The sequence below is a fragment of the Macrosteles quadrilineatus genome, unplaced genomic scaffold (genome assembly GCF_028750875.1).
Source record: "Macrosteles quadrilineatus isolate MER2022 unplaced genomic scaffold, UCM_ALF_1.0 Scaffold_8__2_contigs__length_117827958, whole genome shotgun sequence".
In the NCBI taxonomy this organism is placed as follows: Eukaryota; Metazoa; Arthropoda; class Insecta; order Hemiptera; family Cicadellidae; genus Macrosteles; species Macrosteles quadrilineatus.
This window is the reverse complement of record NW_026542601.1, coordinates 4015197-4087285: the sequence shown is the minus strand read 5'-3', so window position 1 is coordinate 4087285 and position 72089 is coordinate 4015197. Positions and strand designations below refer to the sequence as shown.

The window sequence follows — 72089 nt, the reverse complement described above, 5'->3', positions numbered from 1 at the left end:
CATACCGAGTAAACACCATCGTCATGACATCGGAGGCGAGTTGAGCCATTCCCATTATGGTCGCTCCTATGAATCTAGGTGAGATTGAACCTTTCATTATCTCATGATATTCTTTTTGCACTTCTGGAGATCTCAAGGCTTCCTCTACAACCTTGGAGAAGTGGTAGGGATTTATTTGTTTAAAAAGATAGGTATTTTTCACACTTTCAAGAATCGAAAGTTGCTTTAATTTTTTATACGCTTCTGGTTTTGAAAGTCTCACCCCTAGCTTGGCGTGGTGGTGAAGATTATCGGCGATGCCTCGAATAAGGGCGGCTTTTAGAGTTGTGTAAGCTTCGCTCTGAAAATATACAGGTATTTGTATTAAACATATTGAGTAATGATTACTCTGTCAGTAATTAAATGTCCCTCAAGATGTGTTAATACATTTCAAGGAGAAAAGCAGTGGAATTTGAAATATTATGGATAACAAAGAGGGTTTGACATTGAAGATAACAATAATACAGGATACCATCAGCTATTTATTTCTAAATTGAGATCTATGTCTATAATCTTATATAGATTACACAAACTATAACATTGACATAAATTAAAATAACGAAATCCTCTATAAAGAACACCAAAGGTTGATTTATTTTTTTAAGTTCAAAGATTCAAAGTTTTTATTATTTATAGAATAATTAAATGTTGATGCAATTGCGCTGTGTTGTAGTACTTGTAACCATATCAAGTGGGTAGGCAGGTGGCTCAATGCTCGCCTAACAATCAAGAGTTAACTGGTTCAATCCTGAGAAAAGACAGTGTTTTGATAATTTGAAGCTGGACCAGCTGTTCCTGATCATTGGGCTGTAAATCGATGATCCTAAAAGTAAGGAAACAGCTGATCTTAGTAAAAAAGCTACTTATCTAACACCATACTACGTTCCTTCATTCATATTTAGGTTAAAATACGCACACAGGTGGCGTCCCAATCTCATCGGTTGATAATTGATAGTAAATAATATTTTAATTTTAAAATGTTCTAAATAAATACCAACCGTTTTACCATACTTACATGTGAAAAAATTGTGGAAATTGTGGATGCGGAAATATTTCATATTTGTAAAAGTATATAAAACGCTTAAATGATCTCATTCCTCATGTTACAGTGTCCAGGAGTTTTTCAGTTTGTAATAGAGGCTGATGAGGTCGACTTTACTCTTGTAAATAGATGGTAAGCTGATTTCCTAGTATATTTATATGTCGAGCCTATAAGATGAGCTGCACTTTTTTGTGACTTGGCTAGTGAAATTATTTTGTTAATCTTTTAGCTGAATAAACTAATTTGAATTTGAATAGGTAAATTGCATTACTAGATACCTATATAGCTAACGATTCCAATTTGTAAGTAACAAACTGTGTACACACATTACATGGTTACTAAAATATAAATTCCATATATCAATATATTTCAAGAAATGTGCTTCAACTTATCGTACTTACCTGTCCCAATTCCTGGATACTTTCCTGGACTGAAAACAACAACACAAAACCAACGACCGTCAATGGAAGCTTCATCATCACCTAAAAAATTAAATATAATGAATATCACGATATATATTGACTATAATCAATAATTGACTATACTTCATAGACTTAAATTGTTCATGCTCAATAGGCTGAGTTTCACAGGCCAATAACGCTGTAGGTATGTAGGCACTGTTGTCGAAGGGTTAATATTTTTAACATTAGTAAAATCGTTTTACGACAAACGTGTAATATATTATTTTTATCTGCCTAGGTCTGCAACAAACAAGATCAATAAATTACAATAATCCAAATCAAAACATTAACTCATGGGTGACATTTAAAAATTGCAACTGTAAATGTTAAAATATTTCTAAAATTTTATTCTAGAAACAAGTTTTCAAAGCTGGATTAAAAAACCAATAATATTACTAATATTTTGATAAGCTTTTGTCTAATTGGTAAATGTGGGCTATAGCCTAGATTCATTAATCAATAATTTAAAAAATCAATAAGTGGTCAATTACATAAACATTTAACTGCATAAAATAATGTGTTTACCAAACGAGGAGAAGAAACCAAATTAACAGATAAAGACTCTCTTGTTAACCAAGAAGAATGAGAACTGATTACCTTATTATATGTACAAGCGTGGTTTATTGCTTTGCAGATAACATCAACGCTTTAGAATTATTTATTATTTCGACACTAATCGAGCTGAGCGAAGCTCTTTGGGATCGACTTCAATGTAAACTTTCTAGCACATTAACTCAATAACGGATGAACAAATTTTAGTCAAACTTAACAAGGTTGTATTGTCAAATGTTTGGAAGGCTTAGACGAAACCAATTTCAAATTTTGATAATGCCTATATAACTTAAAAGTAACTAAAAGTCTTTAAATTTTAACATTGTCCTTATGGGTTGCCATGATGATAATTGAATATTTGCCATTGAATATGTTCAAATCATGCCTTGACCTAAACACAGTACAAAGAAAAAAATTCAGATGATGATACAGCATTTTACAGACTTGATTTACGAAGTTAAATAAGGTTATAACAAATACCATTTATCTTATGCTATTAGGAACTAAAACCACTGCATGATTCTGCAGTTTTAAACAACTAGGTATTCTCAAATCAGTAGTTTGTCTAAATAGGCTATTATGAGCATGCTTTGTTATTATTTACTTTGAAATATTTATTATGATAAGCCTATCATTGTGTTGGCAACACACTTGTATTGATTGTTATGTTGACAACGACTTTGGGTATATTATTGCGTTTTCGTTTTACAAGAAAATACCTAATTCGCAAGAGTGTCATATTAAAGAAAATGCAGAATGCGTTCTCAAAAAGTGCCTGATATTTTGTAGAAAATGAAGACAAGCAATACACGCATAAACAACTACCTTTTCAATGTTATAAGATAGTTGAAAGTAGATCACTTGCTTGAAAACAATACTTTTCATAATTATGCTAAATGTACAAAATTTAATAAAACAAACCTCATAAGGGGGGGTTACCACCATTTTTACATTCTCTCAAAGCAGGTAAATAAGTCTTCAAAAAGTTACCTCTACTAATCGTAGGGATCCATGCAAGGTTATTTCTGCTTATATTGCATAATCTGACCAAGATTGTGAAAATGTCGATTGGTTTAGGTTCAAGGACGGGTTCAACCAGAACTGTGGGTCCACCGGATGACATTAGCAAGCAAACACAATGAAAATACCAATACAAAGCATATGTATGTACATTAATGTCCACATCTTTACTTATGTAACTTGAAATAGGTGTTAAAAGTTCTGAGCGAAACTGATAAGTCAAATTCATTAAAAAATTATATTTTGTATTATCTATCAAATGCTTCTATTGCTGTATTAAAAACCATGAAATGTGATCGCTCCGTCCAACTGGCTGTCACTGCTATGAGAGCAAACTTGCTTACAAAATGTAACCAACCACAAACTGTAAGGTGCTGTCTGAAAGTAATCAAAACTTCGTTCATAAGTTTCAACTTTAAATTATTATTGACATGTAATTAATTCTAGAATGAAATGTTGTTGCTACTGCCATAATCAATTAAACTTGTAATTAAAATGCTAGATGTTAGATGCCCATTAATTTCGATGAGAAACGCAAGTCATAATCAGGCTTCATCTGACAAAGATAGGGTAGCCTATATATCATGAGCAAGGAAAATTGTATTTTTTCCAACAAAAGCTGTTAACATATATTTACGATTGTTAACAGTAAATATAGCCAATGTTAAATCAGTGCATTAACCTGTTTGTTTTATTTAAACAAATCGTCACTTAGTTTTTTAGCCCGAAAGGTGAAATTGAATGAATAGTATTAACTCTTCCCCTCCCATAGCGATCAAGGTGATCGAATATAGCACCAAATATGTGTTTGATAACAAAAGTATAAATTTTGTCAAGAAGAGCTCTCTGATTTTCTAACATAAAATGTGAGTGGCATACACGACAATTTTTTTTTACTAGCAACAGATGCCATTGTTGTTTAATACAACGGTCTTTAAAAAAATTTTGTTTAATATTTGCTTGCACAAATGCATATTGTAAACAAAAAAATGTAAAAAAATAAAATTCAAGATTATAACAATACAACTATCATTTATTAAATTATTAACTCATATTCCAGATGATCAGATTATGCAAACCAGCAAACCTATTACTACCTTAAAAAATCCAAAATTCATTATTAGTTTCAAATCTACATGGATGAACCTTTCCATTGCCTACGAAATAATCAAATCGGCCTACTAGCACTGTAGATTTTGTTGTACAAAATTTAACAGAAATATATCTAATTCAATATTTTCTCAACACTATAAATTTGGCAACTGTTTTTTGCAAATGACTTCTAAATGATCAGGAAATCAACCAAAGAGGAAAATCCCGTATTTAATGTATTTCTTCTTATACAGTATAAAATTTGTATTTTACTTTTTCACTATAACTCTTCAATAAAATCAAATTTTCATAATTTTTTGTGGAACTAGACGATGATGATCCATTTACTAACATAATTGATCCAGTAGAACTGTTGATTTAGTTTTATAAAGTTTAAATCAATCTTTGTCTCAGTATTTTCTCACCACTATAACTTCTACATTTATTTCCTATAAAACTACTACGGTACATGCAATTTCTTAAAAATACCCAATGAAGGCAGCCAAAAATGTCTTCATAATAACGGTGAAACCCCGTTTTCAATGTATTTCAAGGGGTAAGCACGTTTTGTCACCTTAAACCCCCCCCCAAAAAAACTTTCATAACTATTTGCAAATTTGCATGGAGTAAACTTCCCACTGACCCATAAGTTATAAAATCGGTTCAGCAGAACTGTAGATTTAGTAGTACAAAGGGGTTTTAAAACTATACAACTACAAGAGTAGAAAGATAGATAGGTGACACTATCGATTCATATGAATGGTTAGAATTGCTGTGCATAAAAAAAAATGCACCTTTGCTTGTTTTTACAACCACTATTACTTTTTATCCGTATGTATATGATTGTTTTGTTTTTTTATTGTTAACTAAGTTTTACATAATTCAGGTATAAATTTTTAAAATATTACTTTTGACGTCAAAATACTATATATAAATCTGCACTCAATTGTACCCTGTGAAAAGGTTTTAGATTTTGATTAGCTCTTGTTTTATTTTAGGGGTAAATTCAAAAAGTAAGCATCGTTAAGCTATTAATGCCTTGGTCACTATAACATACTACTTGCTATTGGTTTATAAAAATAAGAACATTGAACAAAATTACTTCCATAGTATAAAAACCTATTTATTACACAGATTCATAAAACATTTAGATTTAAAGATTAAAAACTAATTTTATAGAAGTAATTCATAGTTTTATCAACATTTACGAGAATATTGATGCAATTATGCATTTCGATTGCTGTTCCAAATATCTATGTCATGAGTACACCCGCAAAGGGTTAAAGTCATGGCATAAACTGCATTGCACTGGACCAGACAAACCGGGAATGTGATTAATTTTCAATCAACTTGGGTTGTCAGAGAGTTCGTGTTCCACGTATGTAGTTGATAGTTTATCCCATAAACTGTCATGGAAATGATATTTTGTACAATTATATGGCAGGACGTTATAGCACCACTAATTTAAAAAAAAACGGTATCATAAATCTAGCTCACTTTCTCCCAGCAGCTTTTTGAAACCTTTATCATTCATCAGTAGTTGGAATAACTATGATATTTTAAAGGAAATACCACGAAAGCTGTAACATGTTTTAAAAGTTTTTTTTTTAGAAATGGGAATTTCGCTATGTTGGTTGGAATTAAATGTACTATAATACCAAATTTTAACCATAATATGCTTAAACATGTTCTAACCCGTCAATGTATGAGGGTTTATGGGAAATCAATACTAAAAATTAAAACTACAAAGAATGATACTCAGACATCAACTTGAAACCCTTTTTTCACCTTTTGTTTCCTAAATCAATGCTAAATGTGCAATTAATTGTGTTTTTGTAGTCAATGGTATGTGTAATTGTTATTTTCTTAGTTTGTATAATCATTGGTAGGTGTTTAAATGCAAATACCATAAACATGGAAATGGTAAAGGGACCCTTAATATTATAGGTACTGTATTACTTTGAACCAACTGTTCGTTGATGTTTTATTTTACAATGTAAAATGTGTGTCACCTAACAATAGTGATATTCTTAATTCAAAACAGGTTGTATTCGCTCTTTAACTGAGCTGAATTTCGTAAAAATGTGGGTGTGTGTAAGAGAGGAAATGTTAGAAATATTTAGAAATATTTATAACTCATGCAACAAAGTAAAACGGGCTTAATACTCTAACAATGCTTTTCAAACGGGCGTGTAGAGAGCTTTAAGCGTTTTGTCATGATTCCGAGAAAAAGTTAAAAGAACATCAAAGAATGTATTATGTATCTAAATGTTGCCAAGCAAATAAATTCTGAAGATTGTAAGTAAATATATTAATACTGTAGCCTACTGTTTGAAATGTAATTATAAATTACCAATTACAAGTACCACCACCAGCTTATATGAACGGAAAGAGACAAGACTCAAAATATTTTCAAATAAAATACATTATTTGTCAATAATACAACGTATATATTTTTGTTTTCATATTAATTGTTTTGCCATTATTGTGAATTTTATGTTGACCCACCTGGGCAACGCCGGGGCGAAGCTAGTGATTATTTTTAGAGTTGCGTGGTTTTGGATGTAATTTTATTATTCATCTTACTCCTTCATTCTCTTTAGATCCTCAGCTAAACCTCATAAAATATAATTAGTTTAAAATAATATAAAATAATATCTTTACGATATACACGTTTCAAAAAGAACTTGAATAAAATCTAAAAATGTGTAATGACTCACAAACAATTATTAGTAGTCAACAAACAAAATTATGTAAAAACTGTTTTTTGTCGATCAAAGTTTATAAACTGTTTCTGTGTTAAAAAGACAAAAACTTGATAAGTGGATGAATCGTAAAATATACTTAACAGATAATATCTGTCACTTCACGGCTATTGGAGTTCGATATTAAAATTCGTTCCGGTAATCTCCTTGGAGAAATCGCTCTTTTATTTGCTTTTGTATAAATAAATTTGATCACTTTACTCGTTGATATTTAACAAATCCATAAGGTAGGTATACATACATTTCTTTTTTTTTGCAGATTGTTACTTAAAACCACTTAATAGATTCCCTTAATAATATGAGGTTGCTATTGTTGAAATAATATCAGTGTTTTTTTTTTGTTTTTTTTTCAAAACATAAATTAAACGTATTATATATCAAGATGGCCAAAATATCTTTGGTTTTGGTATTTTTTTTTATTCAGCATATTCTATTGAAATTCTTAAGTAGAGACAAAGAGAGATGTAGAGAATAATGAAATCTCAAAAATATATTGTATAATATCCAAATTTTATTTAGTTTTGTTATCGGATTAGTACCTAAAAGGAATGTACTAAACCATGGTATCTCCAGGCGGGTTTTTTTTCATTTCATTTAATCTTTTATTTAAAGGGAATTTTTATATAAAACAAAAAAAAACAAGAAAAGCATAATTTCATCTAAAAAGTCCTGAACTATTTTTAATAAAATGTAGTATGTTATAGTCCTTGTAAGTCTAATCAAAATGGTACAACTCTCATTGTCATAGGAATTACGGTTCAAAAGTAAATGTATCGTGAGTTCCCTATAAAACCCAATAAAATAACGTAAAAGCTGTTTTTCAACAACTGCTCAACGTTTTTTAATTTTTATTTAATTTAGTATTTTATGGTTTTTCAACTTTAAATAAAAGGATACAATCTCTATCATTATCAAAATTACGTTTCAGAAGTTATTGATTGCTACTTTGGTTTTCTCATTAAATATTATAGTTCCACCCTCAGCCTAGTAATAAGGGTTGATGGAGAAAACACTGAGATTGCAGATACTGTTAAATTTTTAGGGAGTATGTATAAATAAGATTTAATTTGATTGTATTTTTATATAGTGCAGTCCAAAATGAAGTTGCCACTTATAACGGTTGGGTTGGTTTTGATGGTCTTAGTTAAGGACAGCCAGCAATATTATAAGGGAGTATGTATAAATAATATTTAATTTGATTGTATTTTTATATAGTGCAGTCCAAAATGAAGTTGCCACTTATAACGGTTGGGATGGTTTTGATGGTCTTAGTTAAGGACAGCCAGCAATATTATAAGGGAGTATGTATAAATAAGATTTAATTTGATTGTATTTTTTTAGAGTGCAGTCCAAAATGAAGTTGCCACTTATAACGGTTGGGATGGTTTTGATGGTCTTAGTTAAGGACAGCCAGCAATATTATAAGGTAGGTGTAAGGTATTTGTTGATACCCCTGCTGCTTTCATAGTAAGATGCTACTGGTTTTTAACATTATCATTAGCATTTATGTGAATACGTTTTATTTATACTCCTTAACCAAATAGTAAATTACTTAACCAGTTGACTATAACTTGTGAAAGGAGAAACCTCTCTTAGTTAACAAGTTATTCGAGTTAATAATTTTTTATTTAAATTAAAGCTTTTGTAATTAATTACTAGAGAACCCAGGTAACCTCAGGTATTTAAATACAAATTTTGTATTTATCTAACTGCATTCAAATAACTTAGAAGGATATTTCAAACGTATTCAGGAAACAGGGTACTCAACTATGTTTCGTTGAATACATCACAAGATTCTCTTTATTCCAATTTTATTTGAAGAGAAGATGGAACCAATAAGAAAATCTTTTGAGATAACTTACTTATTATCATGCGTACCAAAACCATGGGGAGTTATTTTTAGCATAAAGTTTTATTAGCGATAAGAATAGGCACTTAATTCCAATGTTAAAGCAATAGCTAATTTTACAATAAACTTAATCTACAATGGTGAAATTGGGCCACTGAAAGATGCGTTGAAGCCACTGATGATAACCGATTACTGTTGAATACGCAAACTTTTACCAAGCTTAATTATTGCAGGACTTAATTGGTAGCCTAGTAAGAGTTAACTGTAATATATTCTATGTAAAATCAAATATAATGGTTAATAAGTCAAAGTATTTCTTATTTTATTAAATTCTATTGTAAAAGAATATTGATAACGGCTAGTCAATCCTGATTGGATGCTACTTAAATAACCAAACATAGTAACAGCCTTTAAAACCAAGTTCGTGATTATTTTTTTCAGAGCAGGGCATACACCTACTTGAATGAAGCTCTTATTAGGGGAGTTGCTGATTCCTTGCACCATCTGTCCCTTCAAGGATTGAAATATTCGGAAGATGAAGCAAAGAAAAAACTCTTCGAACTCACTCTTATAGAATCAATTAAGAATATTGACTTGTTCTTCCAACTACAAGCAGCTGATCGTGCATTTGACTACGACGTGGTAAAGGGTGTTATTGCTGAAACACTGGCCAGTCCCGAAGTTCAAATGGGTTATCAGGAAATATTACGGAACCCCCTAGCACCAAGGGTAATAGGTGCTAGTGTCATGGGAGTCACCCAGTTGATCTCAGATTTTGTGAAGATGATGTTGACCCGATACTAAACTGTACAATTGTTAAATAAATATTAACTAGAATAAATGTTTGGTTTTTTTACATGAAAATAAAAACAGTGTATTGAAAGTAGATGTGGAAAAGATATGGAGTACGTGGACTTGGTGAGGTAGAGCGCGGTACTTCGGTCCATGAGGTCCCGGGTTCAAATCATGCAAAATCACCAATGGATTTTATTTAAGGGATAATGCCACAGTCTCTAGGTCTAGCCTGAGGTAATGTGAAAAACAATCCCAGGCTCGTGCCTAGCGTCCTAGGAAAAAACCATCCTGATTAGAGTTCATAGAGACGACTCCAATCAGACTTGGAGAAAGAGAAGACTATTTTCGTGGTTTATGGTGCTTCGGCCCACTTTGTAATTTTATTGGTTGTAAATGAAAACTGTTTTCTGCAATAACTCAGTAATTTAAGTCCGTTTTATCAATTAACTCTGAATTTTCAATTTGTGTAGGTTTGCAGCAAAGGTATATTTTTTAGGTTTTTTAGAGGAATTTCTTCAGAAATGTGAAAGCTAGGGGATTTTTTCTAAGGCTAGGAATTTCTTAGCCTGAAAGAAACGTAAACATTAAGTCAGGCCAGGCATTGAGGGTAGCAATATCACATTGCCAATACACATTTTTTTTATTTGAACACCCCCCCCCCAGGGGTACCAAACCCTCATGTTCTACGGCTCACTCTCCTCAAAGGGAGTATAAAGAAGCATAATGAACAGAAAAACACACACCCTTCTAGTGCATTTAGAATACACAGTGGGCCCCACAAGGTTTAATACAGAAATAAAAAGTCTAGTATCTATAGTTTTCAACTCAAAACAGTTATTAGAAAAAATACTATCATGTTAAATTCAACAACAAATATATAGAGAAAATAAAAAACTAAATAATAAATAAGAATTTTTTTTATTTTAGTATCACAGGTAGTTTACAAATCTGTCTTAGTGAGTAAAACAAGGCAATTAAAATGTGTATGTCACACATATTTTTACTATGTCCAAACGCAATTTAATGAGTATAATTACCTAAAATAATTTGGAAAACATTACGTTATACATAATATATCTTTAAATCGACTTCAAACTACAAAGGGACATAATTATTCCCATATACTAACGTTTAGCCTAATTGATTGGTTCACTTATTTGATGACAAACAGTCTATATAACACATATCGAATTTCCATTAACATTCTGGACAGATATTAGGATTAGTTGCCAATTTACAGTACATCGGGGCTTAATTTACAATAACTCGGTCATTAGTTCACAATGATACAGCGTCCCTGAAGTATGATTATTGTCTTCATAATGGAGTAACGACTAACTAACAATTCATCCACATAAACTTAAGAGACATTAGTGTTCTTGAAAAGAGGTAAAGTTAATTATCATTATATTTTTTTAATATTTTATGTTATGAACATGGGTAGCTAAGTATATTAAAAGTAGGCAACAATAAGGTAAAATATGACTTCATGGTTTCTTTAACTCAATTCTTAACCACAAAATGAACAATTCTTCAGTAGAGTCAAAGACAAATCTTTGAAAAAGTTATCCTAGGCTCCTACCTTTTTTACCAAAAGAATATATTGAAATGGGTTAACCTTAAAATGTATAGCAAATTTTTTTATATTTCATGTGTTCAAATGACATTTACACATTTTTCATTTTTTGTGAGGAAAGGTTTTTAACCGTAACATTTCTTCGTTCTATGATTTTGTTAGGTTTTGTATGATTTTGTTAATTTTGTTTTGTCTTATCAACAAAAGCAGATGAAATCTAGAGTAGACTCTGCATGGGGACGGACCAGCTACCTGTAGGTCCCTTAGTTGCCATTGGCTGTGGGTTATTAGTTAACAGCGGTGTCTAAGGAACATGTCGGCCTTAGTCACTAACAAGACTACAATATCATCCTACACTTATCCTTCACTCATATTTGGATTAAAACACGCATATAGTGGCGTCCCCATTTTAAATTATTGATATTGATTGATATTATTGACCTTCCGATTTAAAGGTGTGCGCTATAGTTGGTCTGGTATAAATTATATAAAACGATAACCTACCAAAGCTAGAAGTCACCATACCTAACAAAATCCAAAAGTTTCAGAGTTTTCTTGATGTTTCGAAAGTACAATCTGACCAATGTTGCTCCTGTTACATAAATGAGTTTTCTTCACAAAAAGAATTCATTTTTATTAAGATATTAATTATGATAATTTAAAAGTCACACTCGATTTTGACAGAAGAATTTACATAAAAAATATTCAGCTTTGATATTCAGACAGAAGAAAAGCTGTCGTTTGTTAAGAACTAAACAATTTTATTGACGTCCACTGATGCAAAAATAAATTGAAATTGATATCGGGTAAGAAATCTATTATTAGAGTGAGAGGGCGAGGCCACTGGAATCTGTTCATCAAATATTAATCTTTTATCAAAAGGATATTGCTTTTTCCTCGAAGTTTCTTGTTGTATTCACAAGCCCTAATTTAAAAATAAAATATTAAAAAGAAAGTTTTAGTTGATAAGTACTAAAACTTTCTTTTTAACATTATATTTCTAAAATTATGAAAGGAATTAAACACGTCTTTCAATAGGCTTTACTAGATTTAGGCAGGTGACAATTTTATTTCCTGACCCTTAATTTAAGCCTTGGTTAATAAGGAAAAGCTACAATACCTTTATTTTAATTAAATTCTTACATGGTTAAAATAATAAGACGACATCACATTTAAGTAATTAAAATTCAACCATGCAATGCTTTTATAGATAAAAGTGTATAAATAACAATTGCTCATCTTATATGTTTAATTAGATTTCGTTCATTAAATTTACACAACAGCTAAATATATAAAAGGGGAACTTTCGGATTTGAGGCCTTAGAGGATTCTGGTAAGCAACATAAAATAACATATACATTAAAACTAAGCTCCTACTCAGATTTAAATTGGCCCGTTTTTATACAATGTTTATAAACATAGTAGTAAAGCATAGCTATATTTTTAGTAAGCTACTTATAAAAAGACAAGTTAACTAAAATATAAAACATAACAAACCTATCAATTTCAGGTTATTTCGATAAAAGGGTTATGAATGATTAAAGCAGTATGTGTATTTTTGTTTAATGAGTTGTTTATGATTTATTATAGAAACTGTTGATTTTCACCTAAATTTACCCCAAACTTAGTTAAGGACAGGAATTGAGAGGAACAGGCTTGCATTTGAACACAAAATATGGTGGGTTGAATATAATATATGGTGGTAATAAGGTACATTGGTTGAAAGTCTTTGAAATATTTCAGGTCACAATGAGGAATCAACTGCTTCTATCAGCATGTTTGCTCTTGCTTGCTATTCAGCACTCCACTCAGCAGAAGTCTAGAAAAATGGTATTATTAATTTTCGTATGAACACATTTTTATTAATTCCTTAGAGAATTAAACATTTTTCATACTGAAAAATTAATTCAGTAGATGTAGCAACAAATTAAGTAAATTAAATTCAGAATGAGAACAAAATCTCAAAAGGTTTTTATAACAGTTCCTAACAAGAAGTTACTTCTGATTCTTATCTGATTTAGATAAGAAGATTATGAAGAAGATAAGAAGATTATCTGATTCTTATTAATTCTTTTACTTCTGATCTTATCCCCAACTATATTTACCACATGTGTTTTTATTTATTACTTTTCACTTACACACCTGTGTTTGTTTGCAGAGCGTATCTAACAAGTTAATAAGGGATATTGAACGAGGAGTTGTAAAAGAACTGAAAAATCTGGAAAATTCAGGAGTGACATTATCTAAGGGAGAAGCTGAGAAGAAACTCTTTGATATCTTGATGATAGAATCTGTCAAGAATATGGACTCTTTCAGAAGAATCCATGCAACGGAGATTCCCAGAGTTATCAATAAAGCAATGAGGTCCAGAGAGGTGATGGATGGTATCTTGGCAATCGTTGAGGAGCCCATAGCTCCTAGAGTGATCGGTTCATTGATCATGGGAGGTTCCCAAGTAGCTACAGACTTGATGACAATGATTTTGACACGTTACTGAATAAAGAGTTGCATTTGAAAGTAAATCTTTGTTACATATTTTACCCAAACCGCAATGTTAATCTTCCCTATCCCAAGCGTGATGTAAACAACTTATTTACTTCACGAGTGAAGTTAAGTTCCAAGAACTCACTAGTGAAGTAATGAAACCCATTTAAATAACATTGAGTGCTCAACTTAACCTCTATGAAGCCAACGACGTTCAACGCCAGAAATCAGCTGTGCGCTTGAATGTTACTGTTATGCTTTAAAGTACTTTCCTAACCTAGCTTTCGTTTGTAAAGGAACGTTAATGTTAGAAGATGAGTGAAATGGATAATGAAAAATATTGTACGCAACCCCTTGTATATTATCGGGTCAGGTAAAATCTAGTACGTTACACGTTACGCAAGAGCGTGTTTTCATCACTTAGGTGAATTCTGCAACTCGCTTCCGTTCGTTGCACAACATTCACCTGCGTGATGTAAAAACGCTCTTACTACACTTGTAATGTAAATAGCTATTACAACATGTTGTAGCATTACAGAGTTGAAAATATTATTAAGAGTTTGTACAGTAATATGATTTCTGTCTCTATGAATGCTATAGTTTTTGAATAATTAGTGGTATTAATTCAGGTCTATTTGTTATGGTGCCAGAAATTGCTTGGAACTTATTTCCTTGAAGCATGTTAATAAATCGCAGAATTATTTTGTCTATAAGTATTATAACACACCCTAATCAATAGTTTGACTTTGTAGGAAAATAGTGTTAAAAATATCCATAAGGGTTGAGTCAAGATATTTGGTAACTAGAGTTATATAAAGTTTACACCCGTTGGTAATGGACCAATTATAAGTTTAACAAAGGGTATATAAATTCAATGAAGGAAATATCAATTCTATGTATGTTCAGAAACAGTGGGGTTAAAACGAACGATTTGTTTACTGGAATAAATGTAAATTAAGAAATTTGGTTATAAGTTAAATCTCATCCAAAGATTTTTAAAGTGTGAGAAGCTTTGAACAACTGTTTTAATATAAAACTACATTTTCGAAAACATAATATTATTTATAGTTTAAGAAATACACGACCATTCCCAAAATACGAAGGAGTTAATGGTTATATATGTTTCTAGAATTTGTTTAAACTTACAAGTTTTAATATACAGAGTGTCAGGTCATAATTGTTAAAAACATTTTTTGTGTGTAAGTGCAAAGTAAATGAAGTTTGATTATGCATATAAGAGGTTTCAAATCGAAAAATTGGCTTCCAAATGAATTATTTTAAGTTTTTAGAAAATAACTATGTTTTTTAACACCGAACCAGCACAATCTTTTTGGCATATCTAATTCATCTATCAAACAAAACCAAGATCAGAAACATCGGACCCTAAATAACTTAAATATAACGTTTTTGGTGTAAAAATGAGGCAAAGTTAGTCAGGGTGCACGTTATTTAGCCTCATCTTACAACTAAAAAAAGTTACATATTTCAGTTACTTGCCGTTCAATCTTTTTGATCTTGAATTTTTTTGATAGGGAATTGAAAAATCTAAAAAAGTGCCCTTGATATTTTTTTATAAAGTTATCCATTTTCTAGCTATTTAAGTTAGAACAATTTAAACGCATGCCATTTTGAAATTTCTAATGAGACTAACTTTATTTTCTTCTCATAATAGTAGGTCTTGTGTACATTAAAATGCTTACCAAATTTCATAATCATCGGTTGAAAAACTTCATAGATAAAAATAGTTATGTATAAAAAAAATTGTGGATATCTAGGTAAACATTCATTTTTGGACATACATTCACTTTAACTTTTTTCTTCCTTTCAGTATGAGGATTTATACCCCAAAGTCATGAAACGTTTTTCATAGACACCTTCTATAATTTATTACATGGACAGCTTAGAAGGGTAAATTAGAACCTGAATATTTGAAGCTTATATCGGAAGTTCTTTCAATTACTTTCAAGCAGAAAGTATATAAAAATATTGTATCCCGTTAAAACTAGTTGGTTTCCTCCAGGAATACATGATTACATCACTATGCACTTAACATTGCTTACTTAGATACGTCTTTCTACTTGTTGATAAGCTACTTACACCAAATTCTGTGAAATGTAATATTGTAAATTCTGAGATCTGCATATGAACATCTTTCCTGTGAGAAATGGTAAAAATATTCACCTCGTGTTTATATACATTGTAGATAAAAAGTATAAACATCATAAATTGTGTATTGTTTTATATATCAATAATCTACGGAATGGTTTAACCCTACTTTTATGTAAAATATTTTCACCAAACGCCAGAAAATATATTTTTATTTGGTGTTTGGTTAAAGTTGTTTGAAATTGTTTAAGTTTTTTGTTTTTTTAAGGAACAATTTATACCTTGGTTTTGTTTTAGACCTCAGAATATGATCTAATGTCGACTTATATTGTATCAGAAATTTGGATACCCCAGTGAAGAAAGACATTTGGGCCAAGAAACCACGCTTCTTAGTATCAAACCGACAATCTTCAAATTTAAAGGTAACCACTCAGATGCATGGTTGTCATACTCTTAAATCACCCATGAAAAATAATAGGAATCTTACATCTAACCATTGACTAAGGAAATAAAAGATTTTGTTTTTGTTTTCCTTGTCTGTGATCTAACTCTCATAAGACCAACTGAGTTGTACGAGTGGGCATTAATTGCGCCAACTTACCTGAGTCAGGTTGTCAGGTATTCCTTAATTGCGCCAACTACTCCAGGGAGCCACCTAATACGTTCATTAACTGCACCAAGGGTTCATTAACATATTGTACTGTATAATGAAGCAGGTTAGGATAGGTTTTGTTAGGTTAGGTTAGGTTAGGTTAATTTAGGTTAGAGGTTACGATGTGTTAGGATGACATGTGAACAAGGTCATTCCTTCTGCCGGCAACACACCCCTACCTAGGGCTTTGTGCAAGGAACATTTTTTGGGACCCTTTGAGGGCTTGGCACAATTAAGGAACTCTTTGGCGCAATTGATGCATGATTAGTAATACACTGGGCAACGTCATAATTTATTAGGAATTCATTGAATTGTCTGGCGTACAATCATTTACTCAATAACCCTAGATAAAGGCTCTGAATCATGACAACTAATGATTGATCATTATTAACTAAGCCCCTCGATGCACTGTAAATTGGAAACTAATCCTGATATGTGTCGAGAACGATAATGAACCTTCAATAACTACTTTACAGGATGTTTTCATCCTTCTTCTACTTTTAATATAAAATATAACAGAAAACAATAATGCAAACCCTATGCATAAACAGGTAATCTTTTATGTAAATACATTTCGTTAGTTCATATTTTTAGTTTAAAAAATAATGAAATGATTTTTTTGTATATTTTCGAAGTTATTTAATTTTTTTAAGTTAAGAAATGCTATGGATGATGTGTTTTCTGATTGGCAAATCATTATTATATGCATTAAAATCTTTAAAACTAATTTGATAAGAACAATGATTTGGTTAAGATACCAACAGCCAATAAACACTTGTGATTTATTGTTCATTATAGTTTTTTGCTTTTACTAATTAAACATTGCTACAGTCGGGTATATAATGTAAAGATTTTTGTTTCTTTATCACTTTCTTATCTTAGTCGGTAAGTAACACAACTAAAATTTAGTTTAGACTATTTTCACTTTAAGATTGATATACTAGTTATTTATTTATAAAGGTGTTTGCCACGTTATTATTATTTTGTCTGGAACCGTAGGCATTTAAAATCAGGCAATATCCTTCACTTTTAAAAATGTAAATATGTTGCAGCCAAATTCGTCATAGAAATGTTGGGCTCCAGGTGCCTAATAAAATTTAAATTTTAGGCCTATCACTGCAACATATTGTATTATTTAATTATAAAACCCGACTGTGATTGAACTAGCTTTCAGAGTAGGGGACTTGAACCCGGGTCCAAATCCAGTTGTGAAACAAAATACTTGACTTATGTAATTTAGTTATCCTGTGTTTTTGAGATTGCCTTAAGCCGATGGGTTTAACTGGAAATAAAATAAATTTATTTCTTATGGGTTAAAAAGTAACACTGTCTGATATTCCTTCAAAAAAGTCATTTAAAAATTAATTAATAATAACTTAACTTGTGTTTCAGGTAAAGCTTTTATTTGCTATTCAAGATGAAAACTTTACTATTCGCTGCCGGTTTGATAGTTCTCCTGTCTGTCCATAGTTCGCGAAGTGTAAGTATTATTCATTTATAAGTACTTAATTATTAAATTATTTAATTTAGCTACATATCTAGAACCATCAACTCAGGATATTTTGGTAAATGACTATTTAAACTAAGCAAATTTAAATTCAAAGGATAAAAAAACATTTATTGGTCAAAAAACCACCATTCATTCGACCCAATAATTATAAATAAATTAAAAACCAAAACGATTCCAACGTTACCGTATAGCCCAAGTAATATCTGTTTAAAATAAAAAAAAAAACATTATATGTATGGGAAACCTTTTTTACCACTTTTTAAGAACAATTGAAAATAAATTAATTTCGTACTGAAAAACTTATTATTTCTTTGAATACTAAATTTATTTTATAAATTATATAATTATTACTGTTTTTGAACATGGCTTAATCGGAATGCCAGGTGCAAGTAACAGAGTAATACATTTCATACTCTATCGAGAGAAAACAGGATACTGAAATAAAATTTACTGGTGGCTTGTAGGGAGGTAGTTCTCTAAAATCTCATCTAGATGTTTGTATGGTTGATAAAAGATAAAGAGGCTTCAGATGCAATTTTAAAATCTTCGAAAAAATATACAATTTTTGAGTCATAATCTCCTTTTGTATTGGTCAGGTAGGAAATATATTGTTTGTACCGTTGATTATGTTCATCTTCTAAATGATATATTAATGGTATGTGGTAATTTGTATTTACTATTATTACACATCCCTTTTCAAATTTTAGGAGGACAAAATTGAAAAGTTAAGGACAGCTCTCGAAAGAGGCATTCTCAACGAATTGCAACAGTTGGCCAACAATGGGGTTAAGCTTTCCAAAAAGGATGTTGAAGAAAAGTTCACTCAAATTGTTGCGATAGAGGCAGTTAAAAATACAAAATTGTTTAAAGAGGTGAAAGAAAGGGATGCAATGAAAATTATCAACGACTCTATTAGATCCAGAGAGGTTTTCGAGGCAGCCACAGCTCTTATGTCAGATGATGAAGAAATAGCTCCTAGATTTGTTGGGGCTGCTATAATTGGAGGTGGGCAACTAGCTTCTGACTGGGTGAAAATGATGCTGACAAGGTACTAAATAAACGATAAAGTTTTGAGAACCAGTGTGTATTTTTGTATTTTACCTTTCAGTAAATTATATGAGAGTATTAGAATAATTTATTCGCCTAACTGATTGAAGTTGTTATCATACGTTAGCCTATTGTGTTAGTCAATGAAATGACCCTAAGAGATGTAATTCTAAACCTGTTTATTATCAATGAATTATATTTTTCTTAAAAATATGGGTCATAATAATATGGAAGTCAAAGTGGTATTGTATTCAGTCTAGAGTCTCACCAATTAACATAAAACAAAATATAATTTTTAATAGTGTTTTTATATGTTTTTATATTTTATAAATATCTTATAAATAATTACTAAACTTCTATGAGAGCATGCTGATATAAAGGAAGTGGTGTAAACAGCAGAATAGTTGAAAGCAAAACAAAGATCGTATATAAGTTTTTTTACCAGTCAGCAAAAATACATTTTTGCAGATATTATGAAATGAAATCAGATGGTATATGACAAGCCAATTATAGGTAAAAATGTAATGCCCATGTAACATTGGATCTTTACAAACTTGTACGATGCATTCAATAATATGAAACCTAGCTTTAACTTTCCTATTTTCGACCTGAATATCAAACTTCAACCAGGGGCCCATTTCATAATAAAGTACAAACTAATATTATTAGTAAATCAGCTGATCGCCCAATGCAAATCTAATGGAAATTACAAGTTACAAGTTGTAACTTGTAACTTGTAGTTTATTATGAAATGGGCCCCTGGTCTGTAAATTGGAATATTAGAGATGAATCAGTTAGTGAGTAGCAGGAATTAGTGAGAAATTTGACTTTTATATGTTAAAATAATATTACAGCTGTGTTAATTTGTTTAATTTATTTTAATTTTCACATATGTCTCCCAAGAATTCTGTATCAATAGTGTATCAGTACGAGTTAGGAAAACCAGCTGTAAGATGGTAATTGTTTATTACACTAGGTCCGTTAATTATGAGTCGTGACATTCGCCGGTGGAAAGTAGTCACGACTCAGTAGTTATCGGTGAAAGTGGTGTTTATTATTTTTTCGTCTAAGATTAAGGGTTTTCTTTATTAGTCCATTCATATTAGGGTCTTAGGTGGAAAGAGTAGTACTAGTACCCAGTATTAACATATCAGAAGAAAAGGTCTTGTAATTTTTTTTTTCAAATGTTATAAAGGACATGGGAGAAAATACTTTGGTCCCTAATGTTATACAGACACATACTAGAACATGAGGTACTGGAACTAATAATTTTCTGTATCAAAATATAAACAAAATAATGCATGGTCTGAATGATGATACAGTTTAAAATTAAATACTGGTAATAGTGTGTGATCCCAGGCCCTAAAAAGTACTAAATATTTAAATTTTAATACCATCATATAAGATAACTGGCAGGAAAAATAACCTAGTACCCGACAAATTTGTAAATAGTTCACACAAATATTGCCTGTTGGATAACGTCTAGGTGAACTGTAACCGTATCGGACAGTACTATAAGAAAATTCTGTGATAATATTGGTAAGACATCTAGACATATAAGAGATCAATAAATGGAACGAGCTTGCAAGCATGATAGCCTACGATGTGTTGACAGTTGATGCTTTTATTTCCTTATCGACTATTGAGATGGTAACGCCCCCTTGGTTTGTATTTTAACCCAAGTTGAGGGATGGGCAGACTAAGATCAGCTGTTTCAATAGCCAAGGCCATTTATGGCCCAATGATCAGGAACAGCTGGGCCCATTTCAAACCTTCAAAAAGTAACTGAATTTCTTAGGATAGAAAAGTTGTATTAACATTATGAGTAATTCTGGTAATTATTCACTTTTAGTCTTCAATAAGATCAAATAATCTAATAAACTAGACCTAGATTAACTTAGTATGAGATTAGTTTTTTGGACCTCGCTCTCATAAGTAAAACCTCGATAACAAGACTCTCATGGGGATTATTAAAATATACTTAAAAAGGTTTGCAATAATAAATAATTAGGTCTAAAAGGAATTCTAGGGGATTAGAAAATGACACTTGTAACAAAGCGTGACTTGTGATCGAGGGTCTTGTTATCAAGGTTCCACTGTACATAGGAATTTCTAAATTTTGAACAGGTCCACTAGCAAGAAATGAATTTTTCTCGAAAAATCCAAACCAATTTACGTAATTAGGTGTTCAATAGTATCTCATAATTGTATTAAATAACTTATTTACAATATGAAAAAAACAATTACCTTCACTTTATAAGGATAAGATCAAATGTCCTATCTTAAAACTGGATAAATATAAAATCAATTGGTGTAAGCTCAAGGGATAGTCACCAACTTCTACAAGTTTTAAAGATACCAGTTTTGGTTACGTACACTTTCTGATCTTCTTCTTTTGTACTTTTTAAATGTACTGTACTGTATGTGCGGTCAATTTTGCTAGAATTACTAATATTTTCCAAACATTCTGTCAAATATTTTTAGTTTTTATCAACATCGTTTTACGTATGATTCCAGATATATTTTTTCTCCAGCTTTTATTTACAATAATTTCGATTGATCTTTTTTATTTTATGTTATTCATTGTGACCCTTGGTTAGAATATATAATTGATAAAATAGAAGAATTACCTTATCCAACCACAGTTGCTGGTAGTTTCGTTTCTTAGAACATCGTCAGGTCATTGTATACACTGATGATGTGGTTGCATACAATGACCTGATGATGTTCTAAGGAACAAAACTAGTTGTCATACCAGCAACTGTGGTTGGATAAGGTAATTTTTCTATTTTATCAATTATTTATTTGAACTAGGCAACCACTTATTTGCATTATAGAAATTAAAATAAACAGTAAAAACGTCGCTAATCACAAATGTATTCAATCTTGCTGTTTCGTCTTAGGATTTCCCTTAACAAAGTTTACGGTAATTCCTAGAATGGGAAGATCAGTGCAGAAAACGTTTTACCGGAAATTATGTTTATACGTGTACGATTTACGTTATGTGCTTACAAAACCACATTGCAAAAATATTTTGGATATTGAATTACTGATAACAGGAATGTACGTAGATATTGAGTATATTTCTTATTATTTTTAGTTTTAATGAAGAATTAAAATTAAAACTGTTAACCTTCAATGTTAAATCCAAATACGCTGATTTCATTTTCAAATGCTATATATAATATCTTTTCTTATTGGTACGCAATGATTAATGCATTAAAAATTCACAAAAATAATTTAATAATAACAACGAAAAGATACCAACAGCTAACAAATATTAATGATCTATTGTTCATTATTATTCATGTATTATACTTATTACATAATGCTGTGGTAGTTAATAGTCGGGTACCTATAAAATGAAAAGATAATGGGTTTTTATCACTTAAATAATTGGTAAGTAACACGACTAAAATTTAGGTTCAACTGTTTGCATGTTAAGTTTGTGTTACAGTACTAGTTATTGTTATTGGTGAAAGTGTTGTTTATTATTTTTTTATCTAAGATTTAAGGTTTTTATATATTATTCCATTAGGGAGTTAGTTCCAGTTAGAGGGGTATTTTTACCTAAAATAACTTGACCTCGTTGGCTAGATTAAAATCTAGGCGGGTTTTTTTACTCCTTTATGTGTAATACGTTAGATTGTATGTAAATGTAATCATGTTAATGTATACATGTTAATGTAAATTCATTATTGAGATGTTGGGCTCTAGGTACTTAATAATGGAGGCATATCTGTGCAACACATTGAGTTATTTATATATTAATAGGCAAGCATGTTTCTTTTTCTCAGCTCGTGTGCAACGTAGGGGAAATCTACACATACTGATAGAAAGATATTAGAATGAAGATGTGCAGAATCCCTTTATAAATTAAAATAGGCAACAAATAAGCACAAAATACTAATTCCAATATTCAAACAATTAACACGGGCCTTATGGGTTGCCATGCTGGTGACGAAATATGAACAAAATCAAAACAAATGGAAGAAATTCCAGTCGCATGTTTTATTTTCTTCATTGGGTGAAAATAGAGACGTCTGTAGATTACATATTTTTTGTTGAGTTTTCGACCACTGGATGACCTCTATTTCATTCTTAATTAATACGAAAACCCGACTGTGGCTGAACTAGCTTTCAGCGTAGGGTACTTAAACTCGGGTCCAAATCCTGTTATTAGCCAAAATAGTTGACATTTGTAATGGAGTGATCCGGTGGTTTATTTTTTAAATAAACTAAATTCATTTCTTTTAGGTAAGATAAACTAACACCGTCTGCAAGATATTAATTCAAAGAAAGTCAATATGAACATTTCACTATTTACTGCCGGGTTGATCCTCCTTCTCACTGTGCATAGTTCAACACAACAGCCACAAAGAGTAAGTATTTTAAATCATAACTACTTAACTAAATCTTGTAATTTAAATTCAAATAGCATTAAGTCAGGATATTTTAGTAAACGATCATTTAGACTATGCAAACCTACATTAAAATAGGAAATAACCTTTAATCGGACAAAAAACAGTATTTATAAAACCCAATATTTATATACAATTAAAAAACCAACACAATCCCAACGTAACCGACAACGCAAGTATGTATTTAAATCTGAAAAAAAAACAATTTATTTATGACAAACCTAAAATAATCGGAACTTTTATTCACTACTTGTATAAAACCAAATGAAAATATATTTCGTATTTAAAAACTTCTTTCCTTAGTAACGGAATTTGATTTTTAAATTATGTAAATAGTGTTTCACGTACAATTATTGATCCATGTCAGTTACTCTTTAAATATTTTAGCACAGCGTTTCTTAGTAGTTATTTATATGTCACTATAAATAACTAGGTTAGTCCATTTTCATGTGCAAATTATTGAATGTTTTTACACGTCCCTTTTCAAATTTAGGTGAGTCGAAATGAAAATTTGAAGAGAGCTATTGAAAGAGGAGTACTGAACGAACTGCACCATCTAAAAAACATGGGGGTAAAACTTTCCAAAGAGGATTTCGAGGCAACCTTCAAGCAAATTGTGGCAATAGAGGCTATCAAAAATGCGGAATTATTCAAAGAGGTCAAAGAAAATGATATCACGAAAATTATCAACGATTCTATTAAATCCCGAAAAGTTTTAAAGGCAACCCGAGCTCTTATAGCAGATGAAGGATTAGCTCCTAGAGTAGTTGGAGCTACTTTAATGGGAGGTGCACAGCTAGCAGCCGACTTTGTGAAAATGATGCTGACAAGGTACTAAATAAACAATACAGTTTTGAAAACTAATGTGTATTTGTACCTGACCTTCACTTTGTACGAGGCTAGATTTGAACAATTGTTGTAACTGGTGATAAAATATTTTCCTCACTATGACGTAAAGTGACTCCTTTCTAACCGAGCTCAGAAGGAAAGCCAGAGTCGAAGATACACTTTTTGTCCGTGTGATGAACTATATTGGTAGTCACATTGCAGTATTAACTAAAAAAAACCTCCCTGGGTACCAAAAAGATTGTTTGCTCTTCACTAACAAACTGTTTACAACAGCTGACTTTACCTCCCTGGGTACTAAAAAGACATTTTGCTCTTCAGGGAGTAAAGATTTGTGGTGGATGGTATAGAGTGATTAAGGGATTATTATGCACCCTCTCCATGCACTATTATGTTCTATTATGCACCATCTTTTTGTTTTTACAAAGTGATTTGCATGAATTAAAAAAATGGGCTCCTTGATATAAGTGTTGTTCTCTTATAGTTAATTTGGAAAGAATTCTTTTGTGAACAGATATTTTGTGATCTTAGATTTTCTATTGTGGATCTGTTATTTTGAAGAGCTCAATCTGAAGTTTTGCTTTCCCTTAACCGAGATTAATGTATGATAAGGGCTCTGGACCAGTGACCCTCATAGTTTGAATGGTGATCTTTTTAAAATATAATTTTGTAATCATCTGTGTTAATTTGTTTATATTTAATCTGATTTATTTTTCTTTCACATGTGTCTCTCTCTGGTTTGTGTATTTATTTTTGTAATCAGTAGGCCGACATGAGAAAACCTGCCTTAAAAATGTTAAATACTTGTTATTGATGACGTTTGTATGTGCCAAGTACACGAGTAAACACCATTGATGGATATACAGGGTGTTGAAAAACGGTGGATGCATAATTTACGAAATGATTCCCTGGGTCAAAATAAAGAGAAAATTTAGAATAAATGTTTTCCAAAATCAATTCGTAAATCAGATATTGTACGTTTTTGGATTAAAATGTTATCTTTTGATCGTTTAAGCCAATCTTTATGAAACTTTATATGTTTGTAAGGTAGAAGAGATGCAAGTAAAAAAACAAGTTACCTTGATCCAATTTAAAATGTCAAAATTGCATTCATCCTCATTTGTTAAATTTACATTACCAGAAACTAACACTGGTTTTATAAAAAAATAATGTCATGAATGCTTTTATTTAACATTTTGTAACGTGCCGTTTTTCCCGCTCGGAATATATGCGCTATTCCGTGGTTAAAGCGGGAAAGACGTCACCAACTCTCGCCAGCGGATCGCTCAAGTCGGCGTGCTGGGAAGTTTCCAGGGTTCGGATAAAAATAATTTATTTAATTAACTCAACAACCTAGCACAGGTACAGATTTGTATTTACGCAAAAATGTAGTGTGAATCAGGTGTGAACTCAGTACCGGTAACCAACAACGCTACTGTACCATCATCATCGTTCACACCTGGGAACAGCTAATTAAATTAAATTTAAAAATAATGAAAAACCATTCAACGAAATTTTGAAACAACTAAATGTTGCAGTTTCGTCAACCTCAACACTTAGAATATTATTACTAGCGAAATAGCGAATATACACTTAGCGTGCTCCACCCGACCTCGTGTTTGCACGACCTGCAGAGACGGGTTCAACTTTGCCCGCTTTGCCGCAGCAGTTCAACACCTCCTGAATATCCCGGCAAAATATCCTCTATAACCCCGTCACCCTCAATATATATTGTAAACACAATATTAAACGAAATTTGTATCCCTAAAACTCTTTATTGCCACCCACGGGAGCCCTAGCATACGCTAAAGCGGACATATACAGGTTCTAACACCCGACAAAGATCCTACCGTGAGTTTTACGTCTAAAAGAATAAAATGAGGGTTTATCGCTAAATCTAAATAATAAAAAATAATAGTACACACTATTAAGATAAAGCCGGCGAATTACCAGGATACTCCAGGGATCTTCACTGACACACTAAAGCACACGTTTAGCAAAATCACTCGTTTCAAAGCAAGACACGTCCTGACACTGGAAATCGCAGAATTAGAATGTCGTCGCATCCCTTGCCCACAAGGGATCTTCACTACTTCCCCCTCCCTAATCCTCTAGGGATGGGGAATCAGCTGATTCAATTACCAGCTGATCGGTGACGTCACGAGTTCAAACTTGGCGCTGTCACAACACAACGCCAAGACAGCCGACTAGTAGTACAGGTTATGTTGTTAATGTTGTTATTCACCTGCGCCGACTGTGAAATTATACGCGGAACTTAAATATCATTGCTGGTTTAAACAAAAAGTATAATTTCCACCCGTGACGTGTAGCTTAGTGTGCGACAAAGTGTATGCATGTTGTAGTGATATTGTATTTGTGATCGCGGTTCACCACCCTAGCCTAACCAACAACTTTGACCGTACTTCCCAAAGGTGTATATTAGGCATGGGGGTTACACGGAAACGGTTTATCACTCGTTTTGTACACAACGATGCAATACTGTGACTTGTGAATCTAAAAAATAGTGTCTTTAGTGATTTTGCCAAAAGTGAGGTTATCCCTACTTCAACCCTAGGATAGGCCTAGAACAGCCTATTTACCTTACCATGATAGGTTTACCACTATCACCAACCAGGTAAGGAATAGGCCTACTGATAATTAAATAATAAATATAAAAACTTAACCCCTCTATAATTTTGACCCATTACAATTTAAACTTTCAAATTCATTTTAACTATTAAACCACTCCAAGTTCAAAAATATCGAATAAAAGGTGACTGAAATACCACGATGTTTAGTTTTAAAATAAGGCAAAGCTAATCAGGTTTGCCCCATGTTACAACTAAAAGTGTGATATATCGTATTATGGTAACCAAATAATGATACCAAATAAGTGTACGAAATTGTGTTTTCATTTTACTATCCTAGATTGTATTATAACTAATTTTATAAAATAAAAAGAATAAAATAATTATCTTCACTTTATTAGGATAGGATCAAAAGTCCCATCTTAAAACTGGATAAATGTTAAAGTAGTTCGTGGAAAAGCTCAAGCCGTAATGACCAGCTTCTACAAGTTTTAACGATACCAGTTACGGTTACTTATACTTTCCTATCTTCTTCTTTTAAACATTTACAACATATTTTATAGTAAATTTTTATTTTGTTCAAATGCTATATATAATATATTTTCTTATTAGTACTCAATGATTAATGCATTAAAAATTCACAAAAATAATTTAATAACAACAATGAAAATGTTAATATTCCAACAGCTAACAAATATTAATGATCTATTGTTCATTATAATTCATATATTATACTTATTACATAATGCTGTGGTAGTTAATAGTCGGGTACCTATAAAATGAAAAGATTATGGGTTCTTTATCACTTAAATAATTGGTAAGTAACACGACTAAAATTTAGGTTCAACTATTTGCATTTAAAGTTTGTATAACTAGTAATTAGTGAAAGTGTTGTTTATTATTTTTTCGTCTAAGATTGAAGGTTTTCGTATATTAGTCCATTCATGTTAGGGTTTTAGGTGGAAAATTTCCCTAAGGGGCGAAACCTTGCACATGTGTAGTACTAGTACTGAGTAACAAGATATTAAACATCAACATTCGAGCATGCTGTGCTACGGCCGCCATCTTGGAAAATGGTGGCCGATTTGTACTTTTTTGCCCATATTTCACAAACCGTTGGAAATTCAGAAATCTATCTCAAACAAAAGTTAAAGAAGACACAAAAATGCATCTTTTAGTCCGTACCAAATTTGCCCTATCTCTAAAAGCTATTGATATCAGTTTTTATTAATTTTGTTTAATATCTGTTAGTTTAATTTTTCCACCCAGCAAATTATTACATTTTAGTAACCCTGCTGCGGGAAAAATCCCTTAACAGCAATGTTTAGAATTTAAACGTAACATGAAAAATATACATAGCTATTGTAATATACTCCCGCCACAGCAAACCTGCAGTTTAAGTGAATTCAATTTGCTGATTTAATTTTCAATTAAATCTATTAAATAACATTAGGTTTAATGAGTACCTAGGTTTGCTGCTACAGGGAGAGAGATAAATTGTGGGTTTTTTGTGAAAATTGGCCGCCATCTTGGAAAATGCACAGCATGCACGTATGTTGGTTTTCGATATGTTACGTGCAAAGTTTTGCCACCAAATCCTGTTATTTAACCACAATAGTTGACATTTGTAATGGAGTGATCCGGTGGTTTATGTTTAGATAAACTAAATTTATTTCTTTTAGGTAAGAAAAACTAACACCGTCTGCAAGATATTAATTCAAAGAAAGTCAATATGAACGTTTCACTTATTTATGCACTCACTGTGCATAGTTCAACACAGCAGCGACAAAAAGTAAGTATTTTCATTCATAACTACTTAACTAAATCTTGTAATTTAAATTCAAATAGCATTAAGTCAGGATATTTTAGTAAATGATCATTTAGACTATGCAAACCTACATTAAAATAACCATTAGAATAACCACCTACATTGAAATAATCATTAATCGGACAAAAAACCAGTATTTATATAACCCAAAATGTATATACAATTAAAAAACCAACACAATCCCAACGTAACCGACAACGCAAGTATTGTGTATTTAAATCTGAAAAAAAAAACAATTTATTTATGATAAACCTAAAATAATCGGAACTTTTATTCACTACTTGTATAAAACCAAATGAAAATATATTTCGTAATTAAAAACTTCTTTCCTTAGTAACTGAATTTGGTTTATAAATTATGTAAATAGTGTTTCTTGTACAATTATTGATCCATGTCAGTGACTCTTTTAAATATTTTAGCACAGCGTTTCTTAGTAGTTATTTACATATAACTATAAATAACTAGGTTAGCCCATTTTCATGTGCAATTTATTTAATGTTTTTACACGTCCCTTTTCAAATTTAGGTGAGTCGAAATGAACATTTGAAGAGAGCTCTTGAAAGAGGAATACTGAACAAACTGCACCATCTAAACAACATGGGAGTAAAACTTTCCAAAGAGGATTTCGAGTTAACCTTCAAGCTAATTGTGACAATAGAGGTTATCAAAAATGCGGAATTGTTCAAAGATCTCAAAGAAAATGATATCACGAAAATTATCAACGATTCTATTAAATCCCGAAAAGTTTTAAAGGCAGCCCAAGCTCTTATAGCAGATGAAGAAATAGCTCCTAGAGTAGTTGGAGCTACTATAATGGGAGCTGCACAACTAGCAGCCGACTTTGTGAAAATGATGCTGACAAGGTACTAAATAAACAATACAGTTTTGAAAACCAATGTGTATTTGTATCTGACCTTCACTTTGTACGCCGCTAGATTAGAACAATTGTTCTAACTGGTAATAAAATATTTTCCTCACTATGACGTAAAGTGACTCCTTTCTAACCGAGCTCAGAAGGAAAGCCAGAGTCGAAGATACACTTTTTGTCCGTGTGATGAACTATATTGGTAGTCACATTGCAGTATTAACGAAAAAAAACCTCCCTGGGTACCAAAAAGATTGTTTGCTCTTCATTAACTAACAAACTGTTTACAACAGCTGACTTTACCTCCCTGGGTACTAAAAAGACATTTTGCTCTTCAGAGAGTAAAGATTTGTGGTGGATGGTATAGAGTGTTTAAGGGATTATTATGCACCCTCTCCATGCACTATTATGTTCTATTATGCACCATCTTTTTGTTTTTACAAAGTGATTTGCATAAATTAAAAAAATGGGCTCCTTGATATAAGTGTTGTTCTCTTATAGTTAATTTGGAAAGAATTCTTTTGTGAACAGATATTTTGTGATCTTAGATTTTCTATTGTGGATCTGTTATTTTGAAGAGCTCAATCTGAAGTTTTGCTTTCCCTTAACCGAGATTAATGTATGATAAGGGCTCTGGACCAGTGACCCTCATAGTTTGAATGGTGATCTTTTTAAAATATAATTTTGTAATCATCTGTGTTCATTTGTTTATATTTAATCTGATTTATTTTACTTTCACATGTGTCTCTCTCTGGTTTGTGTATTTATTTTTGTAATCATTAGGCCGACATGAGAAAACCTGCCTTAAAAATGTTAAATACTTGTTATTGATGACGTTTGTATGTGCCAAGTACACGAGTAAACACCATTGATGGATATACAGGGTGTTGAAAAACGGTGGATGCATAATTTACGAAATGATTCCCTGGGTCAAAATAAAGAGAAAATTTAGAATAAATGTTTTCCAAAATCAATTCGTAAATCAGATATTGTACGTTTTTGGATTAAAATGTTATCTTTTGATCGTTTAAGCCAATCTTTATGAAACTTTATATGTTTGTAAGGTAGAAGAGATGCAAGTAAAAAAACAAGTTACCTTGATCCAATCTAAAATGTCAAAATTGCATTCATCCTCATTTGTTAAATTTACATTACCAGAAACTAACACTGGTTTTATAGAAAAATAATGTCATGAATGCTTTTATTTAACATTTAAACTTTCAAATTCATTTTAACTATTAAACCACTCCAAGTTCAAAAATATCGAATAAAAGGTGACTGAAATACCACGATGTTTAGTTTTAAAATAAGGCAAAGCTAATCAGGTTTGCCCCATGTTACAACTAAAAGTGTGATATATCGTATTATGGTAACCAAATAATGATACCAAATAAGTGTACGAAATTGTGTTTTCATTTTACTATCCTAGATTGTATTATAACTAATTTTATAAAATAAAAAGAATAAAATAATTACCTTCACTTTATTAGGATAGGATCAAAAGTCCCATCTTAAAGCTGGATAAATGTTAAAGTAGTTCGTGGAAAAGCTCAAGCCGTAATGACCAGCTTCTACAAGTTTTAACGATACCATTTACGGTTACTTATACTTTCCTATCTTCTTCTTTTAAACATTTACAACATATTTTATAGTAAATTTTTATTTTGTTCAAATGCTATATATAATATCTTTTCTTATTAGTACTCAATGATTAATGCATTAAAAATTCACAAAAATAATTAAATAACAACAATGAAAATGTTAATATTCCAACAGCTAACAAATATTAATGATCTATTGTTCATTATAATTCATATATTATACTTTTTACATAACGCTGTGGTAGTTAATAGTCGGGTACCTATAAAATGAAAAGATTATGGGTTTTTTATCACTTCAATAATTGGTAAGTAACACGACTAAAATTTAGGTTCAACTATTTGCATTTAAAGTTTGTATAACTAGTTATTGGTGAAAGTGTTGTTTATTTTATTTTCATCTAAGAGCGAAGGATTTTATATATTAGTCCATTCATATTAGGGTTTTAGGTGAAAATATTTCCCTAAGGGGCGAAACCTTGCACATGTGTAGTACTAGTACTGAGTAACAAGATATTAAACATCAACATTCGAGCATGCTGTGCTACGGCCGCCATCTTGGAAAATGGTGGCCGATTTGTACTTTTTTGCCCATATTTCACAAACCGTTGGAAATTCAGAAATCTAGTTCACACAAAAGTTAAAGAACACACAAAAATACTTCGTCTAGTCCTTACCAAACGTGTCTTATCGCTATAAGTGATTGAGAAAAATTTTAATCAGTTTTTAAAATATTAATTTTGTTTGATTTCTCTCAGGTTTAATTTTTCTTCATCAAGCAAATATTACACTGTAGTAACCCTGTTATGGGGAAAAACCCTTAACAGACATGTTTAAAATTGAAATGTATACATTAAAAATATACATAGCTATTGTAAAATATCCCAACCACAGCAAACCTGCAGCCTAAGCGAATTTCCATTTACTTATTTGATTTTTAATTAAATCCATTAAACAACATTAGGTTTAATGAGTACCTAGGTTTGCTTCTACAGGGAGAGAGATAAAGTGTGTTTTTGTGAAAATCGGCCACCATTTTGGAAAATGCACAGCATGCTCGTATGTTGATTTTCGATATGTTATGTGCAAAGTTTTACCACTTAGGGAGTAGATCCAGGTAGAGGGGTATTTTTACCTAAAATAACTTGTCTTCATTGGCTAGATTAAAATCCAGGCATTTTTTTACCCTTTTATGTGTAATACGTTATATTACATGTAAATATGTTAAAGTATTCTTGTTAATGTAAATTCATTATTGAGATGTTGGGCTCTAGGTACTTAATATTGAGAATGGAGGCATATCTGTGCAACATATTGAGTTATCTATATATTAATAGGCAAACATGTTTCTTTAAAACCTTTTTTCTCAGCTTGTGTGCATCGTGGGGTAAATCTGCGCATACCGTTAGAAAGCAATTTTCCTGTAGGTGTGCAGAATCCCTTTATAAATTTAAATAGGCTCAAAGATAAGCACAAAAAATGAGTTTGAAAATTTGAAAAAATTAACATGGATTATATGCGTTGCCATGCTGGTGACGAAATAACAACGAAATATAAACAGAAAATCAAAACAAATGGAAGAAACTCCAATCACATGTTTTATTTACAGTGTGGGGTGAAAATAGAGAAGTGAGTAAATTACATATTTTTGGTCGAGTTTCGACCACTGGACGACCTCTCGTTTATATATTAATAGGCAAGCATGTTTCTTCAAAACCTTTTTTATCAGCTCATTTGCAACGTAGGGAAAATCTCCACACACTGAAAGAAAGACAGTTTCCTGTAGATGTGCAGAATCCCTTTTTAAATTAAAATAGGCAAAAAAAAGCACAAAATACTAATTCCAATATTTAAAACACTAACATGGGCCTTATGGGTTGCCATGCTGGTGACGAAATAATAACGAAATATTAACAAAATCAAAACAAATGGATGAAATTCCAATCGCATGTTTTATTTTCTTCATTGGATGACAATAGAGAAGTCTGTAGATTACATATTTTTTGTTTAGTTTTTGACCACTGGACGACCTCTATTTCATTCTTAATTAATACGAAAAGCCGACCGTGACTGAACTAGCTTTCAGCGTAGGGTACATGAACCCGGGTCCAAATCCTGTTATTAACCAAAATAGTTTACATTTGTAATGGAGTGATCCGGAGGTTTTTTTAATCAACTATATTTATTTCTTTTAGGGAAAAGAAACTGACACTGTCTGCTAGATATTCCTTCGGAAAAACAATATGAACATTTCACTATTAACGGCCGGGTTGATCCTTCTTCTCACTGTGCATAGTTCAACACAACAACGACGAAAAGTAAGTATTTTGTATCCATAACTACTTAACTAAATCTTTTAATTTAGCCACCCTTCAAATAGCAATGAGTCGGGATATTTGAGTAAACGATCATTTGAAATATGCAAACCTACATTAAAATAGGGAAAAAAACTATTTATCGGGCAAAAACCAATATTCATATAACCCAAAATTTATATAGAATAAAAAAAACACAATTCCAACGTAACAAACAACGCAAGTATTGTCTGTTTTAATGAGAAAGAATAATGAATTTATGACAAACTTAAAATCTAAGGAATTTTATTCACTACTTTTTAAGAACCAATTGAAAAAAAATATTTCGGATTCAAAAACTTCTTTCCTTAGTAACTAAATTTGATTTATAAATTATGAAGAATAATTATAAAGAAAAAGATTAAACATATATAATTGAATTACTTAAAAACTTTTGCTATAACAGACAATGCGTTGTTAATAATATTGAAATTCCTGAGGTAGTATTTGTGTTATTATATAAAGCCACAGGTTAGAGGGAAAAAATAATTTTAGCTTCTATACCCGTAATGGTGTGTCTGTATGAGTAGTGTTTTAGTTTTAGTTATATTTGCAAGTATCTGCCTAAAGAAATTCGAAAGATCCCGTTTTATCAAAGATATTGGCTAATTTCTGCAATATATATCCATCATGAAGTAGGAACGGATAGATCGTCTCAATAAAGAAATAAGCTGATATTTACTTGGAAATGATGAGTAACCATCTCAATATATGTTTGTGAAGTTTATAGACTGATATTTTAAGTCTTTATTTTAAAATAAAACCTAAAGTTTTGAGACCTAATGTTTCTATAATACTATCCAAATATAATTTGTTTCTTTTGTGTACATTTGATTAGGTCCATCTTCATCTAAATAATATACAATAAGGTATGTGCAAATTATTGAATGTTTTTACGCGTCTCTTTTCAAATTTAGATTAAAAATGGGAGTCAAAATCAAGGTTTGATGTCCGGTCTTCAAGGAGGTACACTGGCTGGATTTCGTGATCAAGACAACATGGGGGTGAGTTTTGAGACCTAATGTTTCTCTAATACTATCCAAATATAATTTGTTTCTTTTGTGTACATTTCATTAGGTCCATCTTCATCTAAATAATATACAATAAGGTATGTGCAAATTGTTTAATGTTTTTACGCGTCTCTTTTCAAATTTAGATTCAAAATGAGAGTCAAAATCAAGGTTTGATATCCGGTCTTCAAAGAGGTGTACTGGCTGGATTGCGTGATCTAGACAACATGGGGGTAAAACTTTGCAAACAGGATTTCAATGGAACCATCAGACAAATTGTGGCAATGGAGGCTATCAAAAATATGCCCTTATTCAAACAGGTCAAAGAAAGTGATATGAGGAAAATTATGAACGACTCTGTCAGATCCCGAAGAGTTTTCAAGGCAGCCCGAGCTCTTATAGCAGATGATGAAGAAATAGCTCCTAGAGTAGTTGGAGCTACTTTAATGGGAGCTGCACAGCTAGCAGCCGACTTTGTGAAAATGATGCTGACAAGGTACTAAATAAACAATAAAGTTTTGAAAACCAATGTGTATTTGTATCTGACCTTCACTTTGTACGAGGCTAGATTAGAACAATTGTTGTAACTGTTAATAAAATATTTTCCTCACTATGACGTAAAGTGACTCCTTTCTACCCGAGCTCAGAAGGAAAGCCAGAGTCGAAGAGTCACTTTTTGTCAGTGTGATGAACTATATTGGTAGTCACATTGCAGCATTAACTAATAAACTGTTTACAACAGCTTGACTTTACCTCCCTGGGTACCAGAAAGATTTTTTGCTCTTCATTAACTAACAAACTGTTTACAACAGCTGACTTTACCTCCCTGGGTACGAAATAGTATATTTCGTACCTAGGGCCGAAAATGAGGTTTTGCCGGCTCGAGATAGTTTTTAAGTTCGAGACGAAGTCGAGAACTTAAATCGATCGAGAGCTGCAAAACCATTTCGGTCCGTGGTACGAACGCAATTTTTCACCACACTTTACCCTATTACCACTATTCACCACTATAATAATGCACTCTGATGGTAACACAACTACTTACTAACTTTAACTACTACTAACTTTACTACTAACTTTAAGGTTATGTGAAGAAATAATTTGAGGAATCAGCAAAAACATAAATAAATAGTTGCTAGGCAACGGTGACAATAACACAATTCTATATTGCAATGCTATGGATTTTGATTGTGTATTTAAAACGCATTCATGTTTTAAGTAAGTAAGCGGACAGCTGATTTTGCGACCCCGGCCTGTAAAAACCTGCTCGGTCCCCAAATTGGCGACAGCTGGCATGACCAGCAAAACGTAACTTTCAGCCACCAATTAACGTATGTAATACAGCCAAAAACATCATAGTGTGGTGAAAAAGACTTTTTGCTCTTCAGGGAGTAAAGATTTGTGTTGCATGGTTTATAGTGTTTAAGGGATTATTATGCACCCTTTCCATGCTTTATTATGTTCTATTATGCACCATCTCTTTGTTTATACAAAGTGATTTGCATGAATAAAAAAAAAATGGGCTCCATGATATAAGTGTTGTTCTCTTATCGTTAATTTGAAAAGAATTCTTTTGTGAACAGATATTTTGTTATCTTAGATTTGTTATTGTGTGCTGTTATTTTAAAAAGCTCAATCTGAAGTTTTGCTTTCCCTTAACCGAGCTTAATGTATGATAAGGGCTCTGGGCCAGTGACCCTCATAGTTTGAAGATAATTTTGTAATCATCCGTGTTTATTAGTTTGTTTTTAATCTGATTTATTTAACTTTCACACGTGTCTCTCTCTTATTTGTGTATTTACTTTTGTATTTGGTAGACCGAGATGAGAAAACCCGAATTAAAAACGTTAAATACTTATAATTTATGACGTTTTTATGTGCCAAGTACACACGTAAACACCATTGATGGATATACAGGGTGTTGAAAAACGGTGGATGCATAATTTACGAAATGATTCCCTGGGTCAAAATAAAGAGAAAATTTAGAATAAACGTTTTTCCAAAATCAATTCGTAAATCAGATATTGTACGTTTTTGGATTAAAATGTTATCTTTTGATCGTTTAAGCCAATCTTTATGAAACTTTATATGTTTGTAAGGTAGAAGAGATCCACGTAAAAAACAAGTTACCTTGATCCAATTTAAAATGTCAAAATTGCATTCATCCTCATTTGTTAAATTTACATTACAAGAAACTAACACTGGTTTTATAAAAAAATAATGTCATGAATGCTTTTATTTAACATTTAAACTTTCAAATTCATTTTAACTATTAAACCACTCCAAGTTCAAAAATATCGAATAAAAGGTGACTGAAATACCACGATGTTTAGTTTTAAAATAAGGCAAAGCTAATCAGGTTTGCCCCATGTTACAACTAAAAGTGTGATATATCGTATTATGGTAACCAAATAATGATACCAAATAAGTGTACGAAATTGTGTTTTCATTTTACTATCCTAGATTGTATTATAACTAATTTTATAAAATAAAAAGAATAAAATAATTACCTTCACTTTATTAGGATAGGATCCCATCTTAAAAGTCCCATCTTAAAACTGGATAAATGTTAAAGTAGTTCGTGGAAAAGCTCAAGCCGTAATGACCAGCTTCTACAAGTTTTAACGATACCAGTTACGGTTACTTATACTTTCCTATCTTCTTCTTTTAAACATTTACAACATATTTTATAGTAAATTTTTATTTTGTTCAAATGCTATATATAATATCTTTTCTTATTAGTACTCAATGATTAATGCATTAAAAATTCACAAAAATAATTTAATAACAACAATGAAAATGTTAATATTCCAACAGCTAACAAATATTAACGATCTATTGTTCATTATAATTCATATATTATACTTATTACATAATGCTGTGATAGTTAATAGTCGGGTACCTATAAAATGAAAAGATTATGGGTTCTTTATCACTTAAATAATTGGTAAGTAACACGACTAAAATTTAGGTTCAACTGTTTGCATTTAAAGTTTGTATAACTAGTAATTAGTGAAAGTGTTGTTTATTATTTTTTCGTCTAAGATTGAAGGTTTTCGTATATTAGTCCATTCATGTTAGGGTTTTAGGTGGAAAATTTCCCTAAGGTGCGAAACCTTGCACATGTGTAGTACTAGTACTGAGTAACAAGATATTAAACATCAACATTCGAGCATGCTGTGCTACGGCCGCCATCTTGGAAAATGGTGGCCAATTTGTACTTTTTTGCCCATATTTCACAAACCGTTGGAAATTCAGAAATCTAGTTCACACAAAAGTTAAAGAAGACACAAAAATGCATCTTTTAGTCCGCACCATATTTGCCCTATCTCTAAAAGCTATTGATATAAGTTTTTATTAATTTTGTTTAATATCTGTCAGTTTAATTTTTCCAACCAACAAATTATTACATTTTAGTAACCCTGCTGCCGGAAAAATCCCTTAACAGCAATGTTTAGAATTTAAACGTAACATGAAAAATATACATAGCTGTTGTAAAATACTCCCGCCACAGCAAACCTGCAGTTTAAGTGAATTCAATTTGCCTGATTTAATTTTCAATTAAATCTATTAAATAACATTAGGTTTAATGAGTACCTAGGTTTGCTGCTACAGGGAGGAAGATAAATTGTGTTTTTGTGAAAATTGGCCGCCATCTTGGAAAATGCACAGCATGCACGTATGTTGATTTTCGATATGTTATGTGCAAAGTTTTACCACTTAGGGAGTAGTTCCAGGTAGAGGGGTATTTTTACCTAAAATAACTTGACTTCATTGGCTAGATTAAAATCCAGGCATTTTTTTACTCATGTAAATATGTTAAAGTATTAATGTTAAAGTAATATGTTAAAGTAAGTATGTTAATGTAAATTCATTATTGAGATGTTGGGCTCCAGGTACTTAATATTGAGAATGGAGGCATATCTGTGCAACATATTGAGTTATTTATATATTAATAGGCAAGCATGTTTCTTTAAAACCTTTTTTATCAGCTCATTTGCAACGTAGGGAAAATCTCCACACACTGAAAGAAAGACAGTTTCCTGTAGATGTGCAGAATCCCTTTTTAAATTAAAATAGGCAAAAAAAGCACAAAATACTAATTCCAATATTTAAAACACTAACATGGGCCTTATGGGTTGCCATGCTGGTGACGAAATAATAACGAAATATTAACAAAATCAAAACAAATGGATGAAATTCCAATCGCATGTTTTATTTTCTTCATTGGGTGACAATAGAGAAGCCTGTAGATTACATATTTTTTGTTGAGTTTTTGACCACTGGACGACCTCTATTTCATTCTTAATTAATACGAAAAGCCGACCGTGACTGAACTAGCTTTCAGCGTAGGGTACATGAACCCGGGTCCAAATCCTGTTATTAACCAAAATAGTTTACATTTGTAATGGAGTGATCCGGAGGTTTTTTTTAATCAACTATATTTATTTCTTTTAGGGAAAAGAAACTGACACTGTCTGCTAGATATTCCTTCGGAAAAACAATATGAACATTTCACTATTAACTGCCGGGTTGATCCTTCTTCTCACTGTGCATTGTTCAACACAACAAAGACGAAAAGTAAGTATTTTGTATCCATAACTACTTAACTAAATCTTTTAATTTAGCCACCCTTCAAATAGCAATGAGTCGGGATATTTTAGTAAACGATCATTTGAAATATGCAAACCTACATTAAAATAGGAAATAGCCATTAATCGGACAAAAACCAGTAATTATATAACCCAAAATGTATATACAATTAAAAAACCAACAAAATCCCAACGGAACCGACAACGCAAGTATTATCTGTTAAAATCAGAAAAAAATTGTTTATTTATGACAAACCTAAAATAATGGTAATTCTTATTCACTACTTTTTAAGAACAAATGAAAATATATTTCGTATTTAAAAACTTCTTTCCTTAGTAACTGAATTTCATTTATAAATTATGTAAATAGTGTTTCTTGTACAATTATTGATCCATGTCAGTTACTCTTTTAATATTTTAGCACAGCGTTTCTTAGTAGTTATTTACATATAACTATAAATAACTAGGTTAGCCCATTTTCATGTGCAATTTATTTAATGTTTTTACACGTCCCTTTTCAAATTTAGGTGAGTCGAAATGAACATTTGAAGAGAGCTCTTGAAAGAGGAATACTGAACAAACTGCACCATCTAAACAACATGGGAGTAAAACTTTACAAAGAGGATTTCGAGTTAACCTTCAAGCTAATTGTGGCAATAGAGGTTATCAAAAATGCGGAATTATTCAAAGATCTCAAAGAAAATGATATCACGAAAATTATCAACGATTCTATTAAATCCCGAAAAGTTTTAAAGGCAGCCCAAGCTCTTATAGCAGATGATGAAGAAATAGCTCCTAGAGTAGTTGGAGCTACTTTAATGGGAGCTGCACAGCTAGCAGCCGACTTTGTGAAAATGATGCTGACAAGGTACTAATTAAACAATAAAGTTTTGAAAAACAATGTGTATTTGTATCTGACCTTCACTTTGTACGAGGCTAGATTAGAACAATTGTTCTAACTGGTAATAATAGTATATTTCGTACCTAGGGCCGAAAATGAGGTTTTGCCGGCTCGAGATAGTTTTTAAATTCGAGACGAAGTCGAGAACTTAAATCGATCGAGAGCTGCAAAACCAATTTGGTCCGTGGTACGAACGCTATTTTTCACCACACTATACCCTATTACCACTATTCACCACTATAATAATGCACACTGATAGTCAACACAACTACAACTTTAAGGTTATGTGAAGAAACAATTTGAGGAATCAGCAAAAATAAAAATAAATAGTTGCTAGGCAATGGTGACAATAACACAATTGTATTGCAATGCTACGGATTTTGATTGTGTTTTTAAAATGCATTCATGTTTTAAGTAAGTAAGCGGACAGCTGATTTTGCGGCCCCGGCCTGTAAAAACCTGCTCGGTCCCCAAATTACGATGACAGCTGGCATGGCCAGCAAAACGTAACTTTCAGCCACCCATTAACGTATGTAATACAGCCAAAAACATCATAGTGTGGTGAAATAGTATATTACGTTACTAGTCCTGAAAATAAGTTTTTACCGGACGAGTGTGGTCGTTCCCGTGCGAGACGAAGTCGAGTACGGGATTACCATACGAGTCCGGTACACACATTTTGGACGAGTAACGTACGATAGTTTACGCCATACTACTAAATCCGTACAAATCCTTATATATTTCCACCAACTAAAGGACTATAAATCACTAGTCATAACCTCTAAGAGGGGTTATGTTTTTGTTTATAACCACTCACTGCCACCTAAATACAGCATAACCAGCTGATTGGTGTCCGGCAACACTCATTGCAGCACAGTAGTACGCAATGAAACCCCTTTGAATAAGCTGGCGGCAAACAGCTGTTTTCTGGACTAAATCCTTGCGTGGGAAGTTCGTCAAAATAATGTAGTGTGGCGTAAAATATTTTACGCCACACTACATTATTTTGATGAACTTTCAACGCAAGGATTTAGTCCAGAAAACAGCTGTTTGCCGCCAGCTTATTCAAATGGGGTTTCATTGCGTGATACTGTTCTGCAATGAGTTTTACCGGACACCAATCAGCTGATTATACTGTATTTCCGTGGCAATTAGTGGTTATAAACAAAAACATAACCTCTCATGACTAGTGATTTTTAGTCCTTTAGTTGGTGGAAATATATAAGGATTTGTACGGATTAAGTAGTATGGCGTAAACTATCGTACGTAACTCGTCCAAAATGTGTGTACCGGACTCGTATGGTAATCCCGTACTCGACTTCGTCTCGCGCGGGAACGACCACACTCGTCCGGTAAACACTTATTTTCAGGACTAGTAACGTAATATACTATTACGCCGCACTATATTATTTTGATGAACTTCCCACGCAAGGATTTAGTCCAGAAAACAGCTGTTTGCCGCCATCTTATTGAAATGGGGTTTTATTGCGTAATACTGTTCTGCAATGAGTTTTACCGGACACCAATCAGCTGATTATACTGTATTTGCGGGGCAATTAGTGGTTATAAACAAAAACAACCTTTCTCAGAGGTTATGACTAGTGATTTTTAGTCCTTTAGTTGGTGGAAATATATAAGGATTTGTACGGATTTAGTAGTATGGCGTAAACTATCGTACGTTACTCGTCCAAAATGTGTGTACCGGACTCGTATGGTAATCCCCACACTCGTCCGGTAAAAACTTATTTTCAGGACTAGTAACGTAATATACTATATAGAGTGCAGCAGATGAATATTTGAAAGAAAAATACATAGGGTAACTATGTTTTTTTTTCAGTCAAAGAAAATTTGTTGAGGTAAAAAGAAAATTACATTGCGATTCTTGTATAGAGGTATCCAAAATGGGATTGGCTCTCCTCAACTATGAGTTGGTATGGTTGTTTTGTTGATATGTTGAGCTACATGTAGATTCTGAACCACAAAGCTAACATTAAATATGTAATTACTGCTTGTCAATATTCCAGGTCTCGAAACGTCATAAAAACATTAACGTTTTTACTAATCATAATGGAGAGGATGCATAATAATCCCTTAAACCATCCACCACAAATAATGAACTAAAAACAAACTGATTTGCATGGATAAAAAAATGGGCTCCATGATTTAAGTGTTGTTCCCTCATAGTTAATTTGGAAAGAGTTATTTTGTAAACAGATATTTTGTGATCTTAGATTTATTGTGTGCTGTTATTTCAAAGAGCTCAATCTGAAGTTGAGCAAATCCTAAATGAAGCTCAATGTATGCTAAAGGCTCAGGCCGAGTGACCCTCATAATTTGAGTAGTGATCTTTAGGAAATATAATTTTGTCTGTGTTTATTTGTTTGTTTATAATCTGATTTATTTTACTTTCACATGTGTCTCTCTCTGGTTTGTGCATTTATGTTTGTATTCGGTAGACCGATATGAGAAAACCGGCCTTAAAAACGTTAAATACTTATAATTTATAACGTTTTTATGTGCCAAGTACACACGTAAACACCATTGATGGATATACAGGGTGTTGAAAAACGGTGGATGCATAATTTACGTGATGATTCCCTGGGTCAAAATAAAGAGAAAATTAAGATTAAATGTTTTTCCAAAATCAATTCGTACATCAGATATTGTACGTTTTTGGATAAAAATGTTATCTTTTGGTCGTTTAAGCCAATCTTTATAAACTTTATATATTTGTAAGGTAGAAGAGATCCAAGTGAAAAAACCAGTTACCTTGATCCAATAAATTAAAAATTTAAAAAATGGCAGCCATTATAATTTGTTAAATTTTTCATTACCAGAAAATACCTGGTTTTATAAAAAAGATTAATGTTATGAATGCTTTTATTTAGCAATTACACTTTCAAATCCATTTCAACTATCAAACAACTCCAAGTTCATAAATATCGAATAAAAGGTGACTTAAATATCACGATTTTTAGTTTTACGACTAGGCAAACCTGCCTAGCTTTGCCTTATTCTGCCCCATGTTAGAACTAAAAATTGTGATATTTCGTATCATGGTATAACCAAATAAGTTTACGAAATCGTGTTTTCCTTTTTCTATCCCAGAAAGTATTATAACTAATTTAAAAAAACGAAAAAATGAAAATAATTACCTTCACTTTATTATGATAGGATCAAAAGTCGCATCTTAAAACTGGATAAATGTTAAATTAGTTGGTGGAAAAGCTCAAGCGGTAATAACCAGCTTCTACAAGTTTTAACGAGATCAGTAACGGTTGCTAATACTTTCCTATCTTCTTCTTTTAAACATTTATAACAAAATTTTATGGTAAATTTTTATTTTGGTCAAATGCTATATATAATATCTTTTCTTATTGGTACCCAGTGATTGATGCATTAAAAATTCACAAAAATAATTTTATAATTACATCGAAATGTTAAGATACAAACAGCTAACAAATATTAACGATCTATTGTTCATTATAATTCATATATTATACTTATTACATAATGCTGTGGTAGTTAATAGTCGGGTACCTATAAAATGAAAAGATTATAGGTTTTTCATCACTTAAATAATTGGTAAGTAACACGACAAAAATTTAGGTTCAACTATTTCCATTTAAAGTTTGTATTAATAGTTATTGGTGAAAGTGTTGGTTATTATTTTTGGTCTAAGATTGAAGGTTTTCGTATATTAGTCCATTCATGTTGGGGTTTTAGGTGGAAAAAATTTCCCTAAGGGGTGAAACCTTGCACAAGTGTAGTACTAGTACTGAGTAACAAGATATTAAACATCAACATTCGAGCATGCTGTGCTACGGCCGCCATCTTGGTATTATGGAGGCAGATCTTTTTCTTTTTTGTCCATTTTTCACTAACCGTTGGAAATTCAGAAATCTAGTTCACACAAAAGTTAAAGAAGACACAAAAAATGCATCTTTTGGTCCGTACCAAATTTGCCCTATCTCTAAAAGCTATTGATATCAGTTTTTATTAATTTTGTTTAATATCTGTCAGTTTAATTTTTCCACCCAACAAATTATTACATTTTAGTAACCCTGCTGCGGGAAGAATCCCTTAACAGCAATGTTTAGAATTTAAACGTAACATGAAAAATATACATAGCTATTGTAAAATACTCCCGCCACAGCAAACCTGCAGTTTAAGTGAATTCAATTTGCCTGATTTAATTTTCAATTAAATCTATTAAATAACATTAGGTTTAATGAGTACCTAGGTTTGCTGCTACAGGGAGAGAGATAAATTGTTTTTTTTTGTGAAAATTGGCCGCCATCTTGGAAAATGCAAAGCATGCACGTATGTTGATTTTCGATATGTTATGTGCAAAGTTTTACCACTTAGTTCCAGGTAGTGGGGTATTTTTACCTAAAATAACTTGACTTCATTGGCTATATTAAAATCCAGGAATTTTTTTACTCTTTTATGTGTTATAAGTTATATTGCATGTAAATATGTTAAAGTATTCTTGTTAATGTAAATTCATTATTGAGATGTTGGGCTCTAGGTACTTAATATTGAGAATGGAGGCATATCTGTGCAACATATTGAGTTATTTATATATTAATATGCAAGCATGTTTCTCTAAAACTTTTTTATCAGCTCGTGTGCACCGTAGGGAAAATCTCCACACAATGAAAGAAAGACAGTTTCCTGTAGATGTGCAGAATTCCTTTTTAAATTAAAATAGGCAAAAAAGGCACATAATACTAATTCCAATATTTAAAAAAACTAACATGGGCCTTATGGGTTGCCATGCTGGTGACGAAATAATAACGAAATATTAACAAAATCAGAACAAATGGAAGAAATTCCATCGCATGTTTTATTTTCTTCATTGGGTGACAATAGAGAAGTCTGTAGATTACATATTTCTTGTTGAGTTTTTGACCTCTGGACGACCTCTATTTCATTCGTAATTAATACGAAAATCCGACCGTGACTGAACTAGCTTTCAGCGTAGGGTACATGAACCCGGGTCCAAATCCTGTTATTAACCAAAATAGTTTACATTTGTAATGGAGTGATCCGGAGGTTTTTTTTTAATCAACTATATTTATTTCTTTTAGGGAAAAGAAACTGACACTGTCTGCTAGATATTCTTTCGGAAAAACAATATGAACATTTCACTATTAACTGCCGGGTTGATCCTTCTTCTCACTGTGCATAGTTCAACACAACAACGACGAAAAGTAAGTATTTTGTATCCATAACTACTTAACTAAATCTTTTAATTTAGCCACCCTTCAAATAGCAATGAGTCGGGATATTTGAGTAAACGATCATTTGAAATATGCGAACCTACATTAAAATAGGGAAAAACTATTTATCGGGCAAAAACCAATATTCATATAACCCAAAATTTATATAGAATTAAAAAAACACAATTCCAACGTAACAAACAACGCAAGTATTGTCTGTTTTAATGAGAAAGAATAATGAATTTATGACAAACTTAAAATCTAAGGAATTTTATTCACTACTTTTTAAGAACAACTTGAAAAAAAAAATATTTCGGATTCAAAAACTTCTTTCCTTAGTAACTGAATTTGATTTATAAATTATGAAGAATAATTATAAAGAAAAAGATTAAACATATAGAATTGAATTACTTAAAAACTTTTGCTATAACAGACAATGCGTTGTTAATAATATTGAAATTCCTGAGGTAGTATTTGTGTTATTATATAAAGCCACAGGTTAGAGGGAAAAAATAATTTTAGTTTCTATACCCGTAATGGTGTGTCTGTATGAGTAGTGTTTTAGTTTTAGTTATATTTGCAAGTATCTGCCTAAAGAAATTCGAAAGATTCCGTTTTATCAAAGAAATTGGCTAATTTCTGCAATATATATCCATCATGAAGTAGGAATGGATAGATGGTCTCAATAAGGAAATAAGCTGATATTTACTTGGAAATGACGAGTAACCATCTCAATATATGTTTGTGAAGTTTATAGACTGATATTTTAAGTCTTTATTTTAAAATAAAACCTAAAGTTTTGAGACCTAATGTTTCTATAATACTATCCAAATATAATTTGTTTCTTTTGTGTACATTTCATTAGGTCCATCTTCATCTAAATAATATACAATAAGGTATGTGCAAATTATTGAATGTTTTTACGCGTCTCTTTTCAAATTTAGGTTCGAAATGAGAGTCAAAATGGAGGTTTGATGTCCGGTCTTCAAGGAGGTACACTGGCTGGATTTCGTGATCAAGACAACATGGGGGTGAGTTTTGAGACCTAATGTTTCTCTAATACTATCCAAATATAATTTGTTTCTTTTGTGTACATTTCATTAGGTCCATCTTCATCTAAATAATATACAATAAGGTATGTGCAAATTGTTTAATGTTTTTACGCTTTTTTTTCAAATTTAGATTCAAAATGAGAGTCAAAATCAAGGTTTGATATCCGGTCTTCAAAGAGGTGTACTGGCTGGATTGCGTGATCTAGACAACATGGGGGTAAAACTTTGCAAACAGGATTTCAATGGAACCATCAGACAAATTGTGGCAATGGAGGCTATCAAAAATATGCCCTTATTCAAACAGGTCAAAGAAAGTGATATGAGAAAAATTATGAACGATTCTGTCAGATCCCGAAAAGTTTTCAAGGCAGCCCGAGCTCTTATAGCAGATGATGAAGAAATAGCTCCTAGAGTAGTTGGAGCTACTTTAATGGGAGCTGCACAACTAGCAGCGGACTTTGTGAAAATGATGCTGACAAGGTACTAAATAAAGAAAAAAGTTTTGAAAACCAATGTGTATTTGTATCTGACCTTCACTTTGTACGAGTCTAGATAAGAACAATCGTTCTAACTGGTAATAAAATATTTTCCTCACTATGAGTGACTCTTTTCGACCCGCGCTCAGGTTTCAGGAAAACGAGCGAGAGTCGAAAAGACACTTTTTATCAGTGTGATGAACTATATTGGTAGTCACATTGCAGCATTAACTAATAAACTGTTTACAACAGCTTGACTTTACCTCCCTGGGTACCAAAAAGATTTTTTGCTCTTCATTAACTAACAAACTGTTTACAACAGCTGACTTTACCTCCCTGGGTACGAAATAGTATATTTCGTAACTAGGGCCGAAAATGAGGTTTTGCCGGCTCGAGATAGTTTTTAAGTTCGAGACGAAGTCGAGAACTTAAATCGATCGAGAGCTGCAAAACCATTTCGGTCCGTGGTACGAACGCTATTTTTCACCACACTTTACCCTATTACCACTATTCACCACTATAATAATGCACTCTGATAGTCAACACAACTACAACTTTAAGGTTATGTGAAGAAATAATTTGAGGAATCAGCAAAAACATAAATAAATAGTTGCTAGGCAACGGTGACAATAACACAATTCTATATTGCAATGCTATGGATTTTGATTGTGTATTTAAAACGCATTCATGTTTTAAGTAAGTAAGCGGACAGCTGATTTTGTGACCCCGGCCTGTAAAAACCTGCTCGGTCCCCAAATTGGCGACAGCTGGCATGACCAGCAAAACGTAACTTTCAGCCACCAATTAACGTATGTAATACAGCCAAAAACATCATAGTGTGGTGAAAAAGACTTTTTGCTCTTCAGGGAGTAAAGATTTGTGTTGCATGGTTTATAGTGTTTAAGGGATTATTATGCACCCTTTCCATGCTTTATTATGTTCTATTATGCACCATCTCTTTGTTTATACAAAGTGATTTGCATGAATAAACAAAAATGGGCTCCATGATATAAGTGTTGTTCTCTTATCGTTAATTTGAAAAGAATTCTTTTGTGAACAGATATTTTGTGATCTTAGATTTTCTATTGTGATGCTGTTATTTTGAAGAGCTCAATCTGAAGTTTTGCTTTCCCTTAACCGAGCTTAATGTATGATAAGGGCTCTGGGCCAGTGACCCTCATAGTTTGAAGATAATTTTGTAATCATCCGTGTTTATTAGTTTGTTTTTAATCTGATTTATTTTACTTTCACACGTGTCTCTCTCTTATTTGTGTATTTACTTTTGTATTTGGTAGACCGAGATGAGAAAACCCGAATTAAAAACGTTAAATACTTATAATTTATGACGTTTTTATTTGCCAAGTACACACGTAATTACCATTGATGGGTATACAGGGTGTTGAAAAACGGTGGATGCATAATTTACAAAATGATTCCCTGGGTCAAAATAAAGAGAACATTTTGAATACACGTTTTTCCAAAATCAATTCGTAAATCAGATATTGTACGTTTTTTGATTAAAATGTTATCTTTCGATCGTTTAAGCCAATCTTTATGAAACTTTATATGTTTGTAAGGTAGAAGAGATCCAAGTGAAAAAACAAGTTACCTTGATCCAATTTAAAATTTCAAAATTGCATTCATCCTCATTTGTTAAATTTACATTACCGAAAAATACCTGGTATTATAAAAAATTATGTCATGAATGCTTATATTTAAAAATTAAACTTTCAAATTCATTTTAACTATCAAACCACTCCAAGTTCAAAAATATCGAATAAAAGGTGACTGAAATATCACGATTTTTAGTTTTACGACTAGGCAAACCTGCCTAGCTTTGCCTTATTCTACCCCATGTTACAACTAAAAATTGTGATATTTCGTATCATGGTATAACCAAATAAGTTTATAAAATTTTGTTTTCATTTTAGTATCCCACGATTTTATTGAATAACTAATTTTATAAAATTAAAATAATTACCTTCACTTTATTAGGATAGGATCAAAAGTCGCATCTTAAAACTGGATAAATGTTAAAGTAGTTGGTGGAAGCTCAAGCGGTTATAACCAGCTTCTACAAGTTTTAACGAGACCAGTTATGGTTGCTTATACTTTCCTATCTTCTTCTTTTAAACATTTATAACATATTTTATAGTACATTTTTATTGTGTTCAAATGCTATATCTAATATCTTTTCTTATTGGTACGCAATGATTAATGCATTAAAAATTCACAAAAATAATTGTATAATAACATCGAAAAGGTTAAGATACAAACAGCTAACACATATTAACGATCTATTGTTCATTATAATTCATATATTATACTAATTACATTATGCTGTGATAGTTAATAGTCGGGTACCTATAAAATGAAAAGATTATGGGTTTTTTATCACTTAAATAATTGGTAAGTAACACGACTAAAATTTAGGTTCAACTGTTTGCATTTAAAGTTTGTATAACTAGTAATTAGTGAAAGTGTAGTTTATTATTTTTTCGTCTAAGATTGAAGGTTTTCGTATATTAGTCCATTCATGTTAGGGTTTTAGGTGGAAAATTTCCCTAAGGGGCGAAACCTTGCACATGTGTAGTACTAGTACTGAGTAACAAGGTATTAAACATCAACATTCGAGCATGCTGTGCTACGGCCGCCATCTTGGAAAATGGTGGCCGATTTGTACTTTTTTGCCCATATTTCACAAACCGTTGGAAATTCAGAAATCTAGTTCACAAAAAAGTTAAAGAAGACACAAAAATGCATCTTTTAGTCCGCACCATATTTGCCCTATCTCTAAAAGCTATTGATATCAGTTTTTATTAATTTTGTTTAATATCTGTCAGTTTAATTTTTCCAACCAACAAATTATTACATTTTAGTAACCCTGCTGCGGGAAAAATCCCTTAACAGCAATGTTTAGAATTTAAACGTAACATGAAAAATATACATAGCTATTGTAAAATACTCCCGCCACAGCAAACCTGCAGTTTAAGTGAATTCAATTTGCCTGATTTAATTTTCAATTAAATCTATTAAATAACATTAGGTTTAATGAGTACCTAGGTTTGCTGCTACAGGGAGAGAGATAAATTGTGTTTTTGTGAAAATTGGCCGCCATCTTGGAAAATGCACAGCATGCACGTATGTTGATTTTCGATATGTTATGTGCAAAGTTTTACCACTTAGGGAGTAGTTCCAGGTAGAGGGGTATTTTTACCTAAAATAACTTGACTTCATTGGCTAAATTAAAATCCAGGCATTTTTTTACTCTTTTATGTGTAATACGTTATATTGCATGTAAATATGTTAAAGTATTCTTGTTAATGTAAATTCATTATTGAGATGTTGGGCTCTAGGTACTTAATATTGAGAATGGAGGCATATCTGTGCAACATATTGAGTTATCTATATATTAATAGGCAAGCATGTTTCTTTAAAACCTTTTTTATCAGCTCATTTGCAACGTAGGGAAAATCTCCACACACTGAAAGAAAGACAGTTTCCTGTAGATGTGCAGAATCCCTTTTTAAATTAAAATAGGCAAAAAAAGCACAAAATACTAATTCCAATATTTAAAACACTAACATGGGCATTATGGGTAGCCATGCTGGTGACGAAATAATAACGAAATATTAACAAAATCAAAACAAATCGATGAAATTCCAATCGCATGTTTTATTTTCTTCATTGGATGACAATAGAGAAGTCTGTAGATTACATATTTTTTGTTGAGTTTTTGACCTCTGGACGACCTCTATTTCATTCTTAATTAATACGAAAAGCCGACCGTGACTGAACTAGCTTTCAGCGTAGGGTACATGAACCCGGGTCCAAATCCTGTTATTAACCAAAATAGTTTACATTTGTAATGGAGTGATCCGGAGGTTTTTTTTTAATCAACTATATTTATTTCTTTTAGGGAAAAGAAACTGACACTGTCTGCTAGATATTCCTTCGGAAAAACAATATGAACATTTCACTATTAACTGCCGGGTTGATCCTTCTTCTCACTGTGCATAGTTCAACACAACAACGACGAAAAGTAAGTATTTTGTATCCATAACTACTTAACTAAATCTTTTAATTTAGCCACCCTTCAAATAGCAATGAGTCGGGATATTTGAGTAAACGATCATTTGAAATATGCGAACCTACATTAAAATAGGGAAAAACTATTTATCGGGCAAAAACCAATATTCATATAACCCAAAATTTATATAGAATTAAAAAAACACAATTCCAACGTAACAAACAACGCAAGTATTGTCTGTTTTAATGAGAAAGAATAATAAATTTATGACAAACTTAAAATCTAAGGAATTTTATTCACTACTTTTTAAGAACAACTTGAAAAAAAAATATTTCGGATTCAAAAACTTCTTTCCTTAGTAACTGAATTTGATTTATAAATTATGAAGAATAATTATAAAGAAAAAGATTAAACATATAGAATTGAATTACTTAAAAACTTTTGCTATAACAGACAATGCGTTGTTAATAATATTGAAATTCCTGAGGTAGTATTTGTGTTATTATATAAAGCCACAGGTTAGAGGGAAAAAATAATTTTAGTTTCTATACCCGTAATGGTGTGTCTGTATGAGTAGTGTTTTAGTTTTAGTTATATTTGCAAGTATCTGCCTAAAGAAATTCGAAAGATCCCGTTTTATCAAAGAAATTGGCTAATTTCTGCAATATATATCCATCATGAAGTAGGAATGGATAGATGGTCTCAATAAGGAAATAAGCTGATATTTACTTGGAAATGACGAGTAACCATCTCAATATATGTTTGTGAAGTTTATAGACTGATATTTTAAGTCTTTATTTTAAAATAAAACCTAAAGTTTTGAGACCTAATGTTTCTATAATACTATCCAAATATAATTTGTTTCTTTTGTGTACATTTCATTAGGTCCATCTTCATCTAAATAATATACAATAAGTATGTGCAAATTATTGAATGTTTTTACGCGTCTCTTTTCAAATTTAGGTTCGAAATGAGAGTCAAAATGGAGGTTTGATGTCCGGTCTTCAAGGAGGTACACTGGCTGGATTTCGTGATCAAGACAACATGGGGGTGAGTTTTGAGACCTAATGTTTCTCTAATACTATCCAAATATAATTTGTTTCTTTTGTGTACATTTCATTAGGTCCATCTTCATCTAAATAATATACAATAAGGTATGTGCAAATTGTTTAATGTTTTTACGCGTCTCTTTTCAAATTTAGATTCAAAATGAGAGTCAAAATCAAGGTTTGATATCCGGTCTTCAAAGAGGTGTACTGGCTGGATTGCGTGATCTAGACAACATGGGGGTAAAACTTTGCAAACAGGATTTCAATGGTACCATCAGACAAATTGTGGCAATGGAGGCTATCAAAAATATGCCCTTATTCAAACAGGTCAAAGAAAGTGACATGAGGAAAATTATGAACGATTCTGTCAGATCCCGAAAAGTTTTCAAGGCAGCCCGAGCTCTTATAGCAGATGATGAAGAAATAGCTCCTAGAGTAGTTGGAGCTACTTTAATGGGAGCTGCACAGCTAGCAGCCGACTTTGTGAAAATGATGCTGACAAGGTACTAAATAAACAATAAAGTTTTGAAAACCAATGTGTATTTGTATCTGACCTTCACTTTGTACGAGGCTAGATTTGAACAATTGTTGTAACTGGTAATAAAATATTTTCCTCACTATGAGTGACTCTTTTCGACCCGAGCTCAGGTTTCAGGAAAACGAGCGAGAGTCGAAAAGACACTTTTTGTCCATGTGATGAACTATATTGGTAGTCACATTGCAGCATTAACTAATAAACTGTTTACAACAGCTAACTTTACCTCCCTGGGTACCAAAAAGGTTTTTGCTCTTCATTAACTAACAAACTGTTTACAACAGCTGACTTTACCTCCCTGGGTACTAAATAGTATATTTCGTACCTAGGGCCGAAAATGAGGTTTTGCCGGCTCGAGATAGTTTTTAAATCGATCGAGAGCTGCAAAACCATTTCGGTCCGTGGTAAGAACGCTATTTTTCACCACACTTTACCCTATTACCACTATTCACCACTATAATAATGCACTCTGATAGTCAACACAACTACAACTTTAAGGTTATGTGAAGAAATAATTTGAGGAATCAGCAAAAACATAAATAAATAGTTGCTAGGCAACGGTGACAATAACACAATTCTATATTGCAATGCTATGGATTTTGATTGTGTATTTAAAACGCATTCATGTTTTAAGTAAGTAAGCGGACAGCTGATTTTGCGACCCCGGCCTGTAAAAACCTGCTCGGTCCCCAAATTGGCGACAGCTGGCATGACCAGCAAAACGTAACTTTCAGCCACCAATTAACGTATGTAATACAGCCAAAAACATCATAGTGTGGTGAAAAAGACTTTTTGCTCTTCAGGGAGTAAAGATTTGTGTTGCATGGATTATAGTGTTTAAGGGATTATTATGCACCCTTTCCATGCTTTATTATGTTCTATTATGCACCATCTCTTTGTTTATTCAAAGTGATTTGCATGAATAAAAAAAATGGGCTCCATTATATAAGTGTTGTTCTCTTATCGTTAATTTGAAAAGAATTCTTTTGTGAACAAATATTTTGTGATCTTAGATTTTCTATTGTGATGCTGTTATTTTGAAGAGCTCAATCTGAAGTTTTGCTTTCCCTTAACCGAGCTTAATGTATGATAAGGGCTCTGGGCCAGTGACCCTCATAGTTTGAAGATAATTTTGTAATCATCCGTGTTTATTAGTTTGTTTTTAATCTGATTTATTTTACTTTCACACGTGTCTCTCTCTTATTTGTGTATTTACTTTTGTATTTGGTAGACCGAGATGAGAAAACCCGAATTAAAAACGTTAATTACTTATTACTTATGACGTTTTTATGTGCCAAGTACTCACGTAATTACCATTGATGGGTATACAGGGTGTTGAAAAACGGTGGATGCATAATTTACGAAATGATTCCCTGGGTCAAAATAAAGAGAAAATTTAGAATAAATGTTTTCCAAAATCAATTCGTAAATCAGATATTGTACGTTTTTGGATTAAAATGTTATCTTTTGATCGTTTAAGCCAATCTTTATGAAACTTTATATGTTTGTAAGGTAGAAGAGATCCACGTAAAAAAACAAGTTACCTTGATCCAATTTAAAATTTCAAAATTGCATTCATCCTCATTTGTTAAATTTACATTACCAGAAAATAACTGGTTTTATAAAAAAATAATGTCATGAATGCTTACATTTAACGTTTAAACTTTCAAATTCATTTTAACTATCAAACCACTCCAAGTTCAAAAATATCGAATAAAAGGTGACTGAAATATCACGATTTTTAGTTTTACGACTAGGCAAACCTGCCTAGCTTTGCCTTATTCTACCCCATGTTACAACTAAAAATTTTGATATTTCGTATCACGGTATAACCAAATATGTTTACGAAATTGTGTTTTTATTTTATCATCCTACGATTATATTGAATAACTAATTTTATCAGATAAAACAATTACCTCCACTTTATTAGGATAGGATCAAAAGTCCCATCTTAAAACTGGATAAATGTTTAATTAGTTGGTGGAAAAGCTCAAGCCGTAATAACCAGCTTCTACAAGTTTTAACGAGACCAGTTACGGTTACTTATACTATCCTATCTTCTTCTTTTAAACATTTATAACATATTTTATAGTAAATCGTTATTTGGTTAAATTATTTATATCTAATTGAAAATTTCCCGTCTAATGTTGTATTTGAAAAATGATTGAGCATTTATTGCCTATAACGAAAATAAATGCAAATTTACCCATCAATTTTATAATCAATTTCATTTTCGATTAAGTTCCATGGGTAAAGTCACTTTTTTTATTTAAGTTAACCTATTTATTTTTAAAGTGATGTATTTTGGAGAGAGGAAGGGCCCATTGGGTAAGCCTACATTAAGATGGTATGACCAGTCAACGGAGATGTGATCCAATACAGAGGAGAAATCCGGATGGAGGATAGAGAAAAGTGGAGGAAGCCAATCTACGAGGCAAAAAAAACTACTGAGATTTGTGACACCCCATCAGTAAGTAAATAAGATTTATTTTTAAAATACAACCAATTGTTTTTAGATTCTAAAAACTAAAATCTACAATAGCAACTTTTTGACACACCAAGATCCAGAGTTAAAATGTTTCCTATCATATTTAATCAATGTGATAGTGTCATGTCAATCTAGGGTTAGCCTTGACAAAGTGTAAAAACGTTGTGGGTAAGAGACTAGTGTCCTAGAATGTGGAACATGGAACGTGAAAATCAATGTTATATGACATTTCGATTATTTATATGCATTTTTGTTAACATTATATTTTCACAAAACTTAATTTCAATATTTTGAAATTTGAATATTTTTGACAAAACGAATTTGATTTAAAATTACAGATAACAATAACGCACTTATTAATTAATTAATTTGATAAATTAACCAAATTAATGGTATTTATTTTTTATATTTATTTAAGTGTCACTAGTCAATGCAATGAATGAGATGCTTTATTATTAGAACGCTATTATAATATCTGTTAAAACATCTATAATTAATTAAGAACAATGATTAGGTTAGGATACCAACAAAAATAGTAATGAGCTATTGTTCATTGTAATTTATTTCTTTGACTTTACACATTGCTACGGTAATTAATAGTCGGGTATAAAAAGAAAAACTGTTGTTTCATTATCAGTTTCAACCTCAATTGGTAAGTAGGACAACTAAGACTTTTGATTATATGCATTTTTAGTTTGCGTTATTAGATTTTAGTAAAGGTGTTTGTTGAATTATTGTATTTTTAGATTGTAGGCTTCCTATACTAGTTAGTTTGAAATCCAAAAATATTTACAATCAGCCTGCACACCTAGTGATAAATACACGTTAAATTGAAGACTGTCGCTTTGATTTTCAGGTAAAAATGAACAAGTACCTATTCGCTTCTGCTTTCATCCTACTTCTCACTGTCAGTAGTTCAACACAACAACTACGAAGTGTAAGTATTTGTATAGAGCCATTTAATTTAATGATTTAATATTACTTATCCTGATATTACCAACTTGTATTTCAGTTAACATCCAATCAAATTATGCAATCTTAACTACAAAAACAATTCCGTTACAGTTATCAAGCAACGAAACTATCATTAATGTCACACAATTCTTGTAAATCATTAACAACCATCACGCGTCCAACATTACTGTTGAAATTCAATCATTGACTATTACAATTGAAAAATTGTGTATATTACATCCTTTAAAAGAACCAAATAAATAAATAAAAAACCCTAATTTATTGGCAAATGAATCTTGCTTGGAAACTGATTTTTAATTCTCCAGTTTAAACTAAAACTCAAGTTTAGAGTCATAATGGTTTACTAATATTATACAGGTAGTTAGTGTGTATACGTTGTTTATTAAAATAATATACTCGTAAGTAAGTGGCAGTTATTATTAGATAATTAACTACTATTTTCAACTTTTAGGGAGATCATGACAAGATAAAAATAGCTATCGAGAGAGGCTTACTCAACCAATTGAACAATTTGGCGCGAGATGGAGTGAAACTTTCCAAAAACGAGGCCGAGGGCAAGTTTACTCAAATTTTGGTGATAGAGACTCTTAAAAATGCTCAACTGTTCAGCGACGTCGAGTCTAAGGAAATTTGGAGGATTATAAACGAGTCTGTAAAATCCCGAGAAGTGTTGAAAGCGGCCAGAGCTGTTCTAGATGAAGATGACCTCATAGCACCTAGAGTATTTGGAGCTGCTGTGATGGGAGGCACCCAGTTGGCGACCGACTTTGTGAAAATGATGCTGACAAGATACTAAATTAACAATAAAGACTTGGAAACGTATGTGCCTCTTTGTATGTGACCATTCCACATAAGAGAAGAGAGATTGAAATAATGTTACCACTCTGTTAATTTTTGTATGCGTTAAAGAGGTTAGTCAATGATATGATCGCAGACAAAATTTAGTCTTACCCTAATTATATTCCTAACAACGAATGATATTTAAGCATTGGCGAGTTAAGATAAATACGAACTATAAATTACCTTACAACATTTTTCAAACAGCTACATCAGAATTCTAACAGCACGTTGAGAAAAGTGCAGCGGACTGCAGCAAAATAAAAAATTTTAAAAAGTTTAAAAGATACATAATGATGGTAAACAAGACAGATTATTATGACTGCTGAGCAAAACAAAATTTTGGAAGTAAAAAATGAGCTAGCACATGGCATTTACTGTGGATAGGTCCCCAATCCCTTAGAGCCACCAATATTTTTGGGTTGTTTTCTTTATATGTTGAGCTGAATGTGGGTTCTAAACTACTAAGAAGACATTTAAAATGTGATAACGACTATTCCATGTTATAGATACTTTTATCTTACTAATCTTGGTGAAAACCTCCTTAATAACCCCTCACACATGACATCTACTCATTAAAAATGTACTTAAACAATGTTTAATTACTTTATTTAAAACACGTGTTTTGTCATAGCTAACACAAGTAGACTTATTATCCATTTATACATTTTGAAGGGCGTTTTTCGTGTCTAGTTTATGTTGGTGACACTGATCACTAGTGTCGACGAAATGTAGCTTTTATTATTTTAGGGCTAATTTAATGATTTATGCTTTACTCATTGGTTATATAACTAGAGGATGAATTATTGTGTATGATTACATCTTTGTATTTTGCTAAACGAGGTTTAAAGTAACTGAAATAACAAGAAACAAATTGTAAACAAAAACACGACCTTTACAGTGCACTGGGTAGAATTAACAATAAATTTATCGTCAGCTGATCCAAAACTACGAGAAATTTACCAATGGAGTATGTTTTATCTATACTTGTGTTTAATAATGTTCCATAACTTTACTTAACACGTTACTATTATTAAATAGATTATTTTAACGTGTCTTGTGTTTAAAACTACACAACGTTTCTAGAGGTTGATAAACTCCTCCCGTTATCAAGTAAAAAATACTAATGCTACAATCTAAATTAGCCCTCAAAAGGTGGTCATTCACAAAAACTGCTTACTGAAAAACAACTATTTACAAAACTTTTCACTTGATAAAAGGAGGGGTTTATCCACTCCCAGAAACGTTGTGTAGTTGTAGACACGTTGGAAAAGTGAAATTTAATAACAGTGAGGAATTCAAAACCAACTCATTATGATTTTTTTTCTGTATTAAACAACTGATATAAAAAATTCAATGATAAACTGACACTTTAGTATTTAAGATAAAAAGTCTCATCTTGGAACTTGTAAAATTAGTTTGTGGAAACTCAAAGGGTAATGGCCAACTTGTACAAGTCTTAACGAAGCCAGTTAGGGTAACTTACACTTTCAGATCCTTTTTCTTTTAAACTTTAAATTGTATATTATAGTTGTTTATATATTATTTATATTCTGATGAAAATGTTTCTCATTATTACATAAATGTCAATAAATGTTCTTAGTAAAAGTAATTTACGAAAGAGAGAAGAATACTCCATAATTTCATATCATGTTACCTATATCTTTAGAAGATATTGACATGAAAATTTACAAATTAAAATGAATATTTACCTATTTGAAAATGTAATTAGATATAATAGTTATCTTAATATATGATCACACCTCACATTTTCAGAAGGGATATAAGTAATTTTATCACATTCAAAATTAAAAATATACTTAAAAGATATCAATAATATATTTAAAATATTTTTAAAATCATCATTTTGTTTTTACTTTTTATCTTGTGTGGTTTAAGGTGTTCAATAAATAGTAAAAATTCAAAAATTTTCATAGACACTCTAGTCAGGGAATTTAAAATTTGTAAAAACAACTTGAATTGTGTTTGAACTAGCCTAACTTAACAATAAGCATAAGGAAATGTGTGATTTAAAATTCGTGTTATAACCGGATTAAAATCAACAATTGAACTCATTTACCAAGGAAGGATAGATGTTAAGATGGACTGTTATTTTTCTTCATATATTTTACTTCCGCGTTCCTCTCAACAGTTATTTTTCTTCAAACCTTCCTCAATGGCCTTCCTTGTGTCTAGGGGTGTGAGCCGTCCCTTACCACGTCTCCTTTTGGGCGAGCTTCCAGAAATTATTTCGCCTGGGTGCGAGTGTAGGGTCAAGGGTCTTTTTAATGCCAATTGAACCTTAAACTTTTATGTGGAGGAACTAGTTTGTTATTGACGGATATTTATTAATAGTCTTAGTTTGTTAGTAGTATATCTTTATAGTTTAGGATACATGATACTTTAGCATAATCCGATATTTTACCAAAATAGGAAGAGAGAGCTATAAAAAAGTTATACTTATAAGCTACATGCATAACCATCCTCTTGATATGATTAAAAAAACCTCCCTATATTCTTCAAGATAGCATTTTTATTTGGTTCTTTCTGATTTTTCTTAGAATAGTTGGGGCAAAATAATAAAAATGGCTGTGACCCGATGAATAAAATTTGCAATTCTTTTCAGACAGTAGTTGCATGGTCTGACACCCTCAACTACTACATTTTCATGACTCTGCGTTTCTTTCTAGTTCAAATTTTAACTTTTGTCCATAAAAAACATACATAAGAAATGTATAACTAATTGTCTTCCTTGGTGATCATCACTAATCTGAGAAGATAGGGATTGTTTCAAATACATGTAGTACACACATATTTAATCATAAATATTTTCCAAAAAAATTAACGAACTACAATACACCTTTTTGCAGGTCTTTTTCTTAATAATAAGACAAATAGGTCTAGTCTTTTATAAAAATAATCCCAAGATACAAATCATTTACGAGCCGTTAAGCTGATAAACGGCCCAGTTTATCACCAGTCTTGGAGCAAATAGCTCGACTTCTTGTCTGGGATTGAACTATTGCCATTCTTATACCTTCAGGTATACGTAATGCGTTATAAAACTGTAACTAAAAAAACTCCACGAAAGTAATATAAATTATTACGCTTAATATGACACAAACCAATTCTAAACACAGATTTAAGGACGAGCTAATTTCTAAATTTTACCTTTTATAATTAAAACTCAAAATAAATATATAGCACTTCTATACAGACCGATATACAAGCCTGCTGTATAATATTATGATTGTTTTTACATTATAATGAAAACGATGTGCACTGAACATCATTTTTCAGTCAGAAAGAATCTAAACCAACTAACACAGCATTTAAAAATACATCTACAAATTTTCATTGTTTTTATGATATTCTAGGTTTTACCCTGCAACGAAGAACAAATAAACACACTAAAAAGCTACACATAATAAATTATGCCATGTCATAAATTAAAGGTTATGTGCACATCAGATCATGACACATCCACATGTATAATATTACTCCTTTGTTAGTTTAAGCTTAAAGCTAACGATCACTTCAACAACTTTTAACGAGGTAGTTAGCACTTACTGGAAACTTTGTTAAGTCATTAAGTGAGAGAAAAATCTATGAGTATGACAGATCTTAGACGATTCCACTCTCCTCTACTTAGCATTGCAACATTATGGAACATTAACTTCATGATATAGGCGTATATTTTATAATTTTATTTTATTTTGGGGAGATGCAAAACAACATTTTTCAACTGTCCTATAAGAAGATGAAATTCTTTAAATAATTAACCCTTAAACTTCGATTGTGATTAGGAAGAGGAAATACTTAGCTTTAAAGTAATATAATTGATTTGTACCTTATTTCCTTTGTAATTTAAAGGTGTGACTTTGAAGGTTTTACAAACACAATGTCTAGTTTATTTTTGGTGCACTGTGTAAAATTTTTTAATTTAACTTTATGTACAAAATTCCCTTTAAAACAACATTTCTGATTTTTATTCTATACCGTTGTTAAGACAGCTGAAAAATTAATGCTTGTTGCCTCAATTGTTGTTTATTTACGAAAATGTTTCTCGTCAAAAACGTTTTTATCATGAAATTAAATTTAAATTAGAATAAAAGATTATTTATAAATACAATGTAAGTAATCAATATGGAAATGAGTATAGTTCAAGTTAAGTATATTTAACTTATGTTCGTAAAAATTGTGATTGGGACTAATTTATACATCAGACAACATGTAAGTATGTTATATGTTAATTGTCAGACTATTCCATAGCCAAACAATTTTTTCCAACACTCATTGCTTTAATGCTTTATTATTCTTATATTTTTACATTTCATTTTTAATTAAAAGCCTCATTCAATATACCTGACAGAATAAACCAAAAACTACATAAAAATGCGTTAATACACGTGTAAAATATGTTAATTGTTTTATTGACTAAAAATAATAAATATGTTTTTTTTTAAATATGTTATAGCTTTGATGCGGATTTATTTTAAATATCCAAACGTATCAAATATTTTTTTCAGAGCTTAAAATTTATATTTCATAAATCTATAGATAGGCCTATACAGGTTGTCTAAAAAGGGTGAGGAAATAAATCATGTAGTATTTTCTTGGGTAAAAAATAAAAAATAATAATAATATTTTTTTTAAATCGCTTTGTTAATCAGATGTTATTTTGTATTTTTTTTCACAACAATTTTTATCTTCGGATTCTTTGAATTTACATTAATGCAACTTGGTATGTATGTTAAGGTAACCCATGTTGGAAAATAAAGTCACCTTGATCCAATTTAAAATTTGGAATTGGCTCTAGGTAAATATTGTTTATGGGTCCTTTCTATTTTAACATATATTTCAGGTTTCATAAAGATCTATTGAAACAACCAAAAATAATTATACAAAAAATAGTAAGTGGCAAATATCTGGTTAATAAAGTGATTTTGGAAAATTTATATTATTTATTTTGACCAAAAAAATCACTAAGTAAATAAAAACCCCACCTTTTTTAACACCCTGTATAAGCTATTATAAATTTTTAAACATTTCACTATCCACTCTCGTTAAAATTAATGTTATTCAACTACTAGTTAAACAGCGAATAAAATCTTTATTTGTTGCATGGTCAAAGTATACAACACAAGGATTACCATGAAATCAGCTTTTCTAAAGTGTAGCGTAAGGATTAAATGATTAAACATGCAGCACACGCCTTGAGGATTATCATGGAAATCCGTACACATTCTGTTATATTAAACGTTATATATAATAAGATTTCCTCAAATATAATATTTTATTTTATTTGGTTTGATGTGGAGATATCAAATTAATTAGAATATGAAATTAATTTACTAGATATGAATTAAATTATAATATTTCCGTAAATAATGAAGGTTATTAAAACACAAGTAAATTTCCATTTTTAATTTCCAAACCTTAACCTTCCATAACCTTAACTACGATATATTATGTTTTTAGATCAAACACTAGCTTCACCATAGATTTGAATTTTTATTTAATGTGTTAAATTGATGGTTTAGTATAAACACAATTGTATTATACCTAGAAGAAGGAAATATTCCTAATATTTGAAAATTTACAATACACAAATAAAATTAAACTAATAAATAAATCACATATATGATAAAATAATAAAGTAATATCGAAAACGTAAGGTATGACAGGACGATATTGTTTGGCTATGAAATCACATATATGGTTTTCTTTTCCCTCAATAAAAAAGTTACATTTACTTTAGCGTACTTTAACCTTTAACTTATCTATACATTCTCACTCATAAAACAGTTAAAGAACTGCAAAGAAAATTTTTAATCTCACAGTAAGCTAGATATTCAAATTACAATCAATATGGCCGTTTGATGAAACCAACAAAATTAACATTGCTCTTATGGCGATCATATCCAAGATGGCCGTTAGCTTCCCTGTTCAAAATTCAACAGCTTAAAACTACAAAGAACACTTCTAGTGTCACTGTATAATATATATATGTATTTAAATTATAATCACTTGGGTGTGTGGACAAATATTTTTTGACGATAATTTAGCAGCTGTTTGAAGTTATCCAAGATGGCCGCTAGCCTCCAAGGACTCTTAATTGAGGAATTTATTTGTGTTATTTTCCAAGATGGCTGAAACAATATTTTTTACTTATAGACATACTCTTTTAAGTTTTTATTTGTAAAATAGGTTAAGAAAATCACTGAGTTTATTATGGTTTGAACCTCTATAGTTCTGGGCTCTTCGAAATGTAAATTATAATTAACAATTTTGTTGACATTTGATAAATACTTTGTTTTTCCATTCTTAGCTGGCAAAGTAAAAAACTATATATATCCCAGCATTTACTTTCTTTCTTAACAAAATCCACATAAGTGACACCACAATATAAATATAATATTACCTGACCACATTATTATACGAGACAGAGTAAGGAGCCTAAATACAAAAAACACTTGTGCATTTCGTTTATTGTATTTTGTTTATTGGTAAAAAGGTAACCTACATAATTTAAATACGTAAATTAAATGGTTTCAGTACATAATCAATATCAGTTATACAACACTAAGACTAAACACATATTTGTTTATGGTATACAGTATATACAATGTTCATTCGAAATAATTTTTAAGTGTTTAGGTTCCGAGAATGATCGATTGCCGTTTCTCAAATAAACAACAAGAAAATAGACGTGTCGTATAGGTTTACAACAACTAAAAATATATAAAACAACTTTTCAATGGTACTAGTAATGGTATCCGAATAATTCATTCACATGTCAATTTCCACGTTAAAGTTCGAGCTTCACAAGGGTAATTTCGATAGTTCAATTGTTTTCCTCATAAGACTTTTTGTCCAACCTATGTTTATCGATGTCAAAGTTCATTGAAATTATTTTTCAACCCTCAATCTGTTATATGTTCAACGCGTACGATAGTTAGTTACCAACACCCTTAATTCTTTGAAAGCCATTTGTTAAAGAAAATAAAAAAATTGTATAATATTATAAAAATAAAGATCCATTAAGAGCTAAAACAAACAATGAATTGTCGTAGGTAAAGTTATTGGATGAGGTAAATTGAAATGCAAATACACTTAAAAGGGCTAAAGCCAAGTGTCAAGAGCAACATTACTTACTTGAAGTGATATTTGAATCTACATACTTGCATAAATATGACAGTTTGCATAAATGTAAATTTATGCAAACTGTTTGATATTTTACATTTTCAAGCTTTAAAATGCTAAGACTAAGAAAAATATTACACTCCCGACCTGAAAAAGTGTATAATTTTTTTTACACATTTTGTACGAAACAGGTTTTACTAAAAAAATACACTTTCCTTGTAGCAGCAAACCTAGGTACTCGTTGAACCTAATGTTATTTAAATTAATTTGAAAATCAATTCAGACAAATGGAAATTCTCTTAGTCAACAGTTTACCGCGGCGGGGTATTTAAATTTAATCAGCAACAAATTATTGTTATTGATGGAATTCTAGTGTGTAATAAAATATATTAATTTCAAAGTACGAATTATAATTTATTTATTTAATTAAAGTTAAAAAAGATCTATGAACTTTCTTTTAAATTCCATTTGCTAAAACATCAGACCATCTCTCTCAAAACATTTTTATTATTCCAGGTGGTATTAAATGTTAAGTAAAATATTTGAATATCCAAACAAACATAAATATTAAGGTCCGCTTTCTTTTGTACTTAGGCATTTAGGAGAAAAAATAACATGACAGCTCCATTTCACCATCTCAATTAGTTTCCGCCAGCCTTTGTATGCCTAATGGAATTTTCTAGTAAAAGTTCTTGCCCCTGAAAACTGATTTGTGTCAAAAGAACTTTTATATAAATTAGTTAAATTTAAAAATGAAGGTGTATATTTAAGTTTACCTAATTTTTACGTTTTAAATTTAATACCATGACACTGAGCATTTCTCGGTTGTGTTCATGTTTTCCGATTATTCTATTCTAAACATGTTTGAGACAAAACAAAGTAGTTTAAAAACTATTTGTAATATTCATGTCAATTTTATAACAATGAAATCGTTGTTAAAATAAACGTTAGGCCCCCAAAGTAAAAATGTTTAACCACTTAAATTGTAATAGCCTTATGACCAAGCTGCACAGGAGAGTAAAAGCTAAGTAAGTTTGAATTGCTACTGAAACCAGATTTAGTTTTGATGTACTAAAACACGTTTTGTGCACTTTTTAGAAAAAGGAAAGTTTGGAGGATTTTTTACAACATCATAAACTTTAAATATCACTGAAGTGGCAAACCATTTGCCAACGATAAATGGCCAGTTTTAAAGAATTAAGAAATGACAACATCTAGCTTGGGTGAGACTCAAATACAAATATGAAAACCTAATCATAAATCACAAAGTTAAAGGTTAAATGGATAAGAATGTTAACGTTACATATGATTTCTAGCATGCGTGTGATTTCTATCATGATTTAGTTTTCAAACCATACAATAAGTGAATTACGGTAAGATTTGACAATTTATAAAGTATTAAGAAAAAAATATTTTAGGAAGAAATTAATATTAAATGTATATTAAAAGGATTCATTCATGCTTGGAAAGAACATCATGACGAACAAGAACATCATCCGCCAGCACCTTTCTCGTGTGTTCGTAACTTGGCCAAGTTTGTAAATTCGTTCGTTTAAATGTTGTTTTTGTGTATTTCATGTATAATAGACATTACTGTATATATCTTGACAAACTCATCCACGGGTATAAGCACTTTTTACTTAACGTTCTGACTGACAACCTAAAGATTTTCCCCATTGGCATTAAACAGCTGTTGTTGAAGCTAACTACAATTTTAGATCCAATGATAACACATTTAGTTTATTGAGGATATCTCGAGCAAAACCATTCGATCCTAGTAGAATACTTAAGATAATGTGCAACTATTTCCATCACTACCACTTAAGATGATCAACTCGCAAAGTAAAACAGAACTCACTTTATAGTTTATGTAATAAGAGCTAACGTCAATTTCCTAGAAACTATAAAGAGGTACTTACAAATTCAAACTTACCCAAGATATTTAACTTCTCAAGATTCAGAGCATTTACTTAGATAGAACTGTACTTAGTTGAACCTTTTAATGTTTTAGCGAATTTCTCATGTATAAAATTAGGTATATCGTAGGTCTCATTGCAATACCTGGATCCAGGACCGGTTTAATTTGTTTATGTCCGTTACCATGATAACTCAATCAAGAATCCTATGATTTTTATTAGATTTGGTACACACGTACGTTTATCGAGCGAATTGGAGAACCAGCCTGGTTTGACCATGCGAAAGGCGTCCTGTAATCCAGTTACTTGAAGGTCTCGAATTGTGGATATTTATAGGCATGATCTGTGGATGAGATACTCCCTGGTGTGGATTAACGTCGCTCTACGACTTTCCACAGCACTATCCTGATAATTAGACCAATTTTACAAGGCAAAATAAGGTTCAGATTCCACTATAAACTGTAGGTCCCTTAGTTGTCATTGTTTGTATGGGCTATTAATTAACAGCTGTGGAACATGTTGGCCTTAGTCACTAACAAGAATACAAGATCGCACCACTCATCCTACACTCATCTCCATTCATACTTGGCTTCATACATACATTTTCCATTTCAGATTAAGGTATTAAAGTAAAGCATTTAGTGTTATAGGGTAAAAGATAGTTTTTCTTATTTAAAACTTTAAATTTCTCAAATTTTTGAAAAAAAAACACTTTGAAGAGCTTAAATAACAAATAATTTTGTATCTTCTAGGATTTTTGTACGGTTGTTGGTTACGGCAGAAACTCAAAAAAATTTTAAATTTTAAATTCTCAAGTTATTCTTATAGAAAATATGTCACCTCTTGTGGTTTTCTTCTCTACGGTTATATTTTGATCAAACCTGGAACATGTATTTATTTTATACTAAGTCATTAGTATTAGTATTTAACTACACACCTTCTAACACTTATTACCCTTCCTGTAGCAGTTAATCTAATGTTATTTAAATATAATTAGGTGAAAGTCAAATCAGGCAACTGTTTATTTGCTTAGTCTGTTGGTTTTCTGAGTTGGGGGTATTTCGCTCTTTATTTAAGACTTTTATGTACAATATTTTAAGCCTTATTAAAGGTGGTAAGGTTGTATATTAACTTTGTCTGCTCAAACGTAAAACACTATCGATTCACAATATTTAATTAACCTTATCAACAAATGAATCTTCAGTTATGACTGTCATTAATACCCGCTCTGCTAGAAATTGAAAATTTTGTTCAAGGTTATTGTCTTTGGTGTTGATTTACGATCAGAAAAAACAATGTTTCTTATTCAAAATGAAAGTTTAATTAAAAGAATAAGTAGGTCGTCGACTAGCACAACAATCAAAACAGCTGTTTCAATTGTAAACCAAACTGTTTGAGCTACTGGATGCAGGGGTATTAATATAAAATATTTAATTGGTCTTATAATAGTTTTACAGATAGTTAAAACCCAACCATTGTTTTATAAAACACCTGTATATGAAATCGGAATTAATGATAACATTATGAAACGACCAGATATACATATGTTCCACAAATACGAACCACTTATCTAAATCAACATAATTTATTTTTCGAGTTTTTGATCGAATGGCTAAACTATTTACATTCGTAATGATCAAAATTCGTTATCTCGGTAGTTTAGTATACACGTTAAGTGTGGGTTTTTATTATATGTTGTTAGTAGACGCAACCTGTAAATAATTGTTCAATGCCATTAAATAATTCCACAAATGGACAAAGTCATTATTAAAACTATGTAATTTTATTTACAGCATGAATATTTTCTAACTATTTTATGAAAATATTGTACAGTTCCTCACAAACAATAATTTATTTACTCATTATAATATAATGCACCACACACCAAAAGATATTATAAGTAATATACATAAATATTTGTCTACATTCGTTATAAAAAATAGGCCTACAGATAGTGTAACTCAATTGCTTGTGCATATTCATACAAGTGTGTTAATTTAAATGACAGTTTATTAAGCAAAGTTACTCTTGACACCAGTAAAGTGACAGTAACCTCTTCGCTTATATTTGCATTGCACTTCACGCTATTCAACGCATATACCACCAACGGTAATTCAATATTTCTTTTTGTTCTAATTGGATTTATATTTTGGCAACGGCAACCATTCTTCCTTGGGCCCTTTGTAATTTGCAATAATACCTTAATTTAAGAGCTAAAATATACAAAGTAGGGGTGTTTAGACGTAAAGATTTATGCATGAAATTATTATAAACCTCTAATATTTATTTTATCCACCATTATAATCTTAAAAAAAAAACTGGCTGCTCAAGTCTTATCATTAAGCGTCCCGGATAATAATGTGGTTAAAAGAAGATTATAAGATTGGGGTAAGTAGTTTGAGTTGCTTTTGTTACAATGTTGCTAAAGTTAGCAAGGACGTACGTATATACTCTTTTGTCAGCTAAGAATGGAAAAATCAATGTATTTATGCTTAAACAACAATATATATATACCTTGTTGAAGTTGATTTTTCCCCTTACATTTTTCCTCTTCCGGGCATCGCACAATTCTTTTTAATCAAACTGCGTCTGAAGGACTTCTATTTATACATAATCTGAAGGTAATGGAATTAGATTATTAATATTTTATTTAAATGGATTTTTGCCAATACATATTGATACATTTAATATTTTGCTGGCTGAACAATTTCTACTCTTATTCAAAATGTCTCAATTTTTAATCAAACCTTATAATATGATTTGCCATGAATAAAATCATGTCTATATTAATTTTAATATTCTTTATATTATTTAAAAACAAACCAAACCGGCTAAAATGTAACACCTTTTATTGTACTAGGATGTATAATTCAACTGACTTATATAAAGTATCAACAAATTAAGAGTTTTTAAATAACAATAAATTGAAACTGTTTAGCATGCGATTGTGTTTTCAATGTTAAGGAATCCATAGAAATAAACATAAGAAGGAGGATTATTATTTTACAAATAATTCCTTTTTTTAAGGACTATAATGGCTAAAACAGCTTGACGTAAAATATGACAGAAAGTCAAGGATTACCAGGATAATCTTCAAGGCTCTTCATGTTTGAACATAATATATTCCTTGTATTACACTTAGGAAGAGCTTATTCTTAGTAAACATTTTGCTAGATAGTTAGATTATACATGTAAAAATACAGTTTGTTATTTTAAACCCTTTTTTAGTTGTATTACTGGTCTTAAACTATATAATATATAAATATATATCAAATACATGGTTTAAACGTTTGCAAAGTATTTTATATATATTAAATATTTAATATTAACATTATGGTAAACGTAAATCAGTAACATCGTTATGATTTTTAACTGTATTGATAGTGTTCTTAAATTGGTATCAAGGTATATTACTATGTAATCTCGTTTATAAGCTATTGAGGAATGAAGAAAAAGGATTAAAATACAGGAATAAAACTGTTGAAAATCATATTTATGAAACTCTTGGATTTTATTAACATTTCCAATACAATAAATGCGTTAGATTATTGATTTAAAATCGAGAGGTAATTCTGTTATCCCACAACTATTCTTCTATAATTTCAGTAGGATACACTTACTCCTACACCAGATTCCAACAGTTAATAACCGAAAGTTTTTCATCAAAGGGTCTCCCTTAACCCTTTGACATATATGACAACCAATGTAAATGTTCTAAAGAGATCTTAAAAAGGTAAATTTAACTTTTTCGAAAAAAAATATTTTAGGAAATTTAACTGTTCCAGACTATCAAATAAAAAATAATATTGAACAAAATCCCGAACTTCATTAAATATGTAAATAACTTCTTCTGAAAGCTGTTATACATATACTGATAATTTTACTACAAAACAACGGTTAAAATTATTTAAATGTGCTTAAATTTAATAATTATTTACATTATTTAAAACACTGCAAGGTCAGATTCGTAAAAAAAATATACAATTAGGTCAATCGGGGAAATAGAAGCTAGACATTCTGTTTACAAAAAATTCGAACGTCTTGTAAACCATGCACATCTATTTTTTTTTGCAGTAAAAGTCTTATGTTGATTATAATGTAACGTCTCGTATCACACTGTATAGTTAAATAAATATTATGATGTTTTAAAATCACTCTGTAATTTTACAGTACCCTCAGTGCATAAGATGTGTAATATCTACAATCTGTAATATTCAAACATATTTCTCACGCGTAATAGTCTTACAAAGTTTCCAGTAAGTCCTAAGTACCTCGTTAAAAGTTTGGACATGATCATTAGCTTTGAGCTTAAACCAACAAAACTGTAATGTAAGCTCTATAGTATATAGATGGCCATGTGATAGTTTTGTATACGTATTACTTCAAGCTTAACACATGTTATAACTTACGGCTGAATGGGTTTTAATGCTCTAGATTTCCTTTGCTATAGGTTGAAAACATAAAAGGTTTTGTCAAAGATAGTTACTGTATTTTTTATGATATAGTTAATGTCAAATATATATATTTTTTTGTTTAAACGAAACTGTAATCAACAAAATGTAATCATTTAGTTTATTTTTTACTCATATGTACAACAAAACACCTAAACTCTGTATTTTAGGCTCTGTATTTTAGATTTTGAGGCTTAGAGAGACCTTTGTGAAAAGGGGAAGTTTATCATAATAATGCGGAGTGTGCAATGATTATTTTTTGCGCAATCCTCTTCAGCCTGGTTGAATAATTAACTGATAATGGTTGTGTAACAGTTATTTTTTTTTTTTTTTTTTTAAGGGAGAGGAGGGAAAATGCTTTTACGCACACAGGTAGCCAGCCTGTAGTGTGAGACTCCTGAATCTATCGCAGACTACTCACTAAAAAACCCCCTCTACTCTGTTGGACACAGACCTGGAATTGTTTGTCACATTACTTCAAGTCAGGCCAACATGTTACCTAAGCCCTCAGGGCTCTCACCGTTTATGGCATTTGGATACTTTAAGACCTACACCGCATCCCGGTCAAGGTCGAGCTTCTTGGCGCGGAGAATACCCTGGATGTAATGTGACACACAGGTCCAATTGTCCTCACCCTCCGTCATCATCGGTATGACCGTGTCCACCGACAGCAGTCCTACTAACTGTTGAGCCTCCAGGCGGGGCCTTTCCCAACGCTGGCAGTGGAAAAATGTATGTTCCACGTCATCGGGAATGCCTGGGCAGTATGTGCAATCGGGTGACACGGCTTTGCCCATCCTGAACAGGTACGACCGGAAAAAGCCGTGACCCGTCAGAAATTGGGTGAGGTAGAAGTCCACCTCTCCGCACCGCCGATTAACCCAAGGTTGGACTTGCTTTATCAGTCGCCTGGTCCAGCGTCCCCGAGTCTCCTGTTCCCAGCTCTCTTGCCACAGCTGGTAGGTGCGGGTGCGTTCCTCTGTTCGTGCCTGGTCCTCCCCACGGCGCTGATAAATTGCTTTTCTCTCCGCCGCCAAAAGTTTGACGGGGATGACTCCAGCAACCACCAGGACGGCGGGTTCGGACACTGTTCGGTAGGCGGATGCAACTCTTAGTGCTGCCTGACGCTGCACTCGGGCAAGCCGCATCCTATATACCTCCTTATTTAGAGCGTCTGCCCACACCTCAGCACCGTACAAGAGTACGGACTGGACATAAGACATTAACAGCCTTCTACGGCTGGACCGAGGCCCTCCGACATTGGCCATCAACCGGCTAAGAGAGGAGACCACCCTAGCGGCCTTGTCCGCCGTACGGAAAATCTGATCCCGCCAGCTAAGCTTGCTGTCCACCATAATCCCAAGGTACTTGGCAGAACGAACGGTCTGGACTTCAACGGCCCCTACCCTCAACGGCACGATGGTGTCAATCCGTTTTTTTGTTAATATCACGATCTCAGTTTTGCTCAAAGCAAGCGAGAGACCGTGGTCTGTCATCCATGCGTTTATAGTACGCATAACTCGGTTCAGCTTTAGCTGAGCCAGCTCAACGCTACGTGCAGCTATCAAAACTGCAACGTCGTCCGCGTACCCAACCAAAACAGTTTCCTCAGGCATTTCAGACCTCAGGAGGCTGTCATACGCGACATTCCAGAGGTCCGGGCCGAGTATGGAACCTTGGGCAGCACCGGAAGTGACACTCATCGTCCGTGGGCCCTCTGTAGTGTCATACAAGAGGAGGCGGAACCGGAGATAATCCTCTATGATACGCATGAGGTATGCCGGGACGTGAAAGGTGTTCTCCAGAGCATCCAGCATATCGCACCACCTCGCCGAATTAAATGCGTTTCGCACATCGAGAGTGACGAGCAGCACAACCCTTCGAGAGTAGTGGTTAAAATCCTCAGCTCTCATCAC

At 31.7% G+C, this 72089-nt stretch overlaps 7 protein-coding genes and 2 long non-coding RNA genes across 9 annotated transcripts; all 9 read left to right on the top strand.

Moving 5' to 3' along the window:
* Nucleotides 1–8313: 8313 nt before the first annotated feature.
* On the top strand, nt 8314–9646 carry LOC129001869 (uncharacterized). Its single transcript, XM_054429325.1, has 2 exons — nt 8314–8397; nt 9262–9646. Exons 1-2 carry the CDS (start codon nt 8326–8328, stop codon nt 9622–9624), a joined length of 435 nt encoding a protein of 144 aa, XP_054285300.1. The 5' UTR covers nt 8314–8325; the 3' UTR covers nt 9625–9646.
* Nucleotides 9647–12437: 2791 nt separating this feature from the next.
* LOC129001800 (uncharacterized) lies at nt 12438–13713 on the top strand. The gene is made up of 3 exons (XM_054429247.1): nt 12438–12524; nt 12935–13021; nt 13350–13713. The coding sequence occupies exons 2-3, from the start codon at nt 12941–12943 to the stop codon at nt 13686–13688; spliced, it is 420 nt and encodes a 139-aa protein (XP_054285222.1). The 5' UTR covers nt 12438–12524; nt 12935–12940; the 3' UTR covers nt 13689–13713.
* A 4115-nt stretch (nt 13714–17828) lies between these two features.
* On the top strand, nt 17829–19020 carry LOC129001806 (uncharacterized). Its single transcript, XM_054429254.1, has 2 exons — nt 17829–17913; nt 18651–19020. Exons 1-2 carry the CDS (start codon nt 17851–17853, stop codon nt 18996–18998), a joined length of 411 nt encoding a protein of 136 aa, XP_054285229.1. The 5' UTR covers nt 17829–17850; the 3' UTR covers nt 18999–19020.
* Nucleotides 19021–23247: 4227 nt separating this feature from the next.
* Nucleotides 23248–24271, top strand: LOC129001874 (uncharacterized). The gene is made up of 2 exons (XR_008491507.1): nt 23248–23372; nt 23905–24271. It is a non-coding gene; the product is annotated as an uncharacterized LOC129001874 (long non-coding RNA).
* A 4330-nt stretch (nt 24272–28601) lies between these two features.
* LOC128999295 (uncharacterized) lies at nt 28602–29565 on the top strand. Its single transcript, XR_008491272.1, has 2 exons — nt 28602–28637; nt 29199–29565. It is a non-coding gene; the product is annotated as an uncharacterized LOC128999295 (long non-coding RNA).
* Nucleotides 29566–34417: 4852 nt separating this feature from the next.
* LOC128999200 (uncharacterized) lies at nt 34418–35029 on the top strand. The gene is made up of 2 exons (XM_054425584.1): nt 34418–34494; nt 34647–35029. The coding sequence occupies exons 1-2, from the start codon at nt 34438–34440 to the stop codon at nt 35001–35003; spliced, it is 414 nt and encodes a 137-aa protein (XP_054281559.1). The 5' UTR covers nt 34418–34437; the 3' UTR covers nt 35004–35029.
* Nucleotides 35030–45080: 10051 nt separating this feature from the next.
* Nucleotides 45081–46757, top strand: LOC128999492 (uncharacterized). The gene is made up of 3 exons (XM_054426051.1): nt 45081–45209; nt 46163–46249; nt 46401–46757. The coding sequence occupies exons 1-3, from the start codon at nt 45135–45137 to the stop codon at nt 46755–46757; spliced, it is 519 nt and encodes a 172-aa protein (XP_054282026.1). The 5' UTR covers nt 45081–45134.
* A 2442-nt stretch (nt 46758–49199) lies between these two features.
* LOC129001794 (uncharacterized) lies at nt 49200–52361 on the top strand. Its single transcript, XM_054429237.1, has 4 exons — nt 49200–49260; nt 50666–50788; nt 51740–51826; nt 51979–52361. Exons 2-4 carry the CDS (start codon nt 50714–50716, stop codon nt 52333–52335), a joined length of 519 nt encoding a protein of 172 aa, XP_054285212.1. The 5' UTR covers nt 49200–49260; nt 50666–50713; the 3' UTR covers nt 52336–52361.
* A 3087-nt stretch (nt 52362–55448) lies between these two features.
* On the top strand, nt 55449–56645 carry LOC129001680 (uncharacterized). Its single transcript, XM_054429070.1, has 3 exons — nt 55449–55500; nt 55705–55785; nt 56275–56645. The coding sequence occupies exons 2-3, from the start codon at nt 55711–55713 to the stop codon at nt 56617–56619; spliced, it is 420 nt and encodes a 139-aa protein (XP_054285045.1). The 5' UTR covers nt 55449–55500; nt 55705–55710; the 3' UTR covers nt 56620–56645.
* The last annotated feature ends 15444 nt before the right edge of the window (nt 56646–72089 follow it).

Coding starts and splice junctions, on each gene's coding strand:
- LOC129001869 (XM_054429325.1), top strand. CDS start 8,326: ATGAAGTTGCCACTTATAACGGTTGGGATGGTTTTGATGGTCTTAGTT. Junction 8,398..9,261: donor ACAGCCAGCAATATTATAAG/GTAGGTGTAAGG, acceptor TATTTTTTTCAG/AGCAGGGCATACACCTACTT.
- LOC129001800 (XM_054429247.1), top strand. CDS start 12,941: ATGAGGAATCAACTGCTTCTATCAGCATGTTTGCTCTTGCTTGCTATT. Junction 13,022..13,349: donor AGCAGAAGTCTAGAAAAATG/GTATTATTAATT, acceptor GTTTGTTTGCAG/AGCGTATCTAACAAGTTAAT.
- LOC129001806 (XM_054429254.1), top strand. CDS start 17,851: ATGAAAACTTTACTATTCGCTGCCGGTTTGATAGTTCTCCTGTCTGTC. Junction 17,914..18,650: donor CTGTCCATAGTTCGCGAAGT/GTAAGTATTATT, acceptor TTCAAATTTTAG/GAGGACAAAATTGAAAAGTT.
- LOC128999200 (XM_054425584.1), top strand. CDS start 34,438: ATGTCCGGTCTTCAAGGAGGTACACTGGCTGGATTTCGTGATCAAGAC. Junction 34,495..34,646: donor GTGATCAAGACAACATGGGG/GTGAGTTTTGAG, acceptor TTTCAAATTTAG/ATTCAAAATGAGAGTCAAAA.
- LOC128999492 (XM_054426051.1), top strand. CDS start 45,135: ATGAACATTTCACTATTAACTGCCGGGTTGATCCTTCTTCTCACTGTG. Junction 45,210..46,162: donor CAACACAACAACGACGAAAA/GTAAGTATTTTG, acceptor TTTCAAATTTAG/GTTCGAAATGAGAGTCAAAA. Junction 46,250..46,400: donor GTGATCAAGACAACATGGGG/GTGAGTTTTGAG, acceptor TTTCAAATTTAG/ATTCAAAATGAGAGTCAAAA.
- LOC129001794 (XM_054429237.1), top strand. CDS start 50,714: ATGAACATTTCACTATTAACTGCCGGGTTGATCCTTCTTCTCACTGTG. Junction 50,789..51,739: donor CAACACAACAACGACGAAAA/GTAAGTATTTTG, acceptor TTTCAAATTTAG/GTTCGAAATGAGAGTCAAAA. Junction 51,827..51,978: donor GTGATCAAGACAACATGGGG/GTGAGTTTTGAG, acceptor TTTCAAATTTAG/ATTCAAAATGAGAGTCAAAA.
- LOC129001680 (XM_054429070.1), top strand. CDS start 55,711: ATGAACAAGTACCTATTCGCTTCTGCTTTCATCCTACTTCTCACTGTC. Junction 55,786..56,274: donor CAACACAACAACTACGAAGT/GTAAGTATTTGT, acceptor TTCAACTTTTAG/GGAGATCATGACAAGATAAA.